We start from the raw sequence: 72,089 nt of genomic DNA, 5'->3' as shown, positions 1-72,089 counted from the left end.
CACGAGCGTAAACACAGCATGTGTCAGACTGAGAGCGTCTTCTCTCAAGATGCAGAGATTAAAGAGAGACTGGGATTAGCATCAGACGGGACAACATTAGGTGGATTTTTTCAATCTGATCCTAGGGATTTGAAAACAAGACGTAAAATAAAGGGATAACTTTTCAAGATCTACACAATAGTGTTCTCTCTTTGCCTGCACTGAGCTGTAGTCTGGATTAAAATGTATTCTGAGAATAATTCAATAGAATAGAACACCTACTTGCTCTGTGTGTCACATGAATAAAGACAAAGACGTTGTTACTGACGTGTGAATGGACATGAAAGAGTTCACTGAACATAAATGCACTGATGAGTGTGTGAGTGTTATATACAGTAAATACACGACATTTAACATTTAAATGTACATTTTAACCAAAGTTTTACATTTCATGAGCGTGAATGCATCTTTTATTTTCTAAAATATTTGTTGTTGTTGTTGTTGTTGTGTTTTGACTGAAGACCAGAACCCAGAGGGAGCTGGTCTGGTCCACCAACGATGATCTGGCATGAACGGATGAATTATGTTTGACTCATTGTTAAGACAAGACGTGAGCAATAATCTGCTTCTACTTCCACTGACACTTCACTCACTTTATCTTATTTCCTGCAGCTGACTTATAAAAAACTCCATCGTCTTCAGCTCGGAGTGAAGATCTCAGACCACAAATCCAACATGATATGAATCTGATTTAATTCATTCACTTTGTTTGTAAATATGGAAACAGAAGCGAGGGAGGTGAATTCATTTCATTCACTAAATATTACTAAAGATTCAAATCTTAAAAATCAATCGGTTTAAAAATAGATCCTAAAGAGACTTGTTTAGATCATTTAATAAATAGACAATGCACTGTATTATTAAATGGTGTAACTTACAGTAGGAATTAACTTGAGTCACGATCATAGATTTTGGTGTAATTATGCATTTATTTGATGAACTAACTTCATTTTCCAGATGATCCACCGACACGTACTGTATTCAATGTTGTGGTGTGGCAGGTGGTCAGCGTCCTCTGCTGCCCCCTGTGCCTGCTGGAGGTCAAACACCACAATCAGCTCCACATTGTCAGTAAACATGATGCAGAAGAACGAATTAATACTGACGTCACATCTAATCAAAGCATAATAATGACAATAATAATATTAATACTGATGGAGCTGGATCCTGCAGCCCAGGAGTCACATGGTGAGTGTCATGTAAACATGTCGTAGAGGCAAGAAAGTTACAAATCACTGTGTTTGTGTCTCAGTCAGTGAAGAACACAGTTAAACGCCGTCCTGTTTCCTGCTGTGACGTCACGAGGCTTCATACAGACACTGATGTGTCACTGATGATGGAAACATGAGGACGAGCTCGGGATGGTTTTTGTCTGACTGTGAGTGAAACTGTGGACTTGAAAACACCGAGCCAGAACCTTTGAGTTTAAATCAGGTGGTTTCATAAAATAATTTCCACCGCTCAGTAATTGAGGCTCTCAGTCATAAGTTGTGGAATTGTGATGGAAGATTTTTGGCTGACATATTTAGATGTTGTTGTTCATGTCCATGTGGACCCTGTGACGGTGACACTGGGTTCTAAGAAGGTTTGTCTGTGGTTTCCATGGTGACCCCACCAGTGCTCATCCTGGCAGGGAGTTAGTATTGATGGTGATAGTAGCAGCAGGTACTTTTCTCTCCACAAGAAGAAGAAGACACAACAATCATGACATTCTTACTGTGTCCATTGATACATTGTTGATTGATTATTTAACCACGGTGACATCAGTGTGTGTGTGTGTGTGTGTGTGTGTGTGTGTGTGCGTGTGTTGCAGACTCGTGGCTCACACTGTAAACAAACACCTATACAACATCAATTAGTGCTGTGTGAACACAAGGTAATGAGAGAGACCACACTTCACTATAATGACTGATGCTGCTGCTGTTGCTGCTGCTGTTACTACTGCTGCTGCTTCTGCTGCTGCTGTTACTGCTGCTGCTGCTTCTGCTGCTGCTGTTGCTGCTGCTGCTGCTGCTGCTGCTGCTGTTGCTGTTGCTGCTTCTGCTGCTGCTGTTACTGCTGCTTCTGCTGCTGCTTTTGCTGCTGCTGCTGCTGCTGTTACTGCTTCTGTTGCTGCTGTTACTGCTGCTGCTGCTTCTGCTGCTGCTTTTGCTGCTGCTGTTACTGCTGCTGCTGCTGCTGCTGCTGCTGTTGCTGCTTCTGCTGCTGCTGTTACTGCTGCTTCTGCTGCTGCTTTTGCTGCTGCTGCTGCTGCTGTTACTGCTTCTGTTGCTGCTGTTACTGCTGCTGCTGCTTCTGCTGCTGCTTTTGCTGCTGCTGTTACTGCTGCTGCTGCTGCTGCTGCTTCTGCTGCTGTTACTGCTGCTGCTGTTTGGTCACAACAGTGAATTGTTTCTCAGGCTCTGACCTGCAGTAAACCCTGACGTCATGTTCACGTCCAAACTGACCAACGCTGAACACAGTGGTGAGGAAGGAGCACTGTCCAGAAGAGGAGGAGGAGGAGGAAGAGGATGTTAAACGGCAGCTCTGACACATACGACACATTCTGAGAAATACTTATCAGGAATAAAACAAAGTCGTGCCGTTTAAACTTTGTGGTTTCTTTCTTTTATCTGACCTCAGTGCCGGACCCAAGCCTTTATGGGGCCCTAAGCTGAATTTGATTTGGGGGGGCCCTCCTCACACCACCTCGGAGTAGCCTGTGTTTGACTATTATTGATGCAAATGTCATTAATTACAGTTTTATCATTTACAAACGACGGTGTGCTAACAGGCCCAACATTTCAGTGTCTGTAAATGTGTTCATTTAAATTCATAAATTGTTGTTTATGTTTGTTTGTCCCTTTGAGAGTGAGCCTTTGTTGACAAGAGGAAAAACAATAAGACATAAAAGATAAGAACATATTCTACAGCTGTGCAAACATGTGAAATAAAAAGAAAAAGATTGTGTGTGTAATATATCAGCTGCAGTTTAGGCCTCTAAACTTTGTTGATGCGTCACATGTTCATCTGCGTCTGACTGTGATCACATTATTAAAGTGGACTTAATCCCCGCTGTTATTTTCCAATATTACTAATGTAGCTGTGTTCTATTGGCTGATGTGGACAGATGTCTAAACCTCGTCAATCCGGCCCCCGTGATACCCTCACACACACACACACACACACACACACTCACACACACACACACATTCAGGTCAGTGGCTTTTGAAACACTTAAATGTTAAAATGTCGGGTTTAAGAAAAAAGGAATCCCACAGTTTTATGATTTGCATTAAACTCTTACAGTATATTACCATAGTTAGTTGTACATATAATATTGTTGTAATTATTATGTTTTTATCTGACATAACTGATAAAAATGAACAGAAATATCACGTCATCTCTGACAAAGAGCATCACATATTACTGGTTTGCATTTCTTTCTATTTTTATTAAGCTTTTTTTGTCAGGATGAACACACAAACACCAGCATGTAAACAGGCCTACACAATACACAATACACAATAAATACAGAAATAAATAACTGCAGATGCAAAGAATAAATAAAAGCAACCTTCCCAAAGCTTTACTTGTCCATCCGTCCTCCATGAGTGGTCTGTCCTCTGACCGTGTCCACTGTCTTCTGTCCTCTGACCGTGTCCACTGTTGACCATGTCCACTGTCCTCTGTCCACTGTCCTCTGACCGTGTCCACTGTTCGGCAGACTGAGGCGGTGAAGCGTTGGACACATTGTTCACGTGCACATGAACACATGAACACATGAAGAAACATCTGGTGACAACATGAGAGACTCAGTGTTTTAAAGAGTAAAAAACTCTGAGGAGGAGGAAGGTCCATTTTTAGAGCTGCACTGACCTCTGCTGGACAAACTGTAGCAGTGCAACAAGGACTTCATTTTCTTGTCTGTCTACGTCACACACAAGAAAAACGTCACAATATTCTACACGTAAACTTTGGAAAGACACCTTTATAAAATGTTGCTATTTTTGGCCATAATTGTTATTATTGTTATTGTTATTATTATTATTACTTATATACATACATACATATATGTATATAAAAATGTTAGACATTATTATTTTGTTTATTGGATGATTTGATATTGTCTTTGTTTCTAATTCCTCTGATGAATGTGATTTCGTGCTAATATGTTTTAAATAAGCCAGAAAAATAATAAACATTTAAAACAATGTCTTTAAATGTTTCCCCTCTTTAACTCCATACTGACTCATGTTTGAACTCATATTCACTCTGTTGTACATAACTTACTTTAATCATTTGTTTAATATTAATATTATAAAACCTATAAAACCTAATCCAGCCACATGTTTCTGCCCGTTCATCTCAACCATGTAAAGCCTCACTCTACCAGCAGGTGGCAGTATTGAAACAGTTTGTTTGTTTTAGTCCGCCACTAAGAGGCGAAGAAGAAAGGGGGCGTGGCCGCTTGAGACGGTTTAAGATGACGAAGCTACAGAAGTGCAGAGACTTCTGAGGAGAACAACAACAATAATACTACTAATTATTATTATTATCATAATAACAATAAGAGAAGAGGCTTCATTAGCGTGTGAAGCAGTGTCACGTGTTCTGAAGCGGCAGACTCATTCATGCCTGCACAGGTGAGTGTCTGCTAGCGTGTTTGTTACGAAACAGCATGTGTGTGTGTTTGAGCGTGTTGTACGTGAATGTACGTGAATATACGTGAATATACGTGAAAATACGTGAAAACACGTCGCTGTTCTTGGTAGAAAAACGTACAATTGTAAGTTGTGCACGTGGACGTGTGTATGACTGCTCTGTCATGAGTTTGCCTGAGGCCAGAGACGCACGAGGATGAAGATTAAACTTCTTTAACTATGACAAACAAGTCGTTGGTAATCTGTTTAACAACAGACCTGAGAGCAGCACTCAAGATCACTCACTTCACGTTCACCAAAGTCATTTAGAAGTAACAATGTCTCCAGTTTGTCTGTGATGTAACTGAGCAACATGTGATTAACACATTTAGATCATCTCATATGATTCCATTCATCTGTTTCACTTCAGTTTGTAACTTTATTTAAATGAAGAAAAGTAAAGTTCTTCATCACAGTTCTTCATCACAGATGCATTGATTCACTAGATCAACGACTGCAGCAGTTTAGTGATAATTCACCAACAACTGCAGTGTTTTAACGACTTGTTCATCATTTAAATGAAGTGGAGAATTCAGAAGTTTGATTCTTTTCCCACTGGTGAGTCAGATTGTCAGCAAATGTGTTTAAAACACTGATTTTAAATATGATTCAAACATTAACTCTATATGTGATCATAATTTACTGCAGGATTTATATTCAGATAAAGACAATCAAAGTGTTCATGTGCTCATCGGCAGTGTTTTCACCCTCCTCAGGTGTTTGTGTTGTACTTTGCTAAAAGTGCAGAGTTGACCGGTGTGAAGCAGGAAGAGGTCGCTGCCGTGCCAACACCAATCAGCAGCCGGGACCTTTGGAACCTGTTGCTACGGCGACACCCGCGGTACAAAGCACTTTCTGATGTTCACTGTAACTGTGTTTGAAGGTGACGTTTAGCAGCAGAACATCCCTCACCTCACTCCTCCTTTCCTTATTTACTTCCTATCTTTAAAAGTCTCTTTCTACTTTAATGACGACATCGTATGTGTTTGTTATCACAGCAGCAGGCGTTTAGTTAGTGGACGTCATGTGTGTTTGCAGGAATTCTGACATTTCCCAGGTTTCTTGAATGCATCTTGAAGCTGCTCCTCTAAGATCCAACAGAAGGAGTTAAATTTACCAGGGTCTTTGAATGCATCTGGTAAACTGCTCCTGTATTACTGTCACTAGCTGTCATGTGTCCAGTTACGTGACGTTTGATTGTGTGTGTGTGTGTGTGTGTGTGTCCAGACTGTGTGCGCTGCAGGACCACGTGGTGCTGGCGGTGCGTCAACAGTACGTTGCCATCGGTGACCAGGTGCTCGTGTCCCTGGTGGACGGGGACGAGGTGGCAGTGGTGCCGCCTCTCAGCGGAGGATAGAACACGAGGCAGACGGTAAGAAATCAACAACTCAACAACGTATACAATGAATCGTGTAGTTCATGGTTTAAAAACCGTTAGAAAATATCAAGTGTGATATTTGTGTTTAGAAATGTCAGAGGAGCAGAGCGACGTCCTGAAGCTGAGCCATGATTGGCTGTCAGTACAGGAAGTGGTGGAGGCCGTCAACAGCGCTTCCTGTGGAGCCGTTTCAGTGTTTATAGGTAATGAGATGTAATATTTGAACACAGTCACACATGTTTCCATTTATTCCTTTTTAACTTTCTTTAGTTTGTTAACATCATTCTTTTGAATAGATTTTATATTGAAGTATTTCAGTTTCCTTTGATTTTATTCTCTTCTTCTCTGGCTGTGGTGTGTGGGAGGAGTTTAAACTCACCTGTGTTTGTTAATCACTGTTACAGCAACAAAACTCTGACACATTCTCAGTGTTACATGATGTTTTGTGTGTGTGTGTGTCTCTGTGTGTGTGTGTGTGTGTGCGTGCAGGTACGACCCGTGAGGACGTGGTGGGCGGCGGCAGGAAGGTCATCGCTCTGGTGTATGAGGCGTACGAGGCGATGGCTCAGTCCGAGTTCTCTAAAGTGTGCGCTGACATCAGGGAGCGATGGCCGTCTGTGACGCACATCTGTGCTCACCACAGACTGGGGTGAGGCTCTGACCGTGCTAATGTGCTAACTGCTAACACCTGTTACAGTCTTCCCTGTGTCGCATCATTTGTCCCTCGTGGGCTTCTCTATAAAGAGTGTGGTCCAACATGTGGCGCTGACACTGCTCCTTACTTTACTCACTGGACCAAATTCTCTTCTTAGGTGTGTGAAAGTAGGCGAGGCCAGCGTTGTCATGGCGATCTCCTCTCCTCATCGCCATGACGGCCAGCAGGCGATCCAGCACTGCATCGAGCAGCTGAAGGCCAACGTCCCCATCTGGAAGAAGGTACTGACTCACACACACACACACACACACACACACACACACTCTGACCCCAGCGCTTCAGCTCCGCTCAGAGTTTGAAAAGTCTTTGAATTCTGAATAAAATGCATGAAAAACTGTATTTCTTTGCAAAAACAGCTGATGTTACTCTTTGATTATTAGATGCAGGTATAAACGTGTGTGTGTGTGTGTGTGTGTGTGAGAGATGATTGTTTATAGCAAAAACTTGTGAAAAACTAGCAAAAACTTTAGTGTGAAGCACTAAAAGAGTGTTTCTCAAAGTCAAGGATCCTTACAAAGGCTCCTACACAGACAAGGAAACACTCCTTGCAAACATTCTAGGAACACACAAATGGAAACAGTACGAGGCTAGCACACTTACTAGTAGCCTCATGAAGGTCATTGAGGACGTTCTCACCACATTTACACTGTAAAACATGAGTGTTTTGGTTTTTTTCCTGAATTTTTGTCACACCTTTTTTTTTACAGCTGCGTAAACTTCATCAAGTTTTGTGCTTGATTGTAAAAGTTTGTTAAGATTTCATGTAACTTGAACACCAATGTTATCAGTTTCTCTCAAAGACTCTGAACTGTTTAAAATTCTAAAATCAATTCAAACAAAAAACAACTTAGAAATCCACATGAAACTGATTATAATAATAATTATAATTATTATTGTTGTCATTATTTCCTTCATTACATTGAGTGCAGTTTACATGAAACATTGTGAGGACTTCAAACATCTATCGTTGACTTTGAGAACGCTCCTGGTTATTCGCTGATCACTGATCATGTGACTCTGATCCACAGGAAGTTTACGATACAGAGGAAGTGAGCTGGAAGGAGAACTCTGAGTGTCCGTGGTCCAGTCACAGAAAAACTCCCCGAGGAAACATCAGTGCGGACGTTTCACAATCAGCTGCTGCAAATAAAGTGTAGACTTTCTGATAAAGGTTATTGATGGTTTCTGATGATCAGTCTGTGTTGTGACATCGTTACGTCACAGGAAGGTCAGAGAATAATGTCTAATAATGTCTAATAAGGTTCTTGTTGTTAAAGTCCTGTGAGGTGTCTAAACCATGTCAAAACACCTGAGACGACACTTCTGTGCCACATTGACTTAAATGTGCTAAGTTCAGGACTTTTATGTTTATTTTTTAAACTTAAAGAGTGAATAAGAAATGGTTCAAAATAACTTCTTTCTCTTTTGGGCAAAACATAACACAGACATAAAAATAAATCTTAAAATCTCTTATTACATTCAAGTATGAATTAATATTAGATTGAGTGTTTTCATGTATTATTTTCTCTTAAACTCTGGAGTTGTTACAAGGTTACAGATTAGTGAAGTGTGGATCATTCCCTTTAGTGTTGTTAATGGTTAAAGGAGCTTCCTCACCTGCTTCAGAAGGATCTTCATAAGGTCACACAGCGACACTGACGCTGTCATGTTGAATATCCTTCACCTCACTCTCACTTCAGAGTGTGTTGATGAGTCTATGAAGCTTTCACTTTGTCCTTTGTGGTCTATTGTAAACACATGGTCTGCTCCTGGTGTACACTATATATATATATATATATATATATATACATATATGTATATATATATATATATATACATATATATATATATATATATATGTATATATATATATATATATATATATACGGCTCACTCTGGGAAGGAAAAAGAAAATACATCTTCACTTTTATTACACTTTACCTTTTGCTTTTTAAAAGGTCCAGTGTGTAAAATTTAAGAAAATATTTAATATATGTATATATATATATGTGTATATGTATATGTCTATATATGTATGTACATGTATATACATATATACACATATACTATAAAAGTATATGTATACATATACTTTTATAGTGTATATATACGTTTATAGTGTATATACATATATACTATAAAAGTATATATATATATATAAATATACTTTTATAGTGTGTATGTATATATATATATATATACTGTCATATACTTAGTATTTGGTTATCTTTACAAAACCAAATACTAAAATAATGAGCTACACACTCACAGCTCCCAACACGTGATGATTTCCTCACCAGTGCAGATGACGTTATTCGCCAGCAGAGGTCGCTCGAGGTCAGATGAACAGTGAAGACGTCCTGGTCCTGGTCCTGGAGCAGAAAGTGAAACTAAAGAGCGGCGTCAGAGGACGAAGAGTGAGACCTGGCAGCATGGAGGTACTGTACACACTTTTTACAAGCTTACATGTACTCATACTTATATATATGTGTACTCATAGTTATAGTTATATATATGTACTCACAGTTATATACATGTACTCACAGTTATATACATGTACTCATAGTTAGAGAGCGTTTAACAGAGTCCACCTGTCCCACAAGGATAGTCACGTGCACCCGCTCTTAAACTCAGGTAAACAGGTCCGTGTTGTAGTTGAATCTATTGTTCGACTCTTAACCTCATAAATAACAAATAGTCGACTGAGTGATAACATTCACAGTTAAAACGTGTCACTACGTACGCTGCTCTCTCTGTGTGTGTGTGTGTGTGTGTGTGTCCACGAGCGGTGTCGTGCTCAAAAGTGACTGTATACTAGAAACGCATTGGGTCACATGACCTGTATCTGCGAGGCTGCAGCTGCTGAGCCTCAAACATACTCAGTGACGTCAGGTCACAGTGTACAGCGTCTGTCCTTAAGACCCTTAACCCTGCACAGAGAGGAATCCCTCACATCAAAAACCCTTAACCCTGCACAGGGAAGAATCCCTCACATCAAAAACCCTTAACCCTGCACAGGGAAGAATCCCTCACATCAAAAACCCTTAACCCTGCACAGGGAAGAATCCCTCACATCAAAAACCCTTAACCCTGCACAGGGAAGAATCCCTCACATCAAAAACCCTTAACCCTGCACAGGGAAGAATCCCTCACATCAAAAACCCTTAACCCTGCACAGGGAAGAATCCCTCACATCAAAAACCCTTAACCCTGCACAGGGAAGAATCCCTCACATCAAAAACCCTTAACCCTGCACAGGGAAGAATCCCTCACATCAAAAACCCTTAACCCTGCACAGGGAAGAATCCCTCACATCAAAAACCCTTAACCCTGCACAGGGAAGAATCCCTCACATCAAAAACCCTTAACCCTGCACAGGGAAGAATCCCTCACATCAAAAACCCTTAACCCTGCACAGGGAAGAATCCCTCACATCAAAAACCCTTAACCCTGCACAGGGAAGAATCCCTCACATCAAAAACACTTAACCCTGCACAGGGAAGAATCCCTCACATCAAAAACACTTAACCCTGCACAGGGAAGAATCCCTCACATCAAAAACACTTAACCCTGCACAGGGAAGAATCCCTCACATCAAAAACACTTAACCCTGCACAGGGAAGAATCCCTCACATCAAAAACCCTTAACCCTGCACAGGGAAGAATCCCTCACATCAAAAACCCTTAACCCTGCACAGAGAGGAATCCCTCACATCAAAAACCCTTAACCCTGCACAGGGAAGAATCCCTCACATCAAAAACCCTTAACCCTGCACAGGGAAGAATCCCTCACATCAAAAACCCTTAACCCTGCACAGGGAAGAATCCCTCACATCAAAAACCCTTAACCCTGCACAGGGAAGAATCCCTCACATCAAAAACCCTTAACCCTGCACAGGGAAGAATCCCTCACATCAAAAACCCTTAACCCTGCACAGGGAAGAATCCCTCACATCAAAAACCCTTAACCCTGCACAGGGAAGAATCCCTCACATCAAAAACCCTTAACCCTGCACAGGGAAGAATCCCTCACATCAAAAACCCTTAACCCTGCACAGGGAAGAATCCCTCACATCAAAAACCCTTAACCCTGCACAGGGAAGAATCCCTCACATCAAAAACCCTTAACCCTGCACAGGGAAGAATCCCTCACATCAAAAACCCTTAACCCTGCACAGGGAAGAATCCCTCACATCAAAAACCCTTAACCCTGCACAGGGAAGAATCCCTCACATCAAAAACACTTAACCCTGCACAGGGAAGAATCCCTCACATCAAAAACACTTAACCCTGCACAGGGAAGAATCCCTCACATCAAAAACACTTAACCCTGCACAGGGAAGAATCCCTCACATCAAAAACACTTAACCCTGCACAGGGAAGAATCCCTCACATCAAAAACCCTTAACCCTGCACAGGGAAGAATCCCTCACATCAAAAACCCTTAACCCTGCACAGAGAGGAATCCCTCACATCAAAAACCCTTAACCCTGCACAGGGAAGAATCCCTCACATCAAAAACCCTTAACCCTGCACAGGGAAGAATCCCTCACATCAAAAACCCTTAACCCTGCACAGGGAAGAATCCCTCACATCAAAAACCCTTAACCCTGCACAGGGAAGAATCCCTCACATCAAAAACCCTTAACCCTGCACAGGGAAGAATCCCTCACATCAAAAACCCTTAACCCTGCACAGGGAAGAATCCCTCACATCAAAAACCCTTAACCCTGCACAGGGAAGAATCCCTCACATCAAAAACCCTTAACCCTGCACAGGGAAGAATCCCTCACATCAAAAACCCTTAACCCTGCACAGGGAAGAATCCCTCACATCAAAAACCCTTAACCCTGCACAGGGAAGAATCCCTCACATCAAAAACCCTTAACCCTGCACAGGGAAGAATCCCTCACATCAAAAACCCTTAACCCTGCACAGGGAAGAATCCCTCACATCAAAAACACTTAACCCTGCACAGGGAAGAATCCCTCACATCAAAAACACTTAACCCTGCACAGGGAAGAATCCCTCACATCAAAAACCCTTAACCCTGCACAGGGAAGAATCCCTCACATCAAAAACCCTTAACCCTGCACAGGGAAGAATCCCTCACATCAAAAACCCTTAACCCTGCACAGAGAGGAATCCCTCACATCAAAAACCCTTAACCCTGCACAGGGAAGAATCCCTCACATCAAAAACCCTTAACCCTGCACAGGGAAGAATCCCTCACATCAAAAACCCTTAACCCTGCACAGGGAAGAATCCCTCACATCAAAAACCCTTAACCCTGCACAGAGAGGAATCCCTCACATCAAAAACCCTTAACCCTGCACAGAGAGGAATCCCTCACATCAGCAGGTCATGTGATGTGATTACATCACATTTACAAAGAGAGGGAAGAGAAGAAGATGGAGATGAGAAGCATTTAAAAAAGACAGTTATCGATCATCTGGGGTTAGTTCCAGCTCGTCATGTGACCCTCAGAGAAGAACAAGCTGTAGCTTTATAATATATAGTAATAGTATTATTACATTTGGTGTTGTTTTGTTTTGCAGTCTATAAAAAACCTGGTTGCCACCATCGATGAAGCTGATTACAGAGACTCTGTCAAACTAAAGAAGATTCTTCAGCGTTACGGTTCCAAGAAAGAAGGTTTCTGTTACATCGTGAGAGGAGACTTCAAACAAATGAACCATCTGTCAGAGGATCTGTTAGCAGTGGAGCGTCACTTCACACCTGACACACCTGACACACGTCACCACGACAGACGTGTGGACGTGTCGGCGTCTGTCATGGAATACATTCAGCAGAGACGTGCAGGAGAGCTGGACAGAATCACAGGAGACAGCTTTATTATAGAAGCACAGCCACAGCAACGCAGTCACCTGCACAGCACAGTGCAGGTGACCATAAGACCACGCCCCGTCTCCACGACCAGCCACGTCCACGCTGACCACGTCAGACAGAGGTTCATCACGCTGTACCAGAGAACTGCAGCCGACCTGCAGCTGGCGTCGCTCTGTGTGAGTGAAGGTGAGCTGCAGGAGCTGCAGAGGACGTTTCCACAGCTGCTCTTTAAACCCAGACACAGACATGAAGTCGATGTGATCGGACCTTTTGTGTACATCGCTAGATTAAAAGAGTTTCTCTCAACACACAAAACACCAGAGCCGAGCAGGAGGGCAGCGAGTGAAGGTCCTGAAGACGAGTCGTGTCCCATCTGCATGGAAACGATCAAAAGAAGCGAGAAAAAGACTCTGCCGTGCAAACACTGCTTCTGCAGAGACTGTCTTCAAAGAGCGTTCCACTACAAGCCCGTGTGTCCCACCTGTGGACGAGTGTACGGCACTTTGACTGGGACGCAGCCCGAGGGAGGAAGAATGACTCACACCACAATCTCATCATCATCGTTGCCTGGATACCACAAATATGGAACCATCATTATCCAGTATCGCATTCCGGCGGGGATCCAAACGGTAAGAGAACACTGGACTGTTTCATTTCACCTGTGAAGGAGAGCAGCAGTGACTTTGCTCCCTCAGGGTTAATCGTGCCATCCATTTGTAGTTGGAACTCGGAATTTCCGAGGTCAGGGGTCATTCCTTCAACAGCTGAGCTCCCTGAACTCGGACGTCTAACTTAAGTTATTATTATGTTTATAACGCTGTATATAATTCTTATTCTTATTATTATTATTATTATTATTATTAATAATAATAATAATAATTATTATTAATTATTAGTTATTCACAGCAGATCAGTTTGGACATGAAGTCTGAGCAGGTGAAATAAACCTGGTGAAGCTTCTTCACACAAATGTAAACTCTGTTTAAATGATGTGAAGAATGTTCATATTAAATGATGTCTAATTATATCATAATTCTATATTGTTTTCATGTATTATTTCAGTTGATTAGCAGCTGTGTTTGGTCGACTGCTCTTTACATAAAAAGTCCACACAGACAAACTCAGCAGTTTGAGTTACTAACCTCACAAAGCCCAGTGACGCAGAGACGTGTGCGTGTGTGTGTGTGTGTGTGTGTGTGTGTGTGTGTCGTCCTTCTGCAGGCGGAGCATCCCAACTGTGGTCAGCCGTACGACGGCGTGTCGCGTACGGCGTATCTCCCCGACTCGTCCGAGGGCCGGAGGATTCTGACACTGTTGAAACGAGCCTTTGATCAGAGACTCATCTTCACCGTGGGTCGCTCCACCACCAGCGGCAGGAACAACGCGCTCACATGGAACGACATCCACCACAAAACCTCAACGTGTGGAGGACCAACACAGTAAGGACTTATGACACACAGAGCACTGCGGCACATGAGTGCACACAGCTGCTGCTGCTGCTGCTGCTGCTGCTGCTGCTGCTGCTGTGACGTTCTGGACCTCGGCTGAAGTGTAATCGTTAAACTGAAGCCTCGCTTTTCTGCTACACTGTAACTGCAGATGTTTTCAAATGTGTTTCTAACGTTAAAACTTCAAACTCTTGGAGCACGACACATGCAGGGTGTCGAGAGGGAAGGAATTGGGCTTGTAATTGGACGGGTCAAGGGCAAACACTTTAAAAAGGCTGGGTTAAATTCACCAAAAAAGAAATTGTTGTTTTAGTTTGAAAGGTCAAAGGTCAACATCTATTTGGCCTCTATTTGATCTAAATCTGGGATAGATGATAGTTTTGATTGTACATGAGCCTGACTCAGTGTTCAGCATGGTCCATATCAGGTGGTCTAACCTCATGTGTGTGATTGTGTTGCAGCTACGGTTACCCGGACCCCGACTACCTGAGTCGAGTGGCAGATGAACTGAGAGCCAAAGGAATTGAATGAGTCACTGAACACATTTAGTGACGGCGCTCGTGCTGTACTTCCTGTCAGTGTGATGAAGGACACTTATAACTTCACCTTAAATCATCAACTATAGCTTTTGTTTGTATTGTAATCAATATGATTTATCATATAGTCAGGTTCACTTGTAAACACAACATAGAGGTTTTCAGTTATTTATAAAAGCATTTTATTAAACCACATTTCTATTTATTAATGGTCAGTTTGTTTGTATAAAGGACTTTTCTACACTTAATATTTATAATCAGTTGTAATAGATTAGAAGACAAGTGATGGAATCACTAAACGTGTTTGTGATGAATAAACAGCTGCTGGTGAATAAGTTTAAACGTTTAAAACACAGAGAAAGTCACTCACACACACACACACACACACACAGAGCAATCTCTATGTGAAATCCCTGGACTTGAACCCTCACATGGAACAAAATCAAAGTTGTAGCTTCAAATAAGAATTGAAATCAGTTGTATGATTAGGCACTTCCAAGCTCATGGTTTATTTTCAAGGGTCAAAGACAGAACACAGATTAGAGGTCCCTTTATTCAGATAGAACACGTATAATCTCCCATTATCAATCCCCCCCCCCCCCCCCCCCCGGCTCTATGCTACATACAATATCAGAGGGTTATCAGTGATCAGCTGTGTCTTTCACAAGATCCGCTCTTATCAGAAGCTGCGTGAAAACAAAACATTTAAAACAGAAAACAGTTGAAAACATGGATGAAAGTACAATTCATAAAGTGAATCGAGGCAGAAAGAAACATGAAAAGGCTTCGTTGGATGGTTTTAAAGCACAAAGATGACGCCGACTGTAATTGGGATAAAAAAGGTCCTTTTGCATTTGTGACTGATATAAATACGTAAGTATTCACACTCATTTTCTTCTGATTCTCTTTAGTGAGTCATCAGTGGATTTATCATATTAACGACAGCGTCTTCCATAATAAAGTACGACTTAACACTAAAGCAGTAAGTAAATCTGACCAGAGTCAAAACATCATATCTTCATCCTCTGAACTATTAAATATTGTACAACAATGTGTGGATTTTTTAAATAAGTAACTTTGACATTTAAGATGAATCTTTTAGAAAAATAGCAGGTGAAGCATGAAGTGGAGCGTGGTGAACTCTGACCTCAGTCCTGATGTAAATGCAGCATAAGAACCTATCAGGAGTGAGCATTGATATTACATTATAACACATACATGGATTTAAAGATCCGTCGCTCAGGAACTAAAGGTGTATTTCTTCAGGTAAATTTCATCATTATGACTTTCACACATTAGGCTAAAAAACTCTTTATGTTTGTATTTGCTTTATTATTATTATTATTATTGTTATTATTATCATGCAGTGATGTTCACTGAGTTTGTGTGTATCGGTAACGATAGTGCTGCGCGCTGTGAGTGACGTCATACGCAAGCAACGCGCCGTGCGGAAGCGCACGTTGTTTTCAAAGTGGAGCGAGCGAAACTTTTTCACACGACGTCAGAAAACTAAGTCCACGGCTGTTTGTTCGAGGGCCGGTCATCGTCATCGATCCACGCGGTACGACACGGTACGACACGGTAAGACAAGCACGTGTGTTCAGCTATGACGTTTCCTCTGTGTCACTTTGAAGTGTAACAGCTCACTGACTGGATGTTAAACGCAACAAAGTTCCGTGGGTCTCACACACACACACACACACACACACACAGCAGTGACGTAAGTCTTTGATTGTGATGGAGAACATGAGCGCGTGGTCGAGTAAATGAAGCTGTTAAAATCATTTTGGACTAAACCATTAACAAAGAACTGACTGTTTATTTAGAATGTCTATCAAGCTTATTTAAGATTGCTGTACTGGTGCACACTTATTAAATAAATAAGTCATTCAGTACATTTCTGTTTATATGAGATATTATTATTATTATTATTATTATAAAGAAATGTTTCATGATCCCAGTCTCCTCTGTATCAGATCAGGATCGGTCCATTCTAAAGTAACATTCACATTTCATCACTACTCTTCATCACTTCCAGAACACAGGTGTACATTAGACTTTCTTTTCTACTTAGCCTGATTGTATTTGCTTTATTATTAGCATGAGCAGCTAACTACAGCAGCTATGTCTCACCGTCCCACTCAGTTTAGATGGTTGGCAGAATAACTCGTGGGTTACGGACTCAAGAACTTTAACATTCAATAATGGTTTGAAGTAAAAAGATACAAACTAAGCATGACAAAAGCATATGGTCCCAGCACTAACAGTAACATTGAGACTCTTCCAGAAATGACGCGATTTCATGTATTTTTAGACGTTATGACACAAATACAATCTGTTTTAAAGCAGATCTTTCTGTTGAATTCACCTTTAAATTCAAATATTTCAACAAATGAAGTCCTTAAAGTGTTTTACGTTTGAATCAGAATAGGGTTGATCAGAATTTTAATATTGAAGAGTGTGAAAATATCTTTGGTTTGTAAAGAAAATAAAACATTTGAGGAAGAAATGATCAACATTTTTATCTTCATTTTATGGCTCAAGCTAATTCATGTTTTGACAATAAAATCAACAGATTCCATTAGCCTCCCGAAGGCTTCACGATACCTTGTATTTATATCAGCCACAAAGTGTTCATAATGTGTACCATGATTTGATTTTCACTGAAGATTTTAAGTTCATTTTTTCTCCCAAATCTCTGTAATTGTGAGTAGTGACAACTCATCACGTGTTTGTAGAACATTAAGTCATTACAAATAAATCATCTAGTGTACAACCAAACTGTCAGGGGTTCACGGTGGCTCAGTGGTTCACACGTCACATCACAGCAAGACAATAATCATGTCCAAAACCTGCTTTACACCGTGTAGGTCATGTGACTTATCAACCAATGAACAGGCCACGTGAACCACGACAGTGTCCCACTATGTCCTCACACAGAAGGGTATATTCATAATGGATGGGATGGATTTAAGGGATAGTTCAGGGGTTTTCAAAGGCAGTTGTAGTCCAAGGTAGTCGATGAGGCATCATGACAATATGTCCGCCACTGAATCACACAGGTCGACAAAGTGAAGTTTGTAAACCGTGAACTCCAGAGAGAAAAATCAGCATGTTTATTGTGTGGGAGCTGCTGGTCTACTCTTGGTTAATGTGAAACCGTGACGTGTCACAGGCAGCAGGGGGCGCACAACAAAACGTCTGATTCTCTCTGTGGACGCCGAGCGTTTACAAAGCAAAACAAACTGTTACAGGCTGTTTAACGGTGAGATCCACGTCCTGCTGGCAGCCATGTTCAGTAGTGTCCGTGTTCTTCACAATGGTGGCGTGCTCAGCACAGTCACGACTCCACAGTGTACAACAGCACTTCATCAAACCTGAGCTATCACTTTAAGAGGCATCAACGATACGTAACAAAAGAAAAAGAAAAAGAAAAGACAAATGCTTTTTCTCCCAGCACTTGATACAAAGTGAGACAGTGATGGTGTTCTCACAGGTATCCTCACCCGTGTCTTCATCAGGTGTGTCGCGATGCTTCCTTGAATAACCGCCGCCGTGCATGAGATTCACCTCTCAGAACTTCAAAGACAAACCCGATAGAAAACAAAGAGGATCAAAAGTAACGTCTTGATTTTAGCCGTTTACACCCACATCATCACCAACCGCTTCATTCCATTTTTTAGCAAAAGTGAAGACATGAAGGACACATGGAGGAGGGGGCGGGGCATGAAGGATCAACAAGGACAGTTTCTCTGGGAGGGAAAATAAAATGAAGATGAGAGGGGAACAAGAAAAGAGGGCAGCCCATTCCAAAAGTCCAGGCAGGAGGGAACTGTAAGTCAAGTCACCATGTCGGGGTCAGTATTGTGATTCCTATCCCAACGTAAAATGCCACATGAATGCCACGACTGCTTTCTGTCCTGTGTCAGTGGAACCTTCATTTGGTGAAGGCGGCCACCACAGCCCATAGCAGCTCATTGGCGTTGGCCTTCATGCTCTCCCCCTCAGGCTCCAGTTCCAGCAGCTGCCGCACTCTCTTCATGGCCAGGTCATACTGGTCGTCGAGCAGCGGAGCAAAGGCGTTTTCCAACACATCAGAGGAATGGGCTAAGAAGATGAGCGCAAGCAGCCGCTTGTCCATTCGTTGGGGGTCATTCACCCACTTGTCCAGTACGGACTCCTGGACCCTCTTGATGAGGCGCTGCTTGATGTTGTTGTTGGTCAGAGGGTGTGTGGTCATGTCAAACAGCAGGAAGTTCTGCTTCTCCGTCGTCAGGACGCCTTTCTCCACCAGGTTTTTGGCCAGACGCTCGCGGACGTTCCGCAGCTGATAGTGGAGTTTCAGGGGGTTCCAGGTCTCTCCTGAAGAGGAGCCAATGAAACGCGGGATGGTTAAAAATACAACGATGCGTATCTACATTCACCAATGGGCTACATTCATTCTCAATATTCATTTGATCTCTTTATAAAAATCAGTAAATTGTATCATTTTGGTGTCACTGGGCAGCATATAAACACAATAAACAACATTTATTTATAACTATCTCTATTGAAATGATCAAATTACTATTCTATATAATGAGTACTATTATACTGTAATGTGGTGTGGGGGGTAGATTGTCTGTCTGACACACACACACACACTATTATAATAATAATAATAATAATAATGATAATAAACAGGGTAGATAAAACTATCTACTGAACTTAAACTGAGACACTTGTAGAAGAAACAAAAAGCTGCTTATAAACACGTTATATTGTGATGTATATCGATGATACGGCTTTTCCCCACTTGCAAACGACCTGTGACGTAAAGCTGCACATGAAACCTGAAGCGTGAGGCAGCTGTTTGTGTTTAAGAGTCACAGACGAGCAGAGGGAGACTCACCACTGAGCAGTTCGATCCAGCTCTGCACGCTCTCCGGCGGCTGAGTGTCTTTGATGTGCTTCAGAGCTTCATCCAGGAGCACGTCACCTGTGGGAGCGTCTGACTTACAGATGACCTGTGAAATGATCAGACAACACAGAAGCTGAAACAAAGTGACGCTGTTATAATAACTGACCGAACTCACATTCAGCTCCAACTATTAACTGCTCGCTGAAATTATATTCAACGATTTTTTGTGACACATTCTGTGATTTCCGCTTCTTCATTGTTCTGATTTCTTTGCTCAGCTATGACCAGGAACTGCATATCATTGGTGTCTGGACAAAAAAAGGCATTTCAAGAGATAAATCTTTTGATTTATTGTTACAAGAGTACTTAATTAATCACAGACCATTTTGATGATCGATTTATCAGGTTGAGAAACAAGCTCTCTGATTGTTCAGCTTCTGAAATGTGAACATTTTCTGGTATTTTTGCTCCAATATCACAAACAAATTGTAAAAAGTGAATCATTTTGTGTAAAAAGCAGAAAGCATTTGTTGTCCTACCTTCCTGGCCAGCAGACTTTTCCTCCTCATGCCACACGTCTCCAGCTGCAGGCGTCCCCTCAGAGCCAGTTCTATCAGCATGCACCCTCGCAGCCCTGATGAGATGCAATCGTTCCAGAACGAGGTGTAGCCCTACATCAAAGAAACACACACATACCAGGTTTGTCAAGAGTTTACAACGGTTTAACTACAGGAAACGCGGGAGAATTACGTCAGGTGCCCTTTATTGTATGTGTGTGTGCATGTGTTCCTTTAAGCATTTGAGATTACATGGAGACACGCCTCTATAATGATTGTCTGAGGCCACAAGATATGTTCACAAACAGGTGGAGCTCGTCTTAAAACACACTAGCAACAGGACACTCAACCACCCGCCCTCTATGGTGCATTCTCTCCAGTATCCTTACACTATAGTAGGGAGCTGACAGGAGAAACGCTGCTGTGATGCTGCAGCGTAGGGGTGACATCGGAGTGACACCCCTAGCCCAGCGTTCACACAGTGAAGGGGGACTAATTGGAAACGCAAGTGAACACTCAATTAAGTGTAGATATCTTATTTTATAATAATAAAACAGTGATTTATCGCTTCAGTATTGACCAGTGCTTGTTCTCTACTTCACTGCACTTAACATGTTAATCAACATGACTTATTATACCACTCAATCGCTTCATTCATAAATCTATGATTGCTGTATAACAGACTGTTGTTTGAGACGAAGCACAGGCGTCCAGTCATTAACTCGTCAAAGTGTAACTCGTCTCTCTGCCACGGCGGAATATTTTCCGAATATTAACACAAATATGTAGGGAGAAGGAGACAGTGTTCATGTTTGTAGCTCAAAGACTGTAGTCTTAATGCTAATACTGCGCCAGAGCCAAAGTGATGGAAAACTTCAGGGTTACCCAAACAGAACCCAGCTTCAAAAGATTTACACTGAACGCTGCTCTGCTACCACTGCCGGTCTCATTTATGTCCACCAAGGGTATGTAAGCGTGTTAGTGCCACTTAGCTTTTGCATTAGCATTACCCCGAGCACCATCGTACTCATTGTTAACTTGCAGTAACTTTTTAATTCATAACCACATAATAAAAATGATTTACTTCAGGGACGTACACTGAGCTGATGTTGCTAACAACGTTTACAGTTCAAATTAACAGACTATTATTCTACCATGAGGAAGAATAATCAATAAAATAACTAAAATCTTTATCGTTTTATCGTAGGTATCGTTGATAAAAAATTAAACGGTACCGGTTAGGCCTGTCGAATAAATCAATTAATCCCACGATAAATTTGCATGCTTGTTTGTTTTGTTTCTCACTCTCAACCAAAGAGACGGGATGACTCCTCCCGGTTCCTTAGCGTCACAAGGAGTGAACACTCTTGTCGCGAGTCATTGTGTCGCATTTGTTATAAAACAGTAGCAACTAAACACAGCATTTTGTTAACATCTATTTAATGAATTGTTTTGATTGTGTGTGGTTTTTATTCCAGGTCATTGTTTGTTAACGGTTAACCCTAACCCAGATTTTATTTGTTGTTTTTGGTTGTTTATTTATCGTTTATATTTAAAATGTCTTCCAGTTCCAGTGTTAAATATTCTTTAGAAATAAAAGTTTATTGATCTTGGAAAAGGTGTACCTGCATTAATATGCCATTATCATTGTATTAGATGAAAATGGCCTCAGGGCGACAATATATTATTGTTATCGCAATCATTTCTGTGACAATTTATCGTCCAGCAAAATCATTATCATGACAGAACAGTGTTTGTACAGTGGTAGCAAGGTTGCTTTGAGTTTTCGACTTTGAAATCCACCTGACCTTGGAAGTTGTGACTCCAGATGGAACACACCATTGGTGCATGTGTAATTAATGACAAAAGTGGACATTAATAAATGCTGTAAGAGGTCGAGTAAACAGATGCAGCCCTGTCCTTGTAATAGGACTTTATTACAGATTATAACAGACACAGGTAGTCTTAACCTTTGTAAATAATAACAATATGTCTGCGCTGGTTACAATGTGTTTTATGTTAAAATTACATTTTTAATAAAAAGGAATGTACAAACTTATCAACTAATATATGATGAGTGTTAGTTCACCAATGGGATCAACAATTATATTTCCTATTTACCTCTCCAGGGATTATTTAAGAGCTAATATTCTTCTGCTAACTGACGTTGTAGCTGTGTCTCAGTGTTGTACTAATTAAACAGTGATACGGTCATGTGACAGCACAGCGACAGACCCACTGTACAATGTTACCAACATCAGTATCTTCTCACGTTTATCGTCAATCCGTCTGTTTCACTTCCGACTTGAAGTCAGTGTTTGTGTGTTTGTGTGTTTGTCTCATTGACTCATTTACTACAACACACTCCGCCAGTCACACGACGACAGCCACGTCACTGACAATTAACCATCAATAATCACTTGTTAACGTTGTGCTTTGTTACAAACAACACACAAACAACACAAAGTGTTGTTAGCCAAAGCTAACATTCTGGCAAACCGCCCTGCTAATGTTAACCACAGCTATGTCGGCCAGGAAAACACAGCTAGCACTAGCACTAGCACTAGCGTTAGCACTAGCGTTAGCTTTGTAAAACAACATCTAAACGTCCGTCACATTTACGGCATTTAAGTGTCGTTACCTCTCGGTCCTTCAGGCCTAACAGCAGCACTTCTTCCATCAGAGTGAGACGCGTTTCTTTAGAGTCCCCGGTGTCGTCGTCCTCCAGCTCGTCGCCCCGGCGGGACTCGTCGTCCTCCTCGGCGGACGGACGGTCTTTGTCGGCGGCGTTGCGCGAGGCTTCGGTCCGCCGCTGTACGAGGCCCGAGCTCCGCTGAGTCAAGGAACTCATGTCTGCCCGGCGAGTTAGCTGAACGACGACGACGACGACGACGAAAACAACGACGCTGCCGGAGATGTTCGGTTCGGTTACTTGTTGTCAAACATAGAGCGGTTACATCGACTGTTGTCCACGGCGGCTACTGCGGCCTGAGCACCGATGACGACATCTGGATCCCCGCTCCTCTTCCTCGACTCCTCTGCAGTCGTGTAACGTGCGCGTAATATGGCGCCGTGCAGTGATGGTGCTGGAGAAGGAAGGTGGTGGTGGTGGAGAAGGTGGAGGAGAAGGTGGTGGTGGTGAACTTCTCCAGCAGGTAGAGGCCGACACCACCTGGACTGTCACGTTACTGCTGTGAGTGACACTGAACTATGAGTCAGCTCTTTTCATCTATAACAACAATGTTACTACACGAACACATCTCTTTATTTTCAATTCATATTTATATGAAATACAACATCAACACTAATAATTAGAATGATACAGACAAATAAATAAATACATACTGTATATTAGGCCTGTTACTAAATTAATCGTCATCAAGTTTGTCTGATTTGAGCTTTTAAAATGTTAATATTTTCTTGCGAAGATATTTAGATATATATAGATATTTAAATATAAAACGTATTTTGGAATCTGTTAAGTCATCGGATCATTTAAACAATAAATGCCATGTTATCATATTTGTACAGTGTAGCCTCAATGTCACAGTAATACATATCCACGTGACCATTCAGTTCAACATAATACTGCGTAATAACCTGAAAGTGTAATGTTTTTGTTTTTTAAAGAAGAATCTTAAAGGCTGCAACATTTAACTGATCGGATAATAAATGCAAACATCACAATTAGACACTTTTTACTACAGCTGCATTAATGAAATAGTATAAATAATGCATATAATACACAATAATGCAGCTCTAATCACAGGGTTGACACTGATGAGCTATAACTTTAAAACCCAGTTCTCTCTTATCTTGCACATACACATGCTACATTCATAAACTATTATGTACTGTTATTATGTTATTACTCAGTACTTTCTGACATTGTATATCCAGAGATGTTAAAATGTATGTTTATTATTTATTACATTTACCTTGAGCGTAAAAGTGCAATAAGGATTATCTTATCTTATCCAGGCGGTTTTATAAGCAAATCTACAGAGAGTTCAATAAAATGCACAGTTAACTGCTAACTAATCATATATGAGATATATGAAATATTCATGCTCTCATTTGAGATGTTTGTGCTTCTAAAGGGATACATGGTACTGTATACTGTTTATGATCTGTATTAGTTGATCTTAAGTCATTGCCTTTCATTTCAGATAATACCAGGTTTATTAGATATTTCTTTGGATTTTTATTGTCAAATGAAGGATATTTATGTTTGTTAGAAAGAATGAAATTGACTATAAATATGGTCATATTCTGCTTTAACACAAATCACTATGTGTACAATTAAATAAGAGTTAAGTGAGTTTTTTTAAATATAATTTTGACAATTCCATCTATTTTTTAATCAATATACAGTATTTAATTAATAGTATAAGTGATTATTATCAACGCAACAGCTTTTAAAACCAGGAGAAGTCATCACAGATACCTTGTCACAATATGACAATATTCAAAATCTAAAACCATCTTATCTTGTCTGATATAGATATAATATGTATTACTCATATATTGCCCAGCCCTGACATTCAGATAAAAATCGCCTTAAACAACTATGTGAAATCTGAAATAAGTTTGTTATGAGGAAGATATTCAGTGATCGATCTGCAGATGTAATTGCAGAGTTTATGAACAGGGTAAAATTGCATTTAAAAATCAGGCAGTACCCTAAACACACCAGCATTTGGCGCCCTAGTACCATTGATGCTGTGTGTCTCAAAATCCTCTCATCACATACATTTTTACGTTTTTATTTTGTGGTATCCACTGATGATTTACTGATCCATTCTTATCATATTAGTATGCAAAACATTACAAAAGTCAGCACCTTCTGTCAAAAAGATTTGCCCATGACCTTTTATTTTCATCCAGCCTCAATTATTATAAATCATTGTAACCAGGCTGCACCAGAACTCTTACTTACTTTGGTAAATTCTTCCTAGAACACCAAAATTAAAAACACTTCCTATCCATAACTTTACTCCAATCTTATACCTTAACTATGAACGTGGACAATCTTAGAAACTTGATGTAATTTGCGTAATTAACCCACTAACTCCAGAACACCAGAATTTCAATTTGTAATAGGTATAAAGAGCAAGAATACAGTGAATGAATGAATACATTTTTATTTTGTTGTTAAAAAAATCAAAACAAGTTCAATATACATTTCTCAAAATCTGTGACCCTTAAAAGTGAATAGGCTGAATCTCAAAGCTTGTTCTGGCCTCACCCGTCACCTGTACAATGAGCTGAACACCAGCAATGATACCACAAAACCAAAATTAAAACGTAATAAGAATATAAAATAAATGAATACATACATAATTAAGTGAATGAGAAAAATGTGGGCATTATATTGAGAGAAAGAGCTGTATTATTATTATTATTATTATTATCATTAATAATAACAATAGACAATATTTATTATTTGAGCACATTGTCAATCTTTCCCTTAAATTTCGCCCAGTGTTGCATGTCTAAGATAATTGTCTCTCAAAAAACTCTGAATGCTGAAGCACGTGTACAGACAAGAATCCAGAGAGGGAATTGTATTTCGTCCATATTACCTTCACTTCATTAGGTTCCTGTTTAATTTCTGAAATGAATTAAAAAAATGTTGTGCTCACATAAAGTCTTCATTGTTATGGAACCATCATTCCTGATCAAAGAGCTGAGCAGTTGATTTACTCGGGAAATCACCTACCAGTTTTCTAACAATCTTATAGTTAGGACTGGCTCAGGCCTGTCTGGACCAGCTCTTAGTTGTGCTCTCAGGCTCAGATTATTGGATTACACTCCGAGTCTAAACCCCTCTGTTCTTCTACCTGTTTAATATCTTACAAATATCTTAACCCTTGGTGCAGGGGAGTGAGCAGTGGAGTCAGATAAGGTTGTGGAATGGTGAGGAAACTGGGTTAAGATCATTTTAAGATTCAGATTTGTTAAGATGAGCCTTTTGTTTGAAGTGAGATGTTATAATACAAAGTGACATGTTCACCGTGTTGCCTTGTCTGTGACTTTGGTTTCATTGAGGGCTGGGATTCATCAACATCATGTGTTTACTAAGGCTGGGGTGAGTCATCGTGTTTATACCACTGAAACAACTGGATCCAGCTCACTAATACTGACTGCTGTGTGCATCACATTAGCCTGTTATAACACTAGCATGTGTTAATAATACTGCCTCATCTCAGTGAATAAAAACAAATAATTAATAAAACAAATTGCGGTTAAAAATGTTTTTTCTGAAACAAAATAAAAAAAACAAAGAAGTCAGAATTCTGAGAAAAAACCAGAAGTCTAGCTGTTTTTTTTTCTTCCATATGTGGCTCTAATCCTCTTATATATCCTGTATATGAATCAGTTGATTTTATTAGCCAAATCTTTATATATATAAATGCAAATTTGGAAAAAAAAAATCTAAATTTCTTGTTTTTGTAAAAGATATTGAACACTACATACAATCCATATCCAAGACAGTTAGCTGAAGACAGTTGATGTATTCTCTTAGTTTTAACACCTGCATTTCATTTTATTATTATTATTATTTTCCTTTGTGTTATATGTTTGTATACCCTATATGTGCTACACTACCTCTGGTTTCTATATGTTCTACATGACTACTTTTAAAATTAAAAAAAGAAAACAAAGGCAGCAGCAAAAGTCATATAATCATCAGAACGACTACATAAGTGCACTCAATGTGAACATTTAAACAAAGATAACTATTAATGTGTGTGAGAAATATGTGTATTATTGTAGTGTAAGTATTACTTTATGTATCGATTAGATCACATGTGTATTTTATTTTATATTCTCGCTGTTTTGGCCCAATGTAGTTGTGATTATGACAATAATATAATGATAATTATATAATAACATTAACATTAATAATAATTAAGACTAGTGCATCACATATGCAACATATGGATTTAGTATACTATAGGAGGAAGCGGTCTGGGGGCGTGGTTTAGAGTAAAGCCACCGCCTCTACAGAGTAGTCTCCGCCCTCCTCCTCCTCCTCCTGCAGCAGCAGCAGCAGCAGCAGCGTTAGTGTGAAAGCTCATCAGTTTTTCTGCTGGAACACACGATCCAAACACAGCAGTCTTTCTCTTCTACTGTTAAACTGTCTCACTGCTTCACTTCTGTTCCTACAGGAAACAGCCGCTTCATGGAGCCTTGGAGTCCGGAGACACTTTTTTTCCCCAGGTGAACGTGAACGCAGCCTTACGAGACTTTATTCTTTACGCGGATTTAATGGTTTTTTAGAAGTGGAACGTCAGTTCTTTGGGGAGAATAAACAACAACCTGGTCTTTTTCATTTGATTATTTTGAAAGAGAAGAAAGGAAACATGGAATACTGTCATCTGTGATGCGGGATGAGGAGACTTGGAAGTGAAGGACCATGTAGTTGAAGGTGAGCTCTGAGACTGTCTGACACTTTACTACATTACACAGACACACACACACACACACACACACACACACGCGCGCGCGCACGCTCCAATGTGTTCAGTTGTGCTGAGTCCATTTTTAATGTGACCTCAGAGGCGTTCAGAGAGAATGGGGGAACCTGGGGGGCCCCAAAAACATCCAGAGGATTTATTATTTATCCAGAAATGGACACACAGTAATATGAATTATAACTACTGCAGCAAAGGCAGTTAAATACAGTAAATTACAACTACTGTAAAGTAGTTTATATACTGTAGGAAAGTACTGCTTAATCACGTTAATGTAAAGGTTCAATAAACAGCTTTTCATTCACAATAATTAATATATGATAACGTTAAAATAATGAAGTAGTACTCTGAACATTTATGTTATACTACATAAAGTGAATGTACAGTTTGAATAGGTAAAGCAGCCATGTCCAAGATATTTACTATATGTGACAAACCAATGATAACTCTGTTATGTGTGTCTTATTAAAACACATTCAAGTGAATTTTCATTCAAATTTATTTGATCACTCAAAACAACCTCTTGTGAGCCATCAGTGATCGACTGATTTCAATCAAAACAATCACTGAATTAAGTCTATACCCACGTTACTGAAATTCTGTTATTGTTATGTTGATATTGTGTTTCCGATACGTCTGCAGTGTTTTCAAGAGGCTTCAAAACACTGTGGTCACTGTGTTGGTTTGAAAGCTCACAGTTACCTGCTTCTGACCAGTTATTAGAGCTTAACTGAGCTCAGTTAAGCCTACTTTCACTTTCACTTTCAGTAAAGTTCTCAGGGGCCTGCATTTAGTTTTTTTATCGCAACATTGTGTCTTTAAAAAAGTGTTTTTCCATTTGTAAAGATTTTGACTCCATTTGTAGTCGGAGCTCAGGATTTCCGAGGTCACGGGGGAATTCCTTCAACGGGGATGCACCAAGAAACTCGGCGTTCCAACCAATAATATCACGACACAATGATTCTGTTATCAGACGATCATACAGCGATACATCATAATATGTGTCGAACTGAAGCAAACAAACGTCTGTGAGAACATAGAGAACAAAGTGGCCAATAACAAAGAGTCTATGTATTGAACGTGGATGGAGCGTCTGTTAACGTAACTTTCTTCACTGTCTGATGAGTGAAACTGCAGCGACTGTTTATTTTAGAGTTTAAAATATTGATATTTGCCCTCGTGTATCGATTATCGTGTTGCTCAACGAAGGACGGTGATATGTCACCAAAATAAAAAATAAAAAACCCGGAAATACTTATTAACTTATTACTCACTATCAAAGTAATAAGCTATATTACTTTTAGATTGAATTTCTACTGCATTACATTACTGAAAAAGAGCTCAGGATGGATCAATACCACTGTTTCATGTGTGATGGTGAAACCAATATCTCATAACAGTTTCAGTATCTATGTCAGTCCATTACAGTCGTCGTCAGGGATTCATGATGTTGGAAATCAGATACGCTGATATATTGAGTGCTCGGGTCAATAACCTATAATATATCCATATATATATATATATATAAACTTCCTGCAGAGGTCATTCTCTCTCTTCTGCAGTAACATAAACATATTATTTTCCATATTCACGTTACAGCAGATGTAGATAAACATTTTCTTCATACTGCAAAATAAATAAACATGAAGTAATAACAGCTACAGAGTCGTTTGACTAAATTAAAGTCTTCACTCACATGGTTATAAGTCCGTCTGTACAGCCTGTGTTTAGTCACGTGGTTTATTTAGTTTTTGGATCATATTGGTCTGTATCGGTCTGATACTGATACTGAACACTGTATCAGCTCATGTTTGCTCAGAAGCAGAAGTGTCGTTCTTTCTCTCACATGATTTGACTTATATATTATATTTGTAGACGTGACATTACGTTAAAGGTTATTTTAGAATTATGGATCAATAACATCAAAATTAATTCTACCTACGCTTTGTTTGTTTTTGTTGTTTTTTTTGCTTTTGGCTCCTCCCCGTCCAGGGGTCGTCACAGGGTCATTGCGTAGTTGCAAATTATTCGCCCAAGTTGACTTTCAACTCGAGTGTTGGAGCGATCCATGCGACATTCGTGTCGTGTGTGTGTGTGTGTGTGTGAATATTATTATTTTAAATAAGATATTCCCCACACACACATCAATAAAGACATTATTATTACATTTGCTATTAGTCACATAAGGTGAATCCCTTGCGCCGCCTGCTGCTGGACCATGCTGTTATTTTTTAAGGTTACATTTTTAACTTTCCCACCAAAGTTTAAGTTTGGCTCATTTCTTTTGTTGGTTTTGGCGCCCTCTTCAGTGCATCCCTCTGTCCCTCTGTCCCTCCGTCCCTCTGTCTCTCTCTCTCCATCTCTCTCTCTCTGTCTATGTCTCTCCCTCTGTCCCTCTCTCCCTCCGTCCCTCCGTCCCTCTGTCCCTCTGTCCCTCCGTCCCTCCGTCCCTCTGTCGTGGCAGACTGAGCTGCTCTCAGATGGGTCTACCTTGTGCGTTGCTGCTGAGGAAGCCTGGGCTGGCTGCTTTCCTCAGTGACCTCACTATGAAGTAATGTGATGGCTTTTACATGGACAGGCTGCCATCCAGACTGCACTGATCATTCCCAGCCTACCACCTTCAGTGATTTACAGTTCACACTTCACTTCACTCCACATACCATCTGCATGGGCCACGAGCTTCCAAAAGAGATTTTTAGTTCCATTGAATATTTGTTTTCATTCTAATATTTCTGCTCGGATCATTTCCACTTTCCACCTCCATTAATAACTCTTTTCCTCTCGAGGGTAATCCACGCAGAAAAGGCTTTTCCAAGTGTTTTCATTTATCCAATCAGTCAGACTCTGGTATGTGAGTAGAACTGGCATTTCTTTAGTCCTACACTTGATAATTGATCACTGTAGGCACTGAGTCTTTGTTGTTTATCTCTTTTGTCTCTAATGTGCTTGTGAAGTACTTTATCTGTTGTGTCCAACATGTATTTGACAAGAGAAAAACAAAGCAGAGCAGCTCCAGTCGTGTTCAGAGTAAAACTGCGACGATTAATCAATGACTAAATGTTGGTTTTATATTTAAAATAACTCTCTGAATTTTCAGCTCCTTAAATGTGAATATTTTCTTGTTTCTTTGCTTCTTTTAACAAAGAGACTAAAAAATAAGACCTTTGAGGACACTGCTTTGCAGTTTGAACAACAGTCTGATCTGCTGATCTATATCAAAAGGATGCTTTTATTTTGAAATCTGTTTATTATTGTGGGGTAATGTGAGGTTTATATTGTATGTATATATACATATATATGTATATACATATATGTATATCATATATATACATATATGTGTATCAGAGTGCATACACATATATATATACACATATATATATACATACATATATATACATATATCAGAGTACATACAGTATGAGCATTGGTCTGAGTGTCTAAGTTGTAAAGCTCACTTATAAATTGAGGCGTGTGCACGTCTGTGTCATGATTGGATCACTGGCTCTGAGACTAAAGGGCGTTGGTTGCTTCTTCTTATTGTAAGAGTACATGTTTTAACTGGCATTGGTTGCTTCTTCTTATTGTACATGAGTACATGTTTTAACTGGCATTGGTTGCTTCTTCTTATTGTACATGAGTACATGTTTAAACTGGCCCATGCTGCTGTCAACACAGTCAAGTCTGAACAGATTGACTGAATGCACGAGCCGCTCGTCTTCTGTGCTCATACAGACACTGTAATGGTTTCCATGCATTCAGAAGCAGTTTGGACATTTGTGTTGTGTTGTGTTGTTTAGCAGCAGTTGTGACTGTAGCGTCACAGAGCCTCCTTTCATCCACACTGGATTTTCATACATCTGTTAATTATTTTCAAACCCCCACAAAGCAGTTCTGTAGGCAGCTGTGCCGACAGAAAGTCCTGGCCCCCAGACAACCACAGTATGAATGGATTCTGCAGCGAGTGCATTCACACCGGCCCACATGTTAGTACGTGCACACACACACACAGGCACACTCAGTGCAGGGTTACACAAATAAAGGTGAGGACTTGAAGTGAAAGTTAAGGATTTTTTACTGATGGAGGCAGCAGCACAACTTCTGTGTGTCATGATGTAAAATCTCTGATTTCCTCTGTGGAATTAGATAAATCTACAGAAACCAACATTTCAGAACTATTGCACAGTGGAAACTTGAATTTGGGATAATTTAAAGAAACACTGTCACATATCAATATAAACATTTTAGTTTTTTCATAAGCAGACAGGCATGCAAAATAATAACATTAAAAAACATGATGCAGATTCATTTGTATATATGGATAGATATAGAACTATCTAGCTAATTATCTGTTATATATATATTGTGTTGTGTTGTGTTGATGAGAGTAGAGTCTGCAGCTTCTGCACTTGACTTGACAGAGATTTGAAAGTGTCCAACCATGGACTCAAACTGGCAACCCTCCAGTCACAAGCCAGGTTCCCTCTCCTTTGACCATAATTCACAACATTCTTTAACTTAAATAACATTTCTTAATAACAATTTTGGTCTTTCCCTCCAATTTGTATTTTATGTATAAAAAATAAAAAATGATGTATTAACTACATAATTACACAATGTGTATACTTAATAATAATTGGCCCATTAGTTAAACGAGCGATGGTAGATCAAGGTTGTGGGTTTGATTCCCGGCTCAGCTAGTCTACGTGCCGATGTGTCCTTGGGCAAGACAACTACCCCCACGTTGGTCTTGATGGCTGTGGATGGGTAAGACAGATGAGTGATAGAAGATGCGCTGTATGAAAGTGTGGGTGAATGAGTGAATGAGTGAATGAGTGAATGGTTGAAAGGCAAAACTATAGTGTAAAGTAGTTTTGAGTGATTATCAAGACGAGTAAAGTGCTTTATAAACCATTTCATCAGTAGTTTCATACACTATAAAACCATTTATATTTCTCTGTGAGATGAATAAAGTATCTATCTATCTATTAGAGTGGAAATTTAAGGAAAATGAGCTTCTACTTGTCACTTATTTATAATAACAGGAAACAGTTAATGTTCTTTCCGTCATGTTGGATGGATTCAGACGTCACTGGTGCTCCAGGTATTTGTGATTGGCTCTGCTTTTTAGGAGATTGCAGATTCTTGCTGTCAGATTTTGATTGGGTTCAGATTATGGCTTAATCTAGAGACATGAGGCGGAGCCAAATTCTGACTTTGGCACCTCCCACCTCAGGGGTTTCGTTAGTTGTGTTTTGTGTTGTTGCCCATTTAGTTGTTTCATTTGGTTTGTCTGAGCCTTTGTTTAGGACGTCTGTTGATTCAGTTTATTTGTGGTTAAATTAAGTCAAAAAAAGGTCAAATAAAAACCCACCTTTTCTTTGAAGTAGCTCCTGTGTTGTGTTCCTCACTGATGGTCCATGACAGTGTCGTACTCATGTAGCATATTGTTACTAAAAGTTGAAAAGTTACCAAATGCAACATGCTTCTTTTGTTTGTGTTGTTGTGTGTGTGTGTGTGTGTGTGTGTGTGTACAGTCAATGTTGTTGACTTGTAGTTCAGTGACTGTGCTGCACGTGTGTTGCTGGTTGCAGGATGCTCACCACACCACAGGAACATTTGTATGAAAACGGTGAGTGAAAGAAAAGTCTCAGCTCCAGCTCTGCTCTCTGCACAGTTCACCGCTGACAAACTGCTGACAGCAGCTCACCGTGGCCTGAAAACAAACATCTCTAATCCCCGCTCCCTTGTTCAGCCTCAGAGTCCTGAATCAGCCTCACCTCTGAAAGCCTCGCCGATTAAAGACCACTTATTGTGCATGTTTTATAACAACGTTTCTTTTTCTATCAAAAGGAAAATGCAACGGGCCACACAGTAGCCCATGTGGCTGACACAGTGTCCTCACAGAGGACTCTGAAGCTGTTAAATGAGGGGAAAAAGCCTCCGTGGTTCTGCTTTAAACGTAGCTGTGAGCATTAATCTGGTACTAAGCATTCACAGACACTATTATTGATGATTTATTATTGGTCATGTGGGTTTTCTCCAGGTTCTCTGGTTTCCTCCCACAGTCCACAGTCCTCAGATGTTCAGGTTTAATCAAATCAAACACTCTCCATTGACCGTAGGTGTGACTGTGACAGTGGAAGGTTGTTTGTCTCTGTGATGGAGCGCTAGCCTGTCGACGGTCCCCAGTCACCAAAGAGGCAATTGTTGCATAATGCACCTTTAATTTAATAAGCTGAATTTATACTGAAGCTTATGGTGGATCACTTAGGTCTATAGGTATTTAAAGTTGTAGTTCTGCATGCTATATTTATATTTTACCATTAAAAGAATTTCTTCTGTTTTTCATTTGATAAAACATTGAATGTGCTGGTTTGACTGCTCACATGAGAAAACCACGTTTCTGTGCTAAAAGTCAACTATTTAAAGTGCTTTAGTGAACACCAAGTATTAGAAATGACAGAAAAAAACTCAACTTTTAAAAACATCTTAAAATGGGGGTTCTTAAAAAAGAGCCAGTTTCGCTTTGCCCCAGATGTTTTATGGCACCTACCATTAGTGGGCGGACTCTACCACTGCATTCACATGTATGAGGCGGACACGACTCATTCACTCTGAATGGCTTGGCATCACTGCATTGTGGATTTATTGCTTTGCTTTGCTCGTGGTAGAAGTTGGGAAATGTTTAACTGAATGGCAGCAGAAGCATCAGCCAATCAGATCACAGTTCATCCACACTCAGGCGAGGCTGTTCTCCACGTTCCTGGTGTTTTTGTCAGAGTGCACCCAACAATGGCAACAAAAGCACGTCAGCCATGAAAGACGTCGCTGTGGTAACCAGAGAAAGCTTCTCTCCAGCACCAGGTCTCACATTCTGGCTTAAAGAAATAACATTTTACATAATTGTCTAGACCTTCATCCAATGTCCAGTGTCATAGTGGCACAAACCTGATGTAATGCAACAGTCGGTGTTAGCCATCAAACATCCCATCATCAACAGCTGATAGACAGACATCAGATTAAAAGGAAATGCCTTGAAACCGTACGTCTGTTAATACATATTGGTTCCAAGTATCAGTTATTGATATTGGCCGTGAAAAACCGATATCGGTCAAAACCGTGGGACGACATTAATGTACGTCCTTCACTCTGTAACAGACGCACAATTGTCATGTTCTGAAATGAGTGCTTTTTCTAATCTTTGGCCATATGGTGACTGGGAGTGGAGCAGAGGGGGAGGATGGATGGATGGATGGGTGGGGTGAGACATGTAGGTCATCCTGGGGGGGGGGCAACTAATCCCTGCTGTCGCCCTCAGAGGCAGAGAGACTTCATACACCTTCATGGTGCACCAGCAGTTACTGACGACTCCACATGTGAAGGACAGTCTAAAGAGAGGATGAGCACAGAGAACACTCTTATAATGAAATCAAATTATTATGTTAAAATATATGTAAACATGTTAGTGCGACTCAAATGAAAGGTTTGGAGTTGAATTACCAGATGCTCTGCCCATGTTCGCAGTTCCCACCCCCAACCTTTGACCCTCAAATAACAGAAGACACTAGTTAACAGGACGAGACAATATGTCAAAATCCAGAGAAGACTGAAATGATGCTTTGTTGCTAAAAGAATCACAATAGTGATTCAAAAAAGACATGAAATCAACTACTGCAGAGTTTAGACTTGTTTTTGATGCTTTGATGAAGACATTTCCTCAAATGATGCCGACACTTTTTAAACTTAATAACAAAAGACAGTTTATGTTGCCTTCTGTTTCTCTGTGGAGAGTTACAATCAGTTGCTATTGATGTCTGCTTCTGTGTGTATGTGTATGTGTTGTTACTGTGTGAGTTAAAGTGTTGTGTATGTGTTGTGTTGTTACTGTGTGAGTTACAGTATTGTGTATGTGTTGTTACTGTGTGAGTTACAGTGTTGTGTATGTGTTGTGTTGTGTTAGTGTGTGAGTTACAGTGTTGTGTACATGTTGTTAGTGTGTGAGTTACAGTGTTGTGTATGTGTTGTTAGTGTGTGAGTTAAAGTGTTGTGCATGTGTTGTGTTGTTAGTGTGTGAGTTGCAGTGTTGTGTATGTGTTGTTAGTGTGTGAGTTAAAGTGTTGTGCATGTGTTGTGTTGTTACTGTGTGAGTTGCAGTGTTGTGTATGTGTTGTGTTGTTACTGTGTGAGTTGCAGTGTTGTGTATGTGTTGTGTTGTTACTGTGTGAGTTACAGTGTTGTGTATGTGTTGTTACTGTGTGAGTTACAGTGTTGTGTATGTGTTGTGTTGTTACTGTGTGAGTTACAGTGTTGTGTATGTGTTGTTACTGTGTGAGTTACAGTGTTGTGTATGTGTTGTGTTGTTACTGTGTGAGTTGCAGTGTTGTGTACATGTTGTGTTGTTAGTGTGTGAGTTACAGTGTTGTGTATGTGTTGTGTTGTGTTAGTGTGTGAGTTACAGTGTTGTGTACATGTTGTTAGTGTGTGAGTTACAGTGTTGTGTATGTGTTGTTAGTGTGTGAGTTAAAGTGTTGTGTATGTGTTGTGTTGTTACTGTGAGTTGCAGTGTTGTGTATGTGTTGTGTTGTTACTGTGTGAGTTGCAGTGTTGTGTTGTTACTGTGTTGTGTTATAGATGATTTACAGTGGTAACATTACTGTTTGGTTTATTCTGGACCACATTCATCCTCATGGTTTCACATGAGTCCAATGATAACGTTAGTTTCAGATGAATTTCTATTGTGTTTAGATGAGAGGACTCATGTTGTCATCACTGTTATAGATCACACATCACAACATGTCATGTGTGTTCATCTTTATGGGCCTGCAACACAACCACTTCATGTTTGTGGTCACTGGTGTCAGCGTCTATTAACAGATGCTGCATGGGAATATGGATGGAGGGATGGATGATGGCTGGATGATGAATGGATGGATGGATGGATGGATGAGTTGTGAATTTCTATGTAACTCAGTTCAATAAAGAATTTGAAGGTTACAGTTGAAATAGAAAACAATGCCGTGTACAGATTTCTTTATTGTAACTGGTCTTTTGTATATTGTGGAAATTCCTCGTCCTCATGTCCCACACACAATTCCCACGGTTGTAACCGATCATTTACTTTGTGATTACAGGAGAAATAAGATGTTATTAACATGATATTACATCTGTATTATTACCATTCTTTGGCTGATGATATCAGTGAGAGGCAGAGATTCCTGCAGTGAGTCCGACTTAATCTCTGTATCAATGCAGACTGCAGCACTTTAATTCTGTTCCATGAGTTGAGCCCCAGATTATGTTGCAAGGTGGGAGGGGCTCCATTCAGAAGGATTTAGGTTGTTACTGGAAATGTCAGGTTAATGCTGTTGTTATTTAACGCATGTGTGTCAGCAGTTGATGGACAGATTGTGCGTCTCTTTGTGTCTCTTTGTGTAAAGGCTAGAATTAAAAGCCTTGAACAACGCCTTATTTACTCAGAGACAGAGCGCAGATTTGTGCCAATTATTATTTACTGTTTGACTGTATGTCTACAGCTAATATTGCTATAACACTGCACATAATTCACTTATCTTTGTATATGTTTATATACTGTTCATGTGTTTATAATCTATATATTGTTACTTCATTTATTCACTTCTTGCACATTATAACACAGATTTTTACTGAATATAATTCTTATTCTTCTCTATACTCTTAGTATACTTAGTTTTTATAGTTAGTGAATCTAGTAACTGTAACAAAAGCTTTTCCCCCTCCAGGTGGAATCAAATAATATTAGTGATGACCTCTTTCATTTAATGTTGAGGTATAAATGTGGGACTGTGTGAACCACTGTGTGTGTGTGTGTGTGTGTGTGTGTGTGCCTGCTCACTTTAGGTTTTCTAAATAAAGAGAAGGAGAGCGGTTTTCCAGCCGCCTGTGGTGAGTGATGCAAGTTGAACCCTGAATACACCCACATGAGGATTTCCACCCCTGTGTGTCTGCAACAATGCAGCATCAGAGTTAACTGTTGATTGACTGACTAATCAGTGTCTATGTGGTGTTTTACGCACACAAACACTGTAGTAACATGTCTGTGGTTAACAATGAAACTGATTTACTAAAGTAAAAAGTAGATGTTTGCAGCCCTTTAATATCATAGTGAATGTGTTGCTGAATATTGTGATATAACGTGAATGGACCATGGATGCAGAGGCCTTTACTCGCCCTTTCAGAGCGATGCAGAGAAAACCTCTCATCCATGTCTTGGACTTCCTCCCTTGAGTGATGCATTATGGGGTGGTGATTGCATTATTCGTCACCTGATACCGTTTTCTGAAAGCTTCATTCTCTAGAGATAGTGTTCGACCCTCATCTCCACTACTTTCTTGCAAACCTGCACCTCCCGGTCCAGGTCCCGGTCCGGGTCCCGGTCCAGGTCCAGGTCCAGGTCCAGGTCCAGTTTCTGTTTGTACAGGAATAGTAGAGACAGATGGAACCACAGAGCCCAGCAGTTTATTTGAAGCCCAGGCTCTGCATAGTCATTTAAGTGTGGTCTCATGGTAGCCTGTGTTTTTGTCTATATCTGCTACAGATGTGGCTCTGCTCCACTCTGCGTCTGTAGTTAAGCATGTAGAATAAGACTCAGCCCAGATTCCTCACTTCTGTTATGAATGGGCCTCTGATGGATTCTGCTGCTTTAGACGTGCTTCAGAAAAACAACATGAACATTCAGAGGGCAGCGCTGTGGACGTTTGAAATCAGTCAGTCAGCAGTTTTCTTATTCTCAGCGTCTGCTTTTCACTCCTGCTGCACTTTAAATGTTACAAGTGCTTAAAACTACAACTACTGTTGCTTTAACAGCATTTCACTGCTGTGCAACACATTTTTCTCCCATTTAAAGCAACATCCAAATCCAAACAGTTTCAACTGTGTCTGTTAGATCAGTGCGTTCACACAGTGACGATGAAGCAGAAGGATAAACAGTGCTGACAGCTTTCGTGAGTGTTGAGCTTAGATCAGAGCAGCAGCTCTGCACCTACATGGCATCATATTCATCCTTCATGTTCATATACATCATCATACTGTCGTCAGAACGTGGTCATGGACCCAAACAGCTCAGACAACTGATGACGTTTTCATGTAGGTTATGTCACGAGGAACATTGTGTTGGTAAGATGGAAACTAAGACACCTTGTTGGAAATGTGTCTGAGTGCTTGCTCTATTTTTGTTATTGAGGAACTTGTTCATTGCTTGTGTGTGTGTGTGTGTGTGTGTGTGTGTGTGTGTGTGTGTGTGTGTGTGTGTTGTTCTCTTTTCTGGATCTTTGCTGAATAGTTTCCATTCTTAGCAGCTTAGGAAGCTGGAAAACAAATCACACGCACACACACACACACATCACACTGTCTGCCAACTGCACCTGTTTTCCCTATTTTTGAGGCGCTGGAGCAGAAGCCGTGCAGTGACATCCCTGAGTCTTAGTTTTACATTATTACACACTGATGAAAACATTATTTCATGATTCATCTGTCATTTGTTTTCACAAAATGTCAGTGTGACTTTCGACCATAACTTAAATATAACGTTGTTGTTGTTGTTGTTATTTTTAAAAAAAAAATAAACCATTGTTCTCATGAGATGAACAGAAGTACAAGTGTAAACAAACTACTTGGGATATAAACAAAGTTTCCCATTCAGGGAACATAAGCCTTGAAATTCACATAGAAATAAGAAAGCAGGCCCTGAAAGTGTAAACAACAACAAAAACACAACACCAGGGATCGTATCTTAAGTCAAGGAAACAAATGTGACTTCCCAGATAAAACAGATTCATCTGCAGTACTAACACAAACCTTTAGAATTGGTCCAGAGGACAGTTTTCAGCAGCTGTGACGCGGCTACACTGTAATCCTAGTTCATGTAAGTGTATGTACAGTATGTGAGTAGATAGCACCATGCATTTAAATACCATGTGATATTCACATCAGGTAGACCACTTCATATCCTTGATTTGATCATTTTAGAGTCACAAGACAGTCGTATACCTGCAAACATGGATGTAGATATAGATGCAGATTACACATTACATTATGATATAGTATGCTGCATGCAACACAAGGACATAATGAGCTGATTTATCTAGACCACATGGTCAGGATGAAGTCTGGATGCAGACAATGGCTGTTTCCTTCTTTACAGAGGCTACGCACGCACACACACACACACTTATGGAATAATGAGTCCTCTCTAGACTAAAACAGGACACTCTTTAAATGAAGCAGTCTGCAGAATGTGGGAGTAATGAAACAGCAGGAGAAGGAAGGTGAACACATGTTGTCCACAGTTGACTTTGCTGCAACTAAGGATTATTTTCAACATCAGTTATATTTTCCATAAATCAAATGAGTTGCTGGTTCATATAATGTCAGATAATTGTGTAATATGTTGTTGTTGTTGTTGTTGTTTAGTCCTCACACTAAAGTACAGTAATGAGGACAAAACCGTGGCCCAAACAGAGGATCTGCACCGTGTGCCCTTCCTCACACAAACTACCCATTTATCCAGGATTGACTGGCACGAGTGTTACACTGGATGTGACCCCTGTGCCTGCTGTCAAATTAGAGTCTATATACTTTTCCAGATTAGTAACATTTGAGATTTAAAGGGAACTGTTTGCTTTGTCCATGTTTGTCTCTCAGCCTGAGAGACAAACATGACGACATCTTCATTTCCATTTCCTCCAGTATTACATAAAATAAACTAATTAACCTCTTAGTTGGACAACTATGTGGAAAATGAAATGTATTTATTTATTTATTTATTTATTTATTTATTCATTCATTCATTCATTCATTCATTCATTCATTTATTTATTTATTTATTTATTTATTCATTCATTCATTTATTTATTTATTTATTTATTTATTTTATTTATATATTTATTTATTTATTTATTTATTTATTTATTTATTTATTTATGTTTATATGTGATGTTTAGGATGTTTTGACTGATTCAGGGTTACATTAGCAAACTGTGGAGGGCAGCGTTTTACCTGCTGGTGTAACAGCCTGACAGAATTTATTAGGAGAAGAAGAAGGAGAATTAGTGAGTTGTGAGGGTTAGATTGTCTCATTTCTCAGAGTGTGCAGACCTGGAGGATGCAGCCTCGACTGTTGGGACACAGCGACAGTCTTTTCAACACGTGGATTAACACTTAAACATTTTGTGGCCAAAGGTCAAAAAACATTGTTCTTCGGCCTCTTGAGGATTAAATTCCTTGCATGTCATGACTTTGGAAAACACTCAAACTGTCAGTCACTGGGAGGTGATTCTATTCTGTATTTACCTTTTATATGTGCTGCTGCAGTGTAACCTGTTGTTGCTACAGTGTAACCTGTTGTTGTTGGTGCTACAGTGTAACCTGTTGTTGTTGCTGCTACAGTGTAACCTGTTGCTGCTACAGTGTAACATGTTGCTGTTGCTGCTACAGTGTAACCTGTTGTTGCTACAGTGTAACATGTTGTTGTTGCTGCTACAGTGTAACCTGTTGCTGCTACAGTGTAACCTGTTGTTGCTGCAGTGTAACCTCTTGTTGCTACAGTGTAACCTCTTGTTGCTACAGTGTAACCTGTTGTTGTTGTTGTTGCTACAGTGTAACCTGTTGTTGCTACAGTGTAACCTGTTGTTGCTACAGTGTAACCTGTTGTTGCTACAGTGTAACCTGTTGCCGCTACAGTGTAACCTGTTGTTGCTACAGTGTAACCTGTTGCTGCTACAGTGTAACCTGTTGCTGCTACAGTGTAACCTGTTGTTGTTGTTGTTGCTACAGTGGAACCTGTTGCTGCTACAGTGTAACCTGTTGCTGCTACAGTGTAACCTGTTGTTGTTGTTGTTGCTACAGTGGAACCTGTTGCTGCTACAGTGTAACCTGTTGCTGCTACAGTGTAACCTGTTGTTGTTGTTGTTGCTACAGTGTAACCTGTTGTTGTTGTTGTTGCTACAGTGTAACCTGTTGCTGCTACAGTGTAACCTGTTGCTGCTACATTGTAACCTGTTGTTGTTGTTGTTGCTACAGTGTAACCTGTTGTTGTTGTTGTTGTTGTGTGTCCTGTAGGTAATGAGCCGGTGCTGCAGACACCACAGAAACATCGCAGACTTTCCACTCGGGCTCATCTTCTGTAAATCTGTGAGTAGCATCACTTCCTCAGCGTGTGTGCAGCCAGCGTCCCTCACAGATGCATGTGGGGCTTTTTGGCCTCCACTGTTGCCCGTGCAGACGTTTGGAAGCATCAGTGTAGCTGTTGCTGAGAAACCCACCAAAAGGCCCAGGATGCCAGGATGCCCATCACTCAGGACAACGCCCTCAGCATCCTCCCTCTGCTGGAGGACTGGCAGGGGGAGCAGAGCACCAGATCACAGCAGGAGCACCACCTGAGTCAGGACACGCCGGGCCACAAGGTACAACAGTGACCTCACAACCACACGTTACCTTACTGTGGCAGCAACACACACACACACACACACACACACACTGTATATGCACACGGATTCCTGCAACTTAAAATGATTTTTTTGAGACTTAAGATTTGGTTTTAGTGTTAGAATGAAGTTAGTTTACAGTTAGAATTAAAGGGGGAAATCACATGGAAACTTTACCTGCCAGAGATAATGTCCGGTTACAACAGGTTACAGGTCATTTTAATCATTTAGATGTAAAGATGTTACAGTAGAATAAATTATATACAAAATATAAGAAAAGAACAAGAATAAAATATAAATACATGCTCGACAGCTGCAAATGAATAAGGAATAAAATTAAAATGAAACAAAGAACATGTATTATTAACATTATTATTTCATTCATGGTGTCATGTTTATATATTTTGAACAAAAACGTGCATTTTTCTTAACACATAACAAAAATAAAGATTAGAAGTAAACAAATATTAGCTGATAAGTGAGAGTTGTTAAATTCTTCTTTCACTGCTTCTGCAGCCTGAGGATCACAACGCTGTGAGCAGCAGCAGCAGCAGCAGCAGCAGCAGCAGCGTTAACACGCTCAGTGTGTGTCTGGCTGCCGTTCACAAGCTGGTGGAGTACATTCACTTCAACTTCATGGAGGATGAAGCAGTGCCGTCAGTCAGTCCATCAACCAGCCCCTCCTCCTGCAGGGGGGAGGGGTTAGACGTGGAGGTCCACGCCCTCTCCCTCACCAAAGATGACGGGGACACGCCCGAGTTTGGCCTCAGCTTTGGGAATATCCCCATTTTCGGGGACCCTGACGGGAGAAAGAAGGGCGGTCCGAGGAGGAGGCGGGACCAGGGGCCCGTCCTGGACGTGGGCTGCATCTGGGTGACTGAGGTGAAGAAGAAGAGCCCAGCTGCTCGCTGTGGGAGGATCAAACTGAGGGACGAGGTGCTGTCACTGAACGGACAGCTGATGGTGGGAGTGGACGTCAGTGGAGCCAGGTAATGTATGATGTCATCATGAACTCTGATACACCAGGTGAAGAGGAATTATATTTGTGCACAGGCATCGTATCAATGGGCATAGAAAATAACTGCTGTGACTGCATTAAAAGGTGTGAATGAATGAATGAGCTTTGCGTGTTCATCACGACAAGAAACAGACCATAATAACCAAGTGTTGTGATATGTTGATGAAACATTTCTGACATTTCCTGGAACAAAACACTCGATGAATCGAAGAATAATCAACAGATTTTTGAGAACATGTGATTCTGTCAGTTCACAGCAGTAACGACCCTTAACTCGCCCCCTCCTCAGCCCCCTTTACCCCGGCTCCTCCCAGTATACAAGCTCTTTATCATGTTGAGCTTTTCTGTCAGCATCGTGTGGTTCCTCTAAACTTGACCTTCTCACCTCTGTCATGTGGGACTGAGCAGCTTCTGCAGGATCGATGCGTGCTGGATTTCATGCTCTCACTTCCGTGTCCGTGTTGTGGTTCAAAAAGTCAAACAACATGAATACAGATGAGTTTCTCTCAGCTCTGTGGACGTCGTGTTCCAGCTCCATATCTGTGTGATGCAAAACCTAAGATCTGTTCAGACTCAGGAGAACGAGTCCTTTAAGATAGATTCACAGACGACTAACCCGCCGCTGGCTCTTTACTCCAAACCCAACGTTTCACACAGTGACTCAGTGCTGGTTGACAGTGAGCAGAATAAACTCTTTATAACAGGAAGAAAGTAACGATAGAACCAAGACTGACTGAATGATTTTAGTATTTCTTTGTGTCCACTGACCTGAGTGTCTGAATTCTTGCAGTTACCTGGCTGACCAGTGCTGGACTGGAGGCTGTATCTACATGATCTTGCTGCGACGCGTCAAGCGTCAGGCTCCTCTCGCTCCGTGTGACGTGAACGGTGACGTCAGAGTCGCTGTGTGCAGTGACGGCTGTGACGCATCCGCGTCCGGGCCCCGCGACGCACCAACAAACGGCAAACGCACCCGCAAGTTCGGCGTCATATCCCGGTCGTCGTTCACCCGAGACAACAGGGACAGCACAGACTCAGAACTCCAGAACTGCTGCAATGGTTTCAGCTCGTCTCTTCCCGCTGATCCCAGCGACGACTCCGGTTTCATTCCCTCCTCTCACGCGTCCACAGAGGAGAACTTTGTCCAGATGAGGCCGGCGGCGCCGCATCTGCACGGTCGAGGCGCCGCCACGCTGCCAGCGCGCTGTCACAGCGAGCTGCTGGACTTCAACATGGATTCATTCAGCAGTGAACCCTCGAGCCAGGTGAGACGCATTCAGAGCTTCATGAGCAGGTTCTTTAAATGAGCTCTCACTCTGGTACCGTTCAGTCTGTGCTGGTAAAGCTCTGGCTCTGGGTCAGGCGTGTGCTGCGCAGTGTGCCGTTGTAGTGTTGTGACGACAGAGAATAGATGGGATGCGGAGGACACTCAGGATGGATAAGCTGCTGCTGACTGAGAACATCAGTCAAAGTGAGAAAACACAATTTAATGGTTGAATCTAACTAACCATTATTTTCATAATCGATTCATCTGTTGATGTTTTTTAACACTCAAACTGATGATGATCAAAATAGTGTACAATTCATTTAGTAATGAAATAACTCTTGAAGTCCTCCAGTCCAGTCTGGACAACACTCTGACCTTTTTAAAGATTCCGTGTTTTTCAGAAATGAGGCTGCACGTGTGTTATTATAATAAAGAGAAAGTTACTCAACATGGTTTCATTCAAAGAAGAAGAGGACACAACCGTAGTTCTCAGCAACAACATCCCTGTCTCAGGGTCGCCCCTCCTGACACACTGGATGTGGCCGGGGTTCAAACTGGCAATCCTCTGTTTACAAGCCAAGATCCCTCTCCACTGGGCCACGGCTGCCTGAATTATTGACAGGGAAACAGGATCAGGGAAACACTTGCTCACAGATAGAGAAATGTAAAGGTCAGTGAGGATAGACGTAAAGCACATAAAGCACGTAAAGCACATAAATCATCAATGATTTACATGTGTCAAGCTTTTGCTACATCAACACATTGATGCTTTTATTCAGGTTGTTTTGATTGTTCTATTTTATATCTAACTCTACAAACTGTAAGTCAGACATGATCAGTCTGTACCAGAGAGAGAGTTTTTGTAGACCTCATCCTGTCCCCGCCCCCCAGTGCCTACACCATGTGACATTAAGTGAAGCTCGTGATAACTTATCATCCTCATCGTCTGATCAAATTGAAGTTTATTCATTCAAATCACAACCTGTCTCATCTCACCATGGATGTGTATGCGTGTGTGTGAAAGTGTCCACTGGGGGAATTGTTTAAAGTGGGCGGGGCAACACATTTGCACCTTTTCACCAATCGTGTGCTTTGTTTGTGTTTGTGTGTTTGTGTTTGTGTTTGTGTTTGTGTGTTTGTGTTGCAGCCCAGAGCAGGAAGCCACATCTGGAAGATGCATATGGTGAAAGGTCAGGAAGGGTTGGGCATACAAATCACAGGGGGGCGTGGCTCCAAACGTTCTCCCCACGGCATCGTAATAGCGCATATAGAAGAGGGCGGAGCCATTCACAGGTACAAGCGCTTTGATGTGGCTCATATTTCTTTTATAGTATATGAGGATTATATTCATCATGTTATTTGAAACAAGTAAAGAAATGCTTGAACTTTACTGCTTTAAGTGTTTGACAAATACCAGAATATCACACACACTGGTCTTTCATCTGCTCACTAACACACAGTTAACTCTTGATAAAAAAAAGTATCATTATTATTATTATTAGGAATTAATCCAGATTAAGAACATGTACCATTTGAAGTTAGTGATGGAGTCTGCAGTGGATTTACTAACAGCTCCTGTTGTCAAATGTTCAGTGTGCTCAACAGTGAGTGAGTGAGTGAGTGGTTAATAAAGCTGTAATGTGTGCGTGCGTGTGTGTGTGTGTGTGTGTGTGTGTGTGTGTGTGCGCGCGTGTGTGTGTGTGTGTGTTGCAGGGATGGTCGTCTCCACGCTGGTGATGAGTTGCTGATGATCAATGGTCAGTCTCTGGTTGGTCTCACTCATCAGGACGCCGTCGCTGTCCTCCGCTCCACAACTGGTCTGGTGCAGCTGGTGGTGGCCAGCAGTGTACGTCCACACACACACACACACACACACACACCAGAACTATACTGACCCAACCCTAAACCCGACCTCAGCCTAAGCATAATCTCATCCTGATCATACAACATGTCTAAACAGGGTTAGGTCCCCACAACATGAGTAATACCTGGAACACACACACACACACACACACAGGTTTGCATACCTATTCTTTTTAGGACTGCATTGAATTCCATTCATGAAGACAGCCTTAAACCAAGTGACTGGTTACAGTTAGTGTCACTAACTGTAACCAGTTAATGGTTATAGTTAATAAACCACATACAATTCTCAGCCCTAAACTTAAGCATTTCCTTATAATTGAGTTTAAGTCTTATTAGGACCAGGTTTTGGTCTCCATAAGGAATACTGGTCCTGAGAAGGTCCAGTGTTCATGTCACTCATGCCTCTTACCCTAACCTTAACCATCACAAGCCAAACACACACAACCTTCATCTAAACGTTTTATTCTAACACAAACAAATTAAACATTTTAAGGTGTGACAGGAAGTGAGGACCAGAGTGTCCTCACTTCTATGTTTGTTTTTGGTCCTCACAAAGATGTACACACACACACACACACACACACACACACACACACACACTAGAGGTGTACACCAACAACAACAATGGATAAAAGACAATTGACAAACTAAAATAGTTGTTACATCATCAGAGGAAAAGGAAACAGAGTGTGACCTCCTGTTTTCACAAACTCATAATAACATAAATAAGTTCAACAATAATCAACACAGTATATATTCTACTGCACTTGTTTCTTTTTAGTTTTGACTTCTTGGTGATGTAGAGTTTAGATTTATATAGATTAATAATAATATGTGCATTATTTCATGTTTAAACAGCTCCCACACGTCCCTGTGTTTGTGTGTTTGTGTGTGTTTGTGTGTGTGTAAGAGTTTTCAGCATTTAATCATCAGTGCTCTGCAGTGTCTTGTTGTTTCTCTGTGTGAACCTCAACAACAACAACAACAACAACAACAACAACAACAACACGACAAACACCACAATAAACACCTTTCATCAGGGAGGGCGCGACGGAAGCCAGACAGGTGACATACAGACAGGCAGACAGACAGAAGACAGAAAACACACAGTAAACAAAGTCATCGTCATGGAGATACATTCACAAAATCTTGACTTTATAACCAAATGACAGTGAAACCCAGGAAAGTCTGCCTGTCTGCCTGCCTGTCTGCCTGCCTGCCTGCCTGCCTGCCTGCCTGCCTGCCTGCCTGCCTGCCTGCCTGCCTGCCTGCCTGCCTGCCTGCCTGCCGGTCTGCCTGCCTGTCTGTCTACATTAACGCGTGGTTGTCCCTGCAGGAGGAGTCAGATGTGGGATTAGAGAGCTTCCCCTCCACCAGTCTGCCTGACCTGGTGAGCACCTGCAGCTCGTCGTCCTCCCTGTGTCAGACGTCCATCAGCAGCATGAGTCTCTACAGTCCGGTCCAGGTACACACACACACACACACACACACACACACACACACAGCACACATCATCTGGGATTGTCCCACTTAATCCAGACTTAATCCAGACAGAGGAGTGAGTCAGATGCATTTTGATCACAGGGCTGGACCTTCAACAGATTCCTTCAAATAAATCATTCAATGCAGATAATCTGTGTTAGGATTATGAAAATAACTTTCAATCCAAAAACTAGGTGAACAAACTTAATCAAACGTCAGAACAATGACACTGACCAGGAATATAAAAAACTAAACATCTATGTCACCTCAGTCCAGTGGACCTGACTTTCTTTTCACTAACATGAAATAAATGTGTTTGTGAACAAAACTTAATCTACACAAGATAAAGATTCTTTTTTGTTCACTCACAACCAGAAACTACAAGACCAGAGTCTGGGGGAGGCGTCCAGAGGATCCTGCAACAACACACCACTTATGAAGCTCTGCAGCAGATCCCAGGGTGAGTCACCCTCACACTCACCCTCACACTCACCCTCACACTCACACTCACCCTCACACTCACACTCACCCTCACACTCACCCTTACACTCACACTCACCCTCACACTCACCCTCACCCTCACACTCACACTCACACTCACCTTCACCCTCACACTCACACTCACACTCACACTCACCTTCACCCTCACACTCACACTCACACTCACCCTCACACTCACCCTCACCCTCACACTCACACTCACACTCACCCTCACACTCACACTCACACTCACACTCACCCTCACCCTCACACTCACACTCACACACACACTCACATTCACCCTCACCCTCACACTCACACTCACCCTCACCCTCACACACACACACACACACACACACTCACACTCACCCTCACACTCACACTCACCCTCACACTCACACTCACCCTCACACTCACATTCACACTCACCCTCACACTCACACTCACCCTCACACTCACACTCACACACACACTCACATTCACCCTCACCCTCACACTCACACTCACCCTCACCCTCACACACACACACACACACACACTCACACTCACACTCACACTCACCCTCACACTCACCCTCACCCTCACACTCACACTCTGCCTCACCCTCACCCTCACCCTCACTCACACTCACACTCACCCTAACACTCACCCTCACACTCACCCTCACACTCAAGAGTATCCTGTGTTATGATAAAGAGCTGGTCAGAGTATCAGATACGCGATTAAAGGTGCGAGGGTGAGGGTGAGGGTGAGGGTGAGGGTGAGGGCGCCTGACGTCCAGCGCGTGTGTTCCCTGATGAATGTGACCTTTGAACTGTGACCGTGCTGCTGAGGAGAGTCTGCAGAGAGCGTACCTGAACCACACACACTCACCTGTGGGTGTTCTCTCAGCAGGGAGCAGTCGCCTGGAGTCGGTGGGCGAGGATGACGAGCTGTTTGTGGAGAACGGTGTGAGTGGCTGTGAAGTGACGGAGAAACCTGCTCCTGCTCGACGTAAACACTCACTACCTCAACAACTAGATACTGCTGGAGTGAGACAGGTCAGTCAGCAGGTTCACACATGGAGGAGGCAGGACACTTTAAATCATGTTCTTAGAGCTGAAACAATTCATCCATTAATCAGTTCATCAACAACTATTTCGATCATTGGTTTGAAGTTTTTTTTTCATGATTAAAACCAGATTTCTGATTGTTTAAGTTTCTTAAATGTGAATATTTTCTACAAAGAAATCATTAAAAGTGAATTATTTTGGTTTGTGGACAAAACAAGACATTTGAGAACATCATCATTTCCAGGTTTAACGAGGTTTTCTGATATTTTACGATTCATCGATTCATCAAGAAAATAATCAACAGATGAATCCATTATGAAAATAATAATTAGTTGCAGCGTCATATGAATGTGAAACCACACACACACACACACACACACTTCTCACTCACTGTCACAACAATATGAAGAAGAGCCTCTGCACTCATAAATATAATATAATAATATAATAAATCGCTGCAGCAACGTTTCTACGAACCTTTGAGTGACGTCATCAAACCATAATGAGGAAACATACATTTAGTTTCTTCTTCTTCTTGTTGTTTTTGCTGCTTTTCATATTCATCACTCCTTCATCACAGGATTATCCCATCATTAAGAAATCCGCCCGCTCCCTGAGCACCGTTCAAGTGGAGTCACCATGGCGACTGGCGCAGCCATCTATTATCTCCAGTATCGTGCTGATGAAAGGCCAGGGCAAGGTGAGTGCTCTCCATCAATAAAGCTCACTCACTGTGTGTGTGTGTGTGTGTCTGTGGAACAATAACACACACAACCATGTGTTGTGTTTGTGTAACATGGACAAAGATTTTCACTCTGGTGACAGGACCACACACACACACACACACACACACACACACACATCTCTATGGTCAGTTTAGAGTCCAGTTTGTCTAATCCTTAAATCTGCATGATTTTGGACTGTGTGAGGAAAGCAGAGAACCCCCCCCCCCCCCCCCCCCCACACACACACACGTGAGGAGAACATGCCAAAAAGCCACAAACCTGGCAAGAGTGTGAACCACTGCACCACCATGTGGCCCCAGGCTCAGTCATTTATACAAAGACACACCCTTCATTCATAAGTTTTGTAGTTAACGCTCTGTGTGTGTGTGTGTGTGAGTCTCTTGCTGTTATTGAGCACATTTATAAAATGTATAAGTTTATGTTGTAACAGTGCTGTTGCTCATGAATGATGAACACACTGCAAACAAACCTCTCCATGTGTTACCACTCGTCCCTATAATGTCCTGTGATGGTCCTGTTTCAGGGTCTGGGATTCAGTATTGTTGGAGGTCAGGACTCAGCACGTGGTCAGATGGGGATTTTTGTCAAAACCATCTTCCCTCATGGAGCTGCAGCAGCTGATGGACGACTGAAAGAAGGTGAACTGTGTTCTGTCTCTGTCTCTGTCTCTGACTCTGTCTCTGTCTCTGTCTCTGACTCTGTCTCTGACTCTGTCTCTGTCTCTGTCTCTGACTCTGACTCTGTCTCTGTCTCTGTCTCTGACTCTGTCTCTGACTCTGTCTCTGTCTCTGACTCTGTCTCTGACACTGTCTCTGTCTCTGACTCTGTCTCTGTCTCTGTCTCTGTGCAGGAGACGAGATTCTGGAGGTGAACGGAGAATCTCTTCAAGGACTCACACACCAACAAGCCATCCAGACCTTTAAGGTGGACTTGATGTTTATTGTGTGTTCAGTCTCAGGTCTGGGTCAGAACCGTGTCTGCATCATCAGTCTATGAGCAGAGGGGTTCTAATTCCATGAACATAAATATTAACTGCGACCCATGTGTGGGTCCCGACCCAGTCTTTGAGAACCACTGCTGTAAAGTGTCTGTGCTTTTAGTTTTTGTATCTTCTGTTTTTCCCACAGCAGCTGAAAAAGGGCGTGGTGACGCTGACGATCCGAACGCGTCTGCGGAGTCCCAGCCTGACGCCGTGTCCCACCCCGACCCTCCTCAGCCGCTCCAGTTCTCCAAACTCCAACACCAGCGGAGGAACACCGGTCCCCTCAGGGTTTGAAGAGGCAGATGGACGTAAGGGTCCTGGTCCTGGTCCCAAAGACTGCATCATCATGGAGGTCACACTTCACAAAGGTCAGGAAACTCAGACCTGGATCAGGTCTATATTAAAGTACATTAATGTCTTCATTAGGAGTGAGGACCTGGTTCTTTGTCATGTTCACGACATCCTGGACTGAACGTTATCAGGTCTTGAATTTGATGGAAGCAGATTTATATCCAGGTTTTTCCTGTTCCTCAGATTCAGCTGCTGGACTGACGACCAAAACTCTTCACTCTCGTAGTCGTGCAGTGATTCTTAAACTTCATATAAAAGGACAAACGGTCCTGACTTCAATCACATTATAAATCCTGAATTTGTTCACAACCTAGTGACGAATCTGTATCAACTCATATCATTTTGAATTGTATTTTGGGTTATTTTAAAAATCTAAACTAAAAAGGTTCTATTGTTTATGTGGACCCAGAAAACGTCTTCTAGGACCCATCTGTGGGTCTCGACCCAGAGCTTAGTAATCACTGCTCTATTGAACCTGCATAGATAAGATTTGATGTTTACTGTGGTCAGGTTCATCGTGGACATACACACACACTGTACTCTTGCACTCTCAGGTCTCAGGCCTCAGGTCTCAGGTCTCAGGCCTCAGGCCTCAGGTCTCAGGTCTCAGGCCTCAGGTCTCAGGTCTCAGGCCTCAGGTCTCAGGTCTCAGGCCTCAGGTCTCAGGTCTCAGGCCTCAGGCCTCAGGTCTCAGGCCTCAGGTCTCAGGTCTCAGGCCTCAGGTCTCAGGTCTCAGGTCTCAGGTCTCAGGCCTCAGGTCTCAGGTCTCAGGTCTCAGGTCTCAGGCCTCAGGTCTCAGGTCTCAGGCCTCAGGTCTCAGGTCTCAGGGTTGCGTTTGCAGTGATGCTAACTCCTCACATGCTGGTTCTCACAGAGCCTGGTGTTGGTTTGGGGATTGGAGTTTGCTGTCTGACTCTGGAGAACTCTGCTCCGGGCATCTACATCCACAGCCTGGCTCTGGGATCTGTGGCCAAGATGGACAGCAGACTCAGGTTCTGTCTCACTGAGACGTTCATGGACTGTTTGTTGGTTATGTTCTTGTGTTGTTGTTGTTGTTGTTGTTGTTGTTGTTGTTGTTGTTGACACCTTTGCTCCTCTGTGCAGTCGTGGAGATCAGATTCTGGAGGTGGACTCGGTCAGTCTCCGTCATGCTGCTCTCAGTGAGGCTTATGCCATCCTCAGTGAATGTGGACCAGGACCCGTCAGTCTCATTATAAGCAGACACCCGAACCCTAAAGTAAGAGTCCGGAGTCTCTGAACACGTTTAAAGGTGAAATCACCATGTGTTCCATTTCACTGACTTTGAGTTCATGATTAAAAGATGGCTGCCATCACTCAAACACTGCTGCTTTTTACTTTAACAGCACTTTGTCGTATTTAACGTCGTAAACTTGGAACTGTTTACGTTTTAAACGTAGACATAGAACTGTTTACGTTTCAAACGTAGACAGAACTGTTTACGTTTTAAACGTAGACATAGAACTGTTTACGTTTTAAACGTAGACAGAACTGTTTACGTTTTAAACGTAGACATAGAACTGTTTACGTTTTAAACGTAGACATAGAACTGTTTACGTTTTAAACGTAGACATAGAACTGTTTACGTTTTAAACGTAGACATAGAACTGTTTACGTTTTAAACGTAGACATAGAACTGTTTACGCTTTAAACGTAGACATAGAACTGTTTACGTTTCAAACGTAGACAGAACTGTTTACGTTTTAAACGTAGACATAGAACTGTTTACGTTTCAAACGTAGACAGAACTGTTTACGTTTTAAACGTAGACATAGAACTGTTTACGTTTCAAACGTAGACAGAACTGTTTACGTTTTAAACGTAGACATAGAACTGTTTACGTTTCAAACGTAGACAGAACTGTTTACGTTTTAAACGTAGACATAGAACTGTTTACGTTTTAAACGTAGACATAGAACTGTTTACGCTTTAAACGTAGACATAGAACTGTTTACGTTTCAAACGTAGACAGAACTGTTTAAGTTTTAAACGTAGACATAGAACTGTTTACGTTTTAAACGTAGACAGAACTGTTTACGTTTTAAACGTAGACATAGAACTGTTTACGCTTTAAACGTAGACATAGAACTGTTTACGCTTTAAACGTAGACATAGAACTGTTTACGTTTTAAACGTCGACATAGAACTGTTTACGTTTTAAACGTAGACATAGAACTGTTTACGTTTTAAACGTAGACATAGAACTGTTTACGTTTTAAACGTCGACATAGAACTGTTTACGTTTTAAACGTCGACATAGAACTGTTTACGTTTTAAACGCAGACATAGAACTGTTTACGTTTTAAACGTCGACATAGAACTGTTTAAGTTTTAAACGTAGACATAGAACTGTTTACGTTTTAAACGTAGACAGAACTGTTTACGTTTTAAACGTAGACATAGAACTGTTTACGCTTTAAACGTAGACATAGAACTGTTTACGCTTTAAACGTAGACATAGAACTGTTTACGTTTTAAACGTCGACATAGAACTGTTTACGTTTTAAACGTAGACATAGAACTGTTTACGTTTTAAACGTAGACATAGAACTGTTTACGTTTTAAACGTCGACATAGAACTGTTTACGTTTTAAACGTCGACATAGAACTGTTTACGTTTTAAACGCAGACATAGAACTGTTTACGTTTTAAACGTCGACATAGAACTGTTAACGTTTTAAACGTAGACATAGAACTGATTACGTTTTAAATGTAGACATAGAACTGTTTACGCTTTAAACGTAGACATAGAACTGTTTACGTTTCAAACGCAGACATAGAACTGTTTAAGTTTTAAACGTAGACATAGAACTGTTTACGTTTTAAACGTAGACAGAACTGTTTACGTTTTAAACGTAGACATAGAACTGTTTACGCTTTAAACGTAGACATAGAACTGTTTACGCTTTAAACGTAGACATAGAACTGTTTACGTTTTAAACGTCGACATAGAACTGTTTACGTTTTAAACGTAGACATAGAACTGTTTACGTTTTAAACGTAGACATAGAACTGTTTACGTTTTAAACGTCGACATAGAACTGTTTACGTTTTAAACGTCGACATAGAACTGTTTACGTTTTAAACGCAGACATAGAACTGTTTACGTTTTAAACGTCGACATAGAACTGTTAACGTTTTAAACGTAGACATAGAACTGTTTACGTTTTAAACGTAGACAGAAAATGTTCAAAGTGTTAAAAATGTTAAAAAGTAACGTGTATAATATCATGTGTTTTTATCTCAGGTGTCAGAACAGGAGATGGATCACATGATCGCTCGATCCACACACCGGGACAAAAGCAGCAGGAGCAGAAACTCGTCACAAGGTCTTTTTCTCGTCTGCCATCATTTCAAAGGTTAAACGTATGATTCCACTGTGTGTGACCTCTGACCTCTGACCTCTTTACTGCAGGTCTGTCCTGTAAGAGTCCCTGTCCGTCCATAAAGGACAGACAGGGAAGCGTGTCTCCTGCTCTCAGCTGGACCATGAAGAGGTTCCTGGAGCCTGCCAGCAGAGTAAGTCTCCGCTCATTCTCTCGTCGTCTTCTGCTCATGTTTAGTGTTTCAAAGGTGTTTCAAAGGTGTTTTATTCACCTGCACGTGGGCGTGTCTGCAGCAGGGATCCCTGAGCTCAGAGGCGGAGTTGTCTCAGTACTTCTCCCAGGACACGTCCAGCCACTCCTTCATGTCCGACTCCATGCTGAGTGACAGCGTGGAGGTTCTCCCTCAGCAGAGCAGCCGGACGCCCGTGGAAGACAACGCCACACACACACATGGTAAAGTTATTTTACAGGACAACATTCCAACATTATGGGATGTAGTCAGAAAATAGTCTAGAATGAAATCCAAATATTTCCTTTGCTTGTTTTTTTATTTTGACTTTTTTGCTCCAAATCATTCAAACATCATCATTTTGAAGGATCGGGAAATTTTACATTTTATGGACAAAAACAACAAATCGATTCATTAAGAAAAATAATCTACAGATGAAACAGTTATGGAAATAACAACAATAATAATTATAATAATTGTTTGGTGATATTTCAGGATGGACACATACTGTCATCTGTCAATCATACTGTATTTTACTGCACTATATTATTCTAAACTGTGCTGTTCTATACCATACTTTATGATACTTAACTATACTACACTACACTACTAGTTACTACTGCTGGTTATCCAGATGTTAAGGATTTGACAACATGACAGACTTGTTTAAATGAAGTTTTAATAATATAATAAAACACTTTCTTGTTGCCTGTGGCCTCTTCTCAGCACTCGGCTCCTCCCACGACAGCACGCCGCTCCCTGTCAATCACCACAGACAGGAGGCGTGTCAGCCCGTCATTGTGACCTCCAGCCCCGCGTCGGTGCGCAGCCCGCTGCTGCGTCAGCGGCGGGTGACGTGCTTCGACGATGAGCTCAGTGATGATGATGAAGAGTCAGACAACACTGGGAACACGACACGCTCGACTGAGGCTCAAAGATCTCACACCAAACCCCATCCAGTGGCTGCTGTCCTCACATCCACGACATCATCGTTAGACGTGGATGGAGAGAGTGAAGACGGTGTGGATTTACAGAGGTGTGGAAGCCGTGATGTGTCCACGCCTCCCTGTGGCAGCTCCTCACAGTGTGAGGGAGGTGTCAACGATAAGTCGCCTGGTTCTGAGTCACCGCTCATGTCCGTCCGCTGCCCGTTAGAAGACAAAGACAAGGCCAGGGTGGCGGTGGGGGCGGGCTCCGTGTCTAATAATCTGACCGTTGTTAATGACAACCAGACGAAGCAGGATGACGGACAGTTGGAGTCAAAGCGCTCGCCCAAGCTCGAGCACAAAGCAGTGACGCGGGTCAAAAGTATGATGAGCATCGAAGCACCAAACCTGTCCCAGCAGCAGAAGTCCAAAGATGATCCTTCTCTGTCCCCGCCCCCGGCTCCGCCCTCACAGTGTGGCAGAATCCCTGCGACCCATCAGCTCTGTAAGAAGGGCGACGTCAGTGAGCTCGCGGGCGTCTGCGCCATCGACGCCGTGATTCTGACGAGAAGAGCGGGCGAGTCGTTCGGACTGGACCTGGAGATCATGTCGTCTCCTCTGAGAGTCGTCATCACTGGGTTAAAGGCTGGTGCAGCAGAGAGGGTACGTGTCTTTGTCTCACTTCCACAGTGGGGACGTTTGTCTTTGTTTGAAAATCATCCAACTCTACAGCATGTTTAAAGCTGGGCTTCCACTTCAGTTTGGTACCAGTTCCATTAGGAATCGTATGAAAAGAACCAGCCTCAACTGTTCCTCTGGGACATCACATAGAACAGTACAGTACTGTCAGCTGATCACTGTCAGTATCATGGAAGTGAAGTCTAATCTCAGTCTAATCTCAGTCTAATCTCAGTCTAATCTCAGTCTCACACACTGAGCAGGTGCTGCTGAACGTCCTTCAGTGTTTCCTGATGACGCAGCGTCACAGCAGGATGTTTCTGTCATCATGAGAGAGGAGGATGATGATGATGATGATGATGATGATGATGAAGCTGTCTGACAGGACACAGTGTTTCAGGATCAGATGCATTGATTGATCACAGAGGGTCTGACAGGGATCATGTGGTTTCACTGTTTGATGATCAAGTGTTTGATCTCTTCATGAGTTTCTATGATAAGCTTCTTGCTCGCTCAGTGACACGTCAGTAAATCTGGGACTGAGACCTGGATAAATTACACCTGCCCAGGCCACGCCCTCTTATCCTGGTTTGACGTTCGTGCCACAGACTTAAGTCATGATGAAGTTAGTCTGAGTCTGACGCTCTCTCACATATCCTGGATATCTTCACTGTACGTTCATGCAACACAACCTTGTGTGTTGTTGTGTGTTGTTTTGTGGTCGTTCTTCTGTCAAACCTTACAATCAGACATGACTGACACGTGACGATGCCTCTCTCATGTGATTGTATCTCCAGGTATCTCCAGCTGTGCTGTGTCCTGGAGATGAAATAGTAAAGATTGGAGAGCTGCTGGTGTGTTCTTCGAGCTACCAGGAGATCTGTGAGCTGATGCACAGCCTTCCCACCACTCTGTCTCTGGAGGTCAAGAGACCCGTGTCAGGTGAGACTCTGTTTTTAAGGAAAGGCTAAAACGGTGCTAGTAACCACAACACTCGCACAACTATCTGGAAACAAATGCAGAGTCTTTAATGTGTGTGACGCTGTCCTGAGACCTGAGACATGGACGCTCCTCCTCTGTGAAGGAGTAGAACAAACATCTATGCTCCTTCAGTCTATCATATCTTTGCTGTCTGTCTATCTGTCTGTCTGTCTGTCTGTCTATCTATCTATCTATCTATCTATCTATCTTTGTTATCTGTCTGTCTATCTGTCTGTCTGTCTGTCTGTCTATCTATCTATCTATCTATCTATCTATCTTTGTTATCTGTCTGTCTGTCTGTCTGTCTATCTATCTATCTATCTATCTATCTATCTTTGTTATCTGTCTGTCTATCTGTCTGTCTGTCTGTCTATCTATCTATCTATCTATCTATCTATCTATCTATCTTTGTTGTCTGTCTGTCTGTCTGTCTGTCTGTCTATCTATCTATCTATCTATCTATCTATCTTTGTTATCTGTCTGTCTATCTGTCTGTCTGTCTGTCTATCTATCTATCTATCTATCTATCTATCTATCTATCTTTGTTATCTGTCTATCTGTCTGTCTGTCTGTCTTTATACATTATAAACATTATATAACATTTAACATTATATAACAATATAAACACTATATTCTTCCAAACGTGGGTTTGATTCCTAAATGTGACTCTGTCCCTAAACTGATTGTATGAATAACACGGCGTTATTACATTTAGAGTCAGGCTGCTCGTCCATGTCTCACTGTCTTATATCCACACCTCAAAGTCTGTGTGTGCGTGTGCGTGTGCGTGTGTGTGCGTGTGCGTGTGCGTGTGTGTGATTCTCAGTCATTAGTGTCAGAATGCTGCTCAGTATTAAGTAGAGAAACCATCTCTTTCCCTTTTACGCTGTTCTAAGATGTAGGACCAGCCTTCCCTCAGTCACTGTCCCACAGCAGCCTGTCCACGGTGACTATGTCATACAGTCTATTTGACCTTTAGTGGTAGAATAGTTCCCCTGCAGTTCATCCCTGTGTGTGCATGTGATAATAACTCAGCTTCATGTAGATGTTAGTGAAGTGTAGAACAGATAATGCTGTGGATCACACTACAGTTATATAACATAACATTAGAATCTATTCATGTCAACATCATGAAACAGATCGATCCTTTAGTGACCACAGCAGGATCTGCACTTTAATCTTTCTTTACTAACCACTCACTGGATTTAGGACAATTAGACTGTACATGTTTATGCACCAGCTATTTTCAATCATCATCTTCTGACCTGGTATGAATATCTATCTGTATCTAAATGGAAGTGTGAATGTATCCAGATGTGTCCTGAATGTGTCGTCATATCTGAACAATCATGACACCAATTCATCCTCAGCTGACGACTTCTGATCAGCTGTAGCTTCACAGTAAACTCAACATCATTGTAAACATCCCATCAGTTCATTTATCTGTGGAAAAAAAAATAAAAATAATAATAATTCACATCATAAAAAACAGATTTTAGCCACTTAACAAAAGAGTCACCTGATAGAATCTTCAGTATCTTAAGAACACATGTGCGGCTCTAAATGACGGTGTCATGTGATTAAATACCTGCTCATCCTTCCTCTGTGCTTCCAGCTGTCGACCATCTCTCCAGTTTGATGATGTCATCAGTCAGCAGTGATGAAGTGTCCAGACTGAACGCAGCCAGATGTGCAGCAGGGAACTGTGGGACACTTTCAGAGAATCCCAACCACAGAACCCCAACAGGCCACGACTGTGGAACGCCAGTCACTGACATAGATGACATTTTCCTTGAAGTGAAGCTCTGCGATGATAGAAGCCACTCACACACGAAGCCTTCACACGAAACATCGTCCCACTGTGTCGTCCAACGTCCTGTCCCCGTGTCTGAGGAAGACCGACAATCCCGTATCCTGGACAACTCTGCTGTGGATGAAAGACATGAGGAATGTTCCCTTGTTCCCGTGGAGACGACGCATGTGAACCAACCACAGGAAAATACTGTGTGTAAAAGCATGTACCCCAGAGGAGATGACTGTGATTCCAACAGTGACAGCTCTCAGACCAACATGACGGTCAACTGTCGTCTTCATGAGTCGTCCTCAGAGGACGAGGACGTGGAGATTTGTTCTCGCGATGCACAGAAACCTGCTGCTGCTGCTGCTGCTGCTGCTGCTGCTCCACGGTCTGATTTAAACCTGACGCTAAACACAGCTTCACCTTTTCAGCACGTCAGCTGTCTGGACACAAACACTGACCTGACCTCTGATCTGACCTCGGGTCTGACCTCTGATCTGACCTCAGGTCTGACCTCTGATCTGACCTCTGACCTGACCTCTGATCTGACCTCTGACCTGACCTCTGACCTGACCTCTGACCTGACCTCTGACCTGACCTCTGATCTGACCTCTGACCTGACCTCTGACCTGACCCCTGATCTAGTGAAAAACAGAGAAAACTCTGTGACGTCAGGCTCCTCCTCTACAGAAGCTCCAGTCCACTCTGCAGACAGTCCACCACCCGTGTCCCAAAATACCACGACCACTGAATCATGTGACAAAGTTAAAGAGTACAATATTTACAGCAGGCCCTCCTCACCAGATACACACTCTGTGACACGCAGTGAGACACACTCTGTGACACACTGTGTGTCACGCAGTGAGACACACTGTGCGTCACACAGTGAGACACACAGTGTGACACAGAGCCTCTCTGCAGATACGTCTCTGTCGTCAGAAACGAGTCCCTGGCCTTCAGCAGAGACCTCCTGGTCCAGCATCAGCAGGTCAGATACCAGACCCTCAGCGTCCGTGACTTCCAGAGAAAAGACTTTGGACTGTGACACTAACATAAACTCGTCCCTCATGAAGAGCTCCAGCTCAGAAGAGCCTGAGAATCCAGACTGTGGTGTGAGAGCGGACTCAGATGATCCCAAACTGAAAAGCTTGAGTATAAAGAGTAAGAACAAACCACAGGAAGAGTTTGTCCTAAAACCTTTAAATGACGATGTTTCCCTGAGCCAGGCATCAGTGTCACACATGTCCAGTATCCAGACTGATGTGATCAATGAAAGACCAGATCCACCCGAGCACTGTGCAGTGGCCAGAGGACAACCTTCCACTCAGAGGACATTTATAGAGGTTCAGCTGTCCTCCTCACCCTCAGCAGTCCTGCCACTCTATGAATCAGTGAATTTAGACTCCGCTCCGAAACGAGCCCCTGTGCCGTCTCCTGACCTGTCCAGTGAAGAAAGAACAGATACTTTGGTCTCTGATGCACTTTGTCCTTCTGAAGAATCAAATTCAACCACCAGTCACTGCTCAAGTCCTTCAAATCCTGGTTCTAATGTCAGTGAAAGGCCAAAGAGCAGCTCGTCTCGACTGTATGTGAAAGTATCAGAGAGACAGAGCTTCTCCACAGACTGCAGTCCCTTCTCTGTCCGACATAAAATCAAATCCTTTGAGAACTTGGCTCACTTTGACAAGCCTGTGGCTAAAAGCAGTGACAGTCAGTCGTATGCACTGTCGTACAGAGCCTCCATTAACCAGAGGATCGCTGGTTACATGGGTTCAGTTAACTCTGCTGGCTGCAGGACACGGCAGCGGAGTTTTACTTCTTACGCGGAGAATCCAACCCCCGTCGCACTCTGCTCACCTCTTGTTGGTAAACCCTCCTCGAACCTGGAGCAGCCACACCGACACAGTCCTGCTGCGGAGCTTCCACAGACGCCTCCAGTGCTGCGGAGGAAACATGGCAGACTTCCACGCAGCAGGCTGCAGCAGCTCAGAGCGCTCAGCATGCCTGAACTGGAGAAGCTCTGCACCGAGGACTTCAGCAGCAGCAGCAGCAGCAGCAGCAGCAGCAGCAGCCGCAGCGCAGCTGCACAGAAGACACACACGGAGATCCGTCCTGCAGGAGAACCCACCAAAGACCCAGAGACGGAGAGTTTTCCACCCACAGTGGAGATGATGAGCCACGGTGAGCCAGGATCCACTGAAGAGAGTCTGCAGAGAAGCCCCGAGGCCGGCTGGTCCATCAGGTGAGGACATGTACCACAGTTTGAGAACCATGGCTATAAATATGTATTTATATAAATGTATGAATAAATATCAGAAAGTCTTATTCTGTAAGAATATAAAATAAAACAGGAGAACTCTAATACATTAAAATGCTGTGGCTGGTTTAGTTTGTCTTAATGGATCATTATGTTTTTAAGTAAATGGTTTTGTGAAGTCTTTAGTATCATTGTGTAAGAAGCCGTGTTCAGCCACCATGTGTCATATTTCATGGATTCATTAAGTGTTGCCGTCCAGGTTTGGACACATGAACACATGAACACATGATATACATGAATCATTGGTTAAAAGTTGGATTAGTTTAGTTTTCTTTTTGTAATAGTGATGATGATTTGTCAGTAATATTAGTGTAAAACTTCTTCATGTATTATGTCAGTAATATTAGTGTAAAACCTCTTCATCATGTATTATGTCAGTAATATTAGTGTAAAACTTCTTCATCATGTATTGTGTCAGTAATATTAGTGTAAAACTTCTTCATCATGTATTGTGTCAGTAATATTAGTGTAAAACTTCTTCATCGTGTATTGTGTCAGTAATATTAGTGTAAAACCTCTTCATCATGTATTGTGTCAGTAATATTAGTGTAAAACTTCTTCATCATAAATTGTGTCAGTAATATTAGTGTAAAACTTCTTCATCATGTATTATGTCAGTAATATTAGTGTAAAACTTCTTCATCATGTATTATGTCAGTAATATTAGTGTAAAACTTCTTCATCATGTATTGTGTCAGTAATATTAGTGTAAAACTTCTTCATCATAAATTGTGTCAGTAATATTAGTGTAAAACTTCTTCATCATGTATTATGTCAGTAATATTAGTGTAAAACTTCTTCATCATGTATTATGTCAGTAATATTAGTGTAAAACTTCTTCATCATGTATTGTGTCAGTAATATTAGTGTAAAACTTCTTCATCATGTATTATGTCAGTAATATTAGTGTAAAACTTCTTCATCATGTATCGTGTCAGTAATATTAGTGTAAAACTTCTTCATCATGTATCGTGTCAGTAATATTAGTGTAAAACTTCTTCATCATGTATCGTGTCAGTAATATTAGTGTAAAACTTCTTCATCATGTATCGTGTCAGTAATATTAGTGTAAAACTTCTTCATCATGTATTGTGTCAGTAATATTAGTGTAAAACTTCTTCATCATGTATCGTGTCAGTAATATTAGTGTAAAACTTCTTCATCATGTATCGTGTCAGTAATATTAGTGTAAAACTTCTTCATCATGTATCGTGTCAGTAATATTAGTGTAAAACTTCTTCATCATGTATTGTGTCAGTAATATTAGTGTAAAACTTCTTCATCATGTATTGTGTCAGTAATATTAGTGTAAAACTTCTTCATCATGTATTATGTCAGTAATATTAGTGTAAAACTTCTTCATCATGTATTGTGTCAGTAATATTAGTGTAAAACTTCTTCATCATGTATTATGTCAGTAATATTAGTGTAAAACTTCTTCATCATGTATTATGTCAGTAATATTAGTGTAAAACTTCTTCATCATGTATCGTGTCAGTAATATTAGTGTAAAACTTCTTCATCATGTATTATGTCTGTAATATTAGTGTAAAACTTCTTCATCATGTATTGTGTCAGTAATATTAGTGTAAAACTTCTTCATCATGTATTATGTCAGTAATATTAGTGTAAAACTTCTTCATCATGTATTGTGTCAGTAATATTAGTGTAAAACTTCTTCATCATGTATTGTGTCAGTAATATTAGTGTAAAACTTCTTTATTCACCTCAGTGAGAACAAAGATAAGAATAATGCTGTGTTACGATCTGTCCACAGTTTAAAGGAGCTGCTCAGTTCTCCTGTGAGTCGGCATGAGCTGCAAACCTCGCTGCCATCTCTGACAGCGAGGCTAATGGTGAAGACGATGATTCAGGAGACCGAGGAAGAGTCCTTCTCTGAGGTAACACCTGATTCTTCAGACTGTGTCATGTCACTGCTGCTGTCTGAACATGAACATGAACATGAACATGAACATGAACATGAACATGAACATGAACATGAACATGAACTCTCTGCAGGTGACTGGAGACACTCGCCTTGTCGTCCTGTGTAAAGAGGAAGGGTCAGGACTGGGCTTTAGTGTTGCTGGTGGAGATGACCTTGAGCAGAGGGCAGTAGTTGTAAGTACATGTGAACACACAGAAACTTACTGTATGAGCTCATATTCATATGTGTTGTAATTCATTTGCATGATCTTCATATTTCAACATCGTCTCAAGAGAATCCTTTGAAATGACTCAAACATCAGTTGATTTTGATGGTTCACATTCTTAGTGAACACTGGAAGAGGAAGAGCTTCAGTCTATGAAGAAGAAGAGTTTCAGTCTATGAAGAAGAAGAGCTTCAGTCTATGAAGAAGAAGAGCTTCAGTCTATGAAGAAGAAGAGTTTCAGTCTATTAAGAAGAAGAGCTTCAGTCTATGAAGAAGAAGAGCTTCAGTCTATGAAGAAGAAGAGCTTCAGTCTATGAAGAAGAAGAGTTTCAGTCTATGAAGAAGAAGAAGAGTTTCAGTCTATGAAGAAGAAGAGTTTCAGTCTATGAAGACACTTCTTCTTTTTACTACTTTTTACTACTAGCAATGTGTTAGTGAGAGGCCGTGTCAGGATAGCACCTAAACTCAAACTCAAACTCAAACTCAAACTATGAGGAGCAAGCTCTCATTGTGCAGCACACTCATGTTTCTATGTTTCATTTACACTCAACTTAGAAGCAGAATCTGATGTGAAAACAAACTCACTGAATATAATATAATATAATATAATATAATATAATATAAAATAAGGTAATGTAACATAATACAATATAATATAATATAATGTAATATAATATAATATAATATAATATAATATAATATAATATAATATAATGTAATATAATATATATAAGTGCAGGCCAATTCTTAAATTTCTAAAGTTCTGAAAAGTGTAAATGTGCAGCTGGAAAACGTCTGTTTGTGTAACACAGCAGTGAAATGACAACACACATGATCTCAGGGCACTTCACATGTGTGAGACCTTCAGTGTGTGCACCTGTGTGTCCAGGTTCATCGGGTCTTCACTAAAGGTGCAGCAAGTCTGGAAGGAACAATCCAGAGCGGGGACAGGCTCGTCTCCATCAACGGTACAAGTGTGGAGGGTAAAACCCACGGAGAGGTCGTGTCCCTCCTTCATCAAGCCAGACTGTCCAGTCCAGTCTTAGTGGTCATTAGGAGAGACAAGGATTCTGGAACGAGTGTCTCTGTCAGACAGGACTCAGTCAACCATCTAAAGAAGAAGTCTTTGGAAGCTGGTGCAGGTAAATCCTCTGATTACACTCACCTTTACCTGACCTCGTCTTCTTATCTGGAGAGCACATTGTTTGTATTTTTCAGAACATCACAAAGTCCTCCTGGACCCGCTCATCATTTCCTCTTCAATGACAGGAAGTAGAAGTTGTTAATTCGAAAGATTGACCATCATGATGCAGCCGTTTGTTCACCACTAACTTTCCCACATAAAAATCCGTAGAAAAATGTGCCGTTTTTAGCTCGAGGGACAATGAGGGCGACGGTGGCTCAGTGGTTAGAGGGTCAGTGGTTCAACTCAGAGGTTGTGGGTTTGATTCCCTGGCTCTGCTGGTCTACATGTCGATGTGTCCTTGGGCAAGACCCTCAACCCCACGTTGCTCTGACAGTAGATGTCAGTGATAATGAATCTTTGTCTTTATGTTTAATAATTGACGAGGATGCAGTGTTAGCTCCTTCTTCCATTACGTTACGTTACAGTATGTTACGTTACGTTACGTTACGTTACGTTACGTTACGTTACGTTAAATTATGTTACATTACGTTAAATTACGTTACGTTACTTACATTACGTTACTTTACGTCACGTCACGTCACATGTCATGAGCAGACGCTTTTGATCCTTCAACATATGTCTGTCATTGTGGGCGGGGACTATCTCTTGGCAGCAGATGTCGGTCCAGGTGGTGTTTTAACGGTGGAGCTTCAGAAGACCTCAGCAGGCCTGGGCTTCAGTGTGGAGGGAGACCGGCCTCTCCTGGTCAAACGTCTCTTCAAAGGTGACCTGCTCTCCATAAGTCTCTCCGAAAGTAGATATTAGAGGTAAATGCTCACGACGTGACTGTGTGTGCATGTTTTTATCACTGGCTCAGGTTTTTGTGTGGTTGCTTTAGGAATTCATGTTTCTTCCAAAAACATGACACATGACATGATAATAATGATGATTTTTATAATGTTTTGATTAGATTTCCTGGGATTAAACCCTAACACTGACTGTGCTGCTCACCCTTCACCTAGAAACAAAAACTTCAAAAAACCTGAACTATCTCTTTAACCTGTAAACCTGTATCATGACACACACGTGTTAAAGCTGCTTCTTTCCTCTTTAACAGAAGGTGCTGCAGAGCTGTCAGAACTGATCCAGGTTGGGGATTAGGTCCTGTCTCTGCGAGGCCTCACGCACCAGGACCACTACTGAGGCCACAACGACCTCCTCATCCATGCATGACAAGAATCCCGGACCATAGTGATCAAGAATATGGAACAATGTGAAACAGAGCAGCAGAAACAAAGACAATATGAGCACTTTTTAAAGTCTATAGATTGTGTTTTATCTTGTCTGTGTTGTTCCTATAACAGAGGTAAACGTGGATGGACCACTAACAGTAGATTTACTGTGAATGAAACGTTTGGTTTTCATTTGTGCTTTCTTAAAATAAAAAGAACAAAGTCACCATGTGAAAACATTATTTGTTAAGTGTTAGAATCCACATTTGTTCTGTTCAGAGGACGTTCTCACTGCAGATGACAAACACTGACAACATGCTTCTTCCTCTCTAGTGGTTGCCATTATTTTTTCTCAGCAGCAGGAATTCGCTGGACGTGGTGGATTCAGAGTGTCCAGTTAACCCAATCAATGGGCAGCTGTGGGGATCGGGTACCTTGAGCCCCTGACATGTCAGAAACCCTGCGGTTACAAGGCAAGTTCCCTTTCCACCAGGCCACGGCTGTTTGAAATGAAGGAAGAAATGAAAATATGATGTTAAAAATATGATAAAGTGAAGATGAGGTGTGTTTTTTGCAGGATGTGAAGGAGAAAGCAGTCGGACTCACGGTGGAACAGGTGACACACACACACACACACACACACATGATACAGCCTGCTGAATGATGTACAGAATAATAACAAATGTGTAAGTTAAGTCTCGTCCTGCAGAGGGCAGTAATACATCACATGACACTACCATGACATACAGGAAGGAGACAACTGAAGAAGTAAATGACAATACTTGATAGTAACTGTTCAGGTATGATGTGTAAAAAATCATCTTACAATTGTGAAATAATTGTATGTAAAACTATTTATTTCATTTTCCATCAAAAAATGTGGCTGAAAGAATAATTTAAGATTAAATGACAGATAAAAACTCACTCAAGGTAAAGATGCTTATTTAATACCTTACTATGATTCTGATGATGAGTTAGGAAACATGGTCATTATGTGTGATTTATTCTTTTATTTTCAATTCAAACAAATATAACATAATATTCAACTGGCCTGAAGACAAGGGACAAAAATGTTCTCTCCAAATAATCATTTTTTAACGTCTTCATTCCCTCTTTGGGTAACGTGCTGTAGTTTAGGTCTGTGGGCACAGGATGGCGCCAGATCTCCATAAAGATTTCATCAACACTTGTAAACTTCAGAGTGAACTCTCCTGAACAAAAACTGAGACTCCAATGAAATAATGTGGAGTTTTCTTGTTTAGCAGCTTGAGTTTTTAAGTCTTAGAACACATGACTATGTTTAAACGTACAGTTTATGCAGACGCTATAAGAACGTGCACAACCTACTTTTCTACTCATGTTTACAATCAGACTGAATTTGTGAAATTTAGAAAAATTTCACAGTTCAACGTTCACGTGGCTCATTTTTACGAACAAAAAGAAAAAAAACTCTATTTTGTGACTTCTGCACAATTATTGCTACTTTGTATCACAAGTAAAAATTTGATATATCAAAATAGTCGTAACTTTGACTCAACAACACATAAGAAGATGAAAAAAACAACGGATTAAAGGCTGAATATGTGACCTATAAACACACACACACACTCAGGATGTCCATATAAGGAGTTGTGTGTTATTCCCAAAGGTGCACCTGCGGCACACATCTGGGTTAGGTTTATAAAAGGTTCTGAAATGATTTTAGTTTTTGGTTTGTGGCTACACCTGATCAGAACTGTAAATGATGTTTGCCACATCGGTTCTTTTCTATTTAAGTATCATCATCATCATGTCAGGATCAGTTCATTCATTACAATGTGTTTCCTAAATTCTTCATGTTGTGGTTGTTAATGTTAAACTTCAGCTCCTAAATCATTGAAGCAGCGTCAGAGGACAGTGCTCGGCAGAATGAGCAGAGAATATTTGGAATATTTGGAATATTTGGAAAAATCCATGATGAATTCATAAAAGACGCCAGTTACAACCCACACAACTCAAAATAGTTCCAAATATGTTGGATTCTCTTTGAATCGGATGAAATTCTTACACTGTTTTTGCATTATATTATGGTCTGTATTTGTATATGACTTTTCTGGTTTTGATGACCACACACAGCTACACGCTACAGTCACACAACTCTCCAGGTTTAAAGAACTGGAAAGTTGGAAAGAGCCACCGTCGCCCCCTGTAGTAACAAATCAGGATCATCAATCACAAAGGCAGACCACATGAATATACTGAGGATTCATTCATTCATTCATTTTTTATGATAAAAATGATGTACATATATGTAATACGTACATTTATCCATCTAAACACACACACATGTATATATTTAATACATACGTGTATATATATATATATATATATATTAAATGATGTATTATGTTATCTGTCTTATTTAAAGCTTTAGTTCTAGATTGAATGATGATTCTTAACTTTAATGGGTTGACAGCGTCGCAGTGATTCATTTAATGTTTCATCACATTATTTTTCTGCTCAGTTATTGAAATATTGAACAGATTTAAAACTGTATAATAATTACACAGAAAAACAAAAACACATGAACAGAGCAGCACTGAGAGAAAGCCGGGTTCCCACAGACGGCGTCTCACAGCTGAACGATGTCATTACATGACAAGGTGCTGACTTCAGTTTAACGACCGCAATTGCGAAATATGTTGGTGTCGTGCTCGCTGGTGTAATTTGGACATTTCAGATAAAGACGGCACAGATTATGCCTGACATGCAGTATAATACTTTACCTTTTTCATGTAATGAACGTAATGATTTTAAGTGGAACGAGAGCTGTGGAAAAGTTTGGCGTGTACGTCAGTAAATTCCACTTCACGTGCCAGCAAACAAATGCGTCTTCTCAGAGACTCGCTAGGTGAGTCATTAGTGACACATGTTAATGTGCCGTGATAAGTGCGACGCTGCTAATTGACCAGAGCCTGTGAACTGACGCTGATCTCTGCAGCTGCACACACGACACTCACTCTGTGTCTACACTCTGAGTCTGAGTCTACGCTCTGTGTCTACGCTCTGAGTCTACGCTCTGAGTCTGAGTCTACCCTCTGTGTCTACGCTCTGAGTCTACGCTCTGAGTCTACGCTCTGAGTCTACGCTCTGAGTCTGAGTCTACCCTCTGAGTCTACGCTCTGTGTCTACGCTCTGAGTCTACGCTCTGAGTCTACGCTCTGTGTCTACGCTCTGTGTCTACGCTCTGTGTCTACGCTCTGAGTCTACGCTCTGAGTCTACGCTCTGTGTCTACGCTCTGAGTCTACGCTCTGAGTCTATACTCTGAGTCTACGCTCTGAGTCTACGCTCTGTGTCTACGCTCTGAGTCTACACTCTGAGTCTACGCTCTGTGTCTACGCTCTGTGTCTACGCTCTGAGTCTACGCTCTGAGTCTATACTCTGAGTCTACGCTCTGAGTCTACGCTCTGAGTCTACGCTCTGTGTCTACGCTCTGAGTCTACGCTCTGAGTCTACGCTCTGAGTCTACGCTCTGAGTCTGAGTCTACCCTCTGTGTCTACGCTCTGAGTCTACGCTCTGAGTCTACGCTCTGAGTCTGAGTCTACGCTCTGAGTCTGAGTCTACGCTCTGAGTCTGAGTCTACGCTCTGAGTCTACCCTCTGTGTCTATGCTCTGTGTCTACGCTCTGTGTCTACGCTCTGAGTCTACGCTCTGAGTCTATACTCTGAGTCTACGCTCTGAGTCTACGCTCTGTGTCTACGCTCTGAGTCTACACTCTGAGTCTACGCTCTGTGTCTACGCTCTGAGTCTACACTCTGAGTCTACGCTCTGTGTCTACGCTCTGAGTCTATACTCTGAGTCTACGCTCTGAGTCTACGCTCTGAGTCTACGCTCTGAGTCTACGCTCTGAGTCTACGCTCTGAGTCTACGCTCTGTGTCTACGCTCTGAGTCTACGCTCTGAGTCTACGCTCTGAGTCTACGCTCTGTGTCTACGCTCTGAGTCTACGCTCTGTGTCTACGCTCTGAGTCTACACTCTGAGTCTACGCTCTGTGTCTACGCTCTGAGTCTACACTCTGAGTCTACGCTCTGTGTCTACGCTCTGAGTCTATACTCTGAGTCTACGCTCTGAGTCTACGCTCTGAGTCTACGCTCTGAGTCTACGCTCTGAGTCTACGCTCTGTGTCTACGCTCTGAGTCTACGCTCTGAGTCTACACTCTGAGTCTACGCTCTGAGTCTATACTCTGAGTCTACGCTCTGAGTCTACGCTCTGAGTCTACAGAAGCATCAACACCTCAGAGAATCATGTGTACCACTGCAACAGTTCAATAGTTGTGTTTGTGCATAAATGATAACCAATAATGTCGAGGCAGCTGTGGATCAGTGAAGTGATGAAGGATGTGAGAATTCATTCTTTCTCGTCCACATGAGGGTGGCAGGGTTGCTGGTGCCAATCCCAGCTGACGGGGCGTAAAGCGGGGACAGGGTTTGCGTGTTCTTATAACACAAACAACTACCATTCACATGAATGCTTCACACATGTTCACATGAGTCTGGTTTACAGTTGGAACATTTGTTGATATGTGCTGCTTATGTGTGAACAGCTTGGTTCATTAAAACAATACATATTCAAGGTTGTGATATCAGTATCAAGACATTCCTGATCCCGGTCCCGGTCCCGGTCTCTCTAACCCGGTCCCAGGGTTTCAGCCGTGTGTGAGCGGGTCTGACACATGATGAGTGTGCAGGTGTTTGTGTTGACTGAGGACTCAACACAATCATTGTGTAGTGGTTGTTTGGTAGAATCACAGTCTGATGTCTCGTCCTCATGATTTATTCATCTGTAAGAATCAAATTTGAATTTTCTGAATCTAAAACAAAGTCCCTGTTCAGACCGAGTGTTCAGCTCTACACTCACAAACATGTCCTGAGTGTGTCTGCAAACATCACTCTGAGGTTCTGTCTGTCTCTCTCTCTCTGTCTGTCTGTCTGTCTCTCTGTCTGTCTCCCTCCCTCCCTCACATTCTTGTACGTGTGTGAGCGTAAATCTGTCCCCAGGACGCATCAGTGTCCTGTGAGCAGCTGCAGTTTCACAGTGAATTTCTTGTTGATTATAATAATAATAATAATATAATAATTATTCACACTGAGTGTAGAGCTGCATGCAGAGTGCTTTGATTGTCTGCTCCCTCCTGACTTTCATTTGTGGCGACACACAGACACGCACACATGAAAACACATGAATAACAGACACACTGGTTAAAAACAGTATTTTGGGAAATTAAAAAAAGGTGTTTTCAGAAACCAGATTTAATGTATTCACATTCTTTAGTATAATATACACGTACAGCACTAACTTATTCCAACAGCAGCTGCTGCTTTAGCATTAAACATGAACATTAAACCTGAAACTGACTCGACTTCATTCATATTCAAAGTAAAGTGGCAGCAGTGCAGTAAATCTCCTGAATACTCAGCATTCCTAACTCACCATGACATTCTTCAACAAATACAGAAAAGTACCTGAAGTTCTGCGGAGTTAAGTTGAGGACATGACGCCATCATGTTTTAGGTTGCTTTGCAGAGTAGGAAGTAAAGAGACATCTACATGCATGGAAACACCTTCTCTCAATCACCCTGGTTTGTGAACACAGTCTAGAGCAGCTGCAGGAGTACAGTTGTCTCCAGATCACTTGGCTTACATGACGCTGGAGAGTTCTATTTATATATATATATATATATATATATATATATATATATATATATATATATATATATATGTATGTATATATTATCAATAATGACAAAGATGTCACACCGAGCTCAGATTTAACAGAACTTTGAGTTAGTGAGGGAAGTGCAGTGACCTTCACATTCTTCCACTGTCTTTGCCTTTTACCCTAACCCTGCTTTTCTTTTTCATTGGTTTGTGCGTCAGGTTTATGTGGGTGGAGCTTCTGCATTGTTAGCACACACACACACACACACACACACACACACACACTGCTCTCCCTTATTGAACTGAGCTGTTCTTC

The 72,089-nt window shown here is 41.4% G+C and overlaps 4 protein-coding genes across 5 annotated transcripts; 3 read left to right on the top strand and 1 right to left on the bottom strand.

Annotated features, from left to right (window-relative positions):
* Positions 1-4,505: 4,505 nt before the first annotated feature.
* LOC131464677 (molybdopterin synthase catalytic subunit-like) lies at positions 4,506-7,989 on the top strand. Of its 2 annotated transcripts, XM_058637318.1 has the most exons (5): positions 5,955-6,093; positions 6,189-6,302; positions 6,589-6,748; positions 6,912-7,035; positions 7,843-7,989. In XM_058637318.1, the coding sequence occupies exons 2-5, from the start codon at positions 6,191-6,193 to the stop codon at positions 7,969-7,971; spliced, it is 525 nt and encodes a 174-aa protein (XP_058493301.1). In that variant the 5' UTR covers positions 5,955-6,093; positions 6,189-6,190; the 3' UTR covers positions 7,972-7,989. The 2 variants fall into 2 exon arrangements, with proteins under 2 accessions (XP_058493302.1, XP_058493301.1); XM_058637319.1 differs by lacking the exons at positions 6,589-6,748; positions 6,912-7,035; positions 7,843-7,989 and adding exons at positions 4,506-4,664; positions 5,438-5,562 and having other exon boundaries at positions 5,949-6,093; positions 6,189-6,305.
* On the top strand, positions 7,907-15,360 carry si:dkey-3h3.3 (uncharacterized protein LOC100144568 homolog). Its single transcript, XM_058637316.1, has 5 exons — positions 7,907-7,985; positions 9,115-9,252; positions 12,373-13,293; positions 13,886-14,103; positions 14,574-15,360. Exons 2-5 carry the CDS (start codon positions 9,157-9,159, stop codon positions 14,641-14,643), a joined length of 1,305 nt encoding a protein of 434 aa, XP_058493299.1. The 5' UTR covers positions 7,907-7,985; positions 9,115-9,156; the 3' UTR covers positions 14,644-15,360.
* Positions 15,361-16,650: 1,290 nt separating this feature from the next.
* golph3a (golgi phosphoprotein 3a) lies at positions 16,651-23,216 on the bottom strand. Its single transcript, XM_058637317.1, has 4 exons — positions 22,747-23,216; positions 20,088-20,219; positions 19,540-19,654; positions 16,651-19,010 (listed from the first exon to the last, which is right to left on the bottom strand). The coding sequence occupies exons 1-4, from the start codon at positions 22,954-22,956 to the stop codon at positions 18,586-18,588; spliced, it is 882 nt and encodes a 293-aa protein (XP_058493300.1). The 5' UTR covers positions 22,957-23,216; the 3' UTR covers positions 16,651-18,585.
* A 3,945-nt stretch (positions 23,217-27,161) lies between these two features.
* On the top strand, positions 27,162-66,315 carry pdzd2 (PDZ domain containing 2). The gene is made up of 27 exons (XM_058635819.1): positions 27,162-27,540; positions 41,681-42,024; positions 42,562-43,034; positions 43,854-44,328; positions 45,478-45,623; positions 46,044-46,176; positions 47,533-47,661; positions 48,054-48,138; positions 49,050-49,198; positions 49,791-49,910; positions 50,480-50,594; positions 50,807-50,880; positions 51,084-51,306; positions 52,164-52,281; positions 52,394-52,526; positions 54,555-54,636; positions 54,723-54,826; positions 54,927-55,086; positions 55,589-56,451; positions 57,264-57,408; positions 59,063-59,785; positions 59,891-61,487; positions 63,340-63,463; positions 63,582-63,683; positions 64,605-64,857; positions 65,515-65,625; positions 65,959-66,315. Exons 2-27 carry the CDS (start codon positions 41,905-41,907, stop codon positions 66,000-66,002), a joined length of 6,801 nt encoding a protein of 2,266 aa, XP_058491802.1. The 5' UTR covers positions 27,162-27,540; positions 41,681-41,904; the 3' UTR covers positions 66,003-66,315.
* Positions 66,316-72,089: the final 5,774 nt, after the last annotated feature.

The sequence above is a fragment of the Solea solea genome, chromosome 8 (genome assembly GCF_958295425.1).
Source record: "Solea solea chromosome 8, fSolSol10.1, whole genome shotgun sequence".
Classification (NCBI taxonomy): domain Eukaryota; kingdom Metazoa; phylum Chordata; class Actinopteri; order Pleuronectiformes; family Soleidae; genus Solea; species Solea solea.
This window is presented reverse-complemented; position numbering and strand designations above follow the sequence as displayed.

Excerpts from the sequence above, each read along its gene's own strand:
- LOC131464677 (XM_058637318.1), top strand. The coding sequence starts at position 6,191 with ATGTCAGAGGAGCAGAGCGACGTCCTGAAGCTGAGCCATGATTGGCTG. Across the intron at positions 6,303-6,588 it reads AGCCGTTTCAGTGTTTATAG|GTACGACCCGTGAGGACGTG; the intron begins GTAATGAGATGT and ends GTGTGCGTGCAG. Across the intron at positions 7,036-7,842 it reads ACGTCCCCATCTGGAAGAAG|GAAGTTTACGATACAGAGGA; the intron begins GTACTGACTCAC and ends TCTGATCCACAG.
- si:dkey-3h3.3 (XM_058637316.1), top strand. The coding sequence starts at position 9,157 with ATGAACAGTGAAGACGTCCTGGTCCTGGTCCTGGAGCAGAAAGTGAAA. Across the intron at positions 9,253-12,372 it reads TGAGACCTGGCAGCATGGAG|TCTATAAAAAACCTGGTTGC; the intron begins GTACTGTACACA and ends TTTGTTTTGCAG. Across the intron at positions 14,104-14,573 it reads ACGTGTGGAGGACCAACACA|CTACGGTTACCCGGACCCCG; the intron begins GTAAGGACTTAT and ends ATTGTGTTGCAG.
- golph3a (XM_058637317.1), bottom strand. The coding sequence starts at position 22,956 with ATGAGTTCCTTGACTCAGCGGAGCTCGGGCCTCGTACAGCGGCGGACC. Across the intron at positions 19,655-20,087 it reads AAAGTCTGCTGGCCAGGAAG|GTCATCTGTAAGTCAGACGC; the intron begins GTAGGACAACAA and ends ATCATTTCACAG. Across the intron at positions 19,011-19,539 it reads CTGGATCGAACTGCTCAGTG|GAGAGACCTGGAACCCCCTG; the intron begins GTGAGTCTCCCT and ends GCTCCTCTTCAG.
- pdzd2 (XM_058635819.1), top strand. The coding sequence starts at position 41,905 with ATGCCCATCACTCAGGACAACGCCCTCAGCATCCTCCCTCTGCTGGAG. Across the intron at positions 43,035-43,853 it reads GTGGACGTCAGTGGAGCCAG|TTACCTGGCTGACCAGTGCT; the intron begins GTAATGTATGAT and ends GAATTCTTGCAG. Across the intron at positions 49,911-50,479 it reads TGATGAAAGGCCAGGGCAAG|GGTCTGGGATTCAGTATTGT; the intron begins GTGAGTGCTCTC and ends GTCCTGTTTCAG.